This window comes from Barbus barbus (assembly GCF_936440315.1).
Source record: "Barbus barbus genome assembly, chromosome: 2".
NCBI classification, from domain to species: domain Eukaryota; kingdom Metazoa; phylum Chordata; class Actinopteri; order Cypriniformes; family Cyprinidae; genus Barbus; species Barbus barbus.
In genome coordinates, this window is record NC_136730.1 from 6,273,053 (window position 1) to 6,341,969 (window position 68,917).

General features: G+C 38.1%; 4 protein-coding genes across 5 annotated transcripts; 1 reads left to right on the forward strand and 3 right to left on the reverse strand.

Moving 5' to 3' along the window:
* Positions 1–8,393: 8,393 nt before the first annotated feature.
* Positions 8,394–21,209, reverse strand: LOC306887331 (coagulation factor XIII A chain-like). Of its 2 annotated transcripts, none has more exons than XM_079444984.1 (15): positions 21,103–21,209; positions 19,209–19,462; positions 17,967–18,155; positions 16,628–16,876; positions 15,921–16,039; positions 14,991–15,098; positions 14,047–14,224; positions 13,831–13,969; positions 13,248–13,351; positions 13,081–13,169; positions 10,838–10,991; positions 10,475–10,750; positions 10,225–10,385; positions 9,689–9,825; positions 8,394–9,169 (listed from the first exon to the last, which is right to left on the reverse strand). In XM_079444984.1, exons 2-15 carry the CDS (start codon positions 19,414–19,416, stop codon positions 9,028–9,030), a joined length of 2,253 nt encoding a protein of 750 aa, XP_079301110.1. In that variant the 5' UTR covers positions 19,417–19,462; positions 21,103–21,209; the 3' UTR covers positions 8,394–9,027. The 2 variants fall into 2 exon arrangements, with proteins under 2 accessions (XP_079301110.1, XP_079301111.1); XM_079444985.1 differs by having other exon boundaries at positions 19,209–19,467.
* Positions 21,210–23,063: 1,854 nt separating this feature from the next.
* Positions 23,064–32,400, forward strand: LOC306884391 (uncharacterized protein). The gene is made up of 3 exons (XM_079440207.1): positions 23,064–23,251; positions 23,969–24,733; positions 26,873–32,400. The coding sequence occupies exons 1-3, from the start codon at positions 23,218–23,220 to the stop codon at positions 32,275–32,277; spliced, it is 6,204 nt and encodes a 2,067-aa protein (XP_079296333.1). The 5' UTR covers positions 23,064–23,217; the 3' UTR covers positions 32,278–32,400.
* A 6,240-nt stretch (positions 32,401–38,640) lies between these two features.
* Positions 38,641–40,724, reverse strand: LOC306882862 (uncharacterized protein). Its single transcript, XM_079437837.1, has 4 exons — positions 40,536–40,724; positions 40,052–40,324; positions 39,722–39,820; positions 38,641–39,612 (listed from the first exon to the last, which is right to left on the reverse strand). Exons 1-4 carry the CDS (start codon positions 40,645–40,647, stop codon positions 39,575–39,577), a joined length of 522 nt encoding a protein of 173 aa, XP_079293963.1. The 5' UTR covers positions 40,648–40,724; the 3' UTR covers positions 38,641–39,574.
* Positions 40,725–45,463: 4,739 nt separating this feature from the next.
* Positions 45,464–51,938, reverse strand: LOC306876726 (uncharacterized protein; the record flags this gene model as incomplete). The annotated part of the gene is made up of 2 exons (XM_079428094.1): positions 51,758–51,938; positions 45,464–51,538 (listed from the first exon to the last, which is right to left on the reverse strand). Exon 2 carries the CDS (start codon positions 51,392–51,394, stop codon positions 45,464–45,466), a length of 5,931 nt encoding a protein of 1,976 aa, XP_079284220.1. The 5' UTR covers positions 51,395–51,538; positions 51,758–51,938.
* Positions 51,939–68,917: the final 16,979 nt, after the last annotated feature.

Below are 68,917 nucleotides of genomic sequence, written 5' to 3' on the forward strand. Positions count from 1 at the left end.
GCAGTTGTCCTTGAAAAGGAAATGATGACTGTATGCTTTAACTGATCACCATGATTTGATTTGTCTCACCATGTTGCACTAAATTTTTCCAAGTAAGGTTCAAACCGGTTTGTCATTTTCTCATCATTGCGAGGGATTTTCTTCATGAGGTCTCGTGTTTTCAGCACTGACCCTCGTTCACCCCACTTCTCTATTATAAGGTCTACTAGATCACATCTGTCTTTGCCTTCTATTGAGCTCTTGGGTGTTTTCCATTCCAAGCGCATGAGGCATGCAAATTTCTTCAGTTGATCATCAGACAGCTCTTCCAAGATCTCAAGAAGAGCAACACCCCACACGTGCAGATCAGACCCTGTTGGAAAATGTTCACCATCAAATCATTCTGTATTCATTAAATGTGTTTTAGTCAGTAATAATTGTGTACAAATTCACAGTCATTTAGTCAATGATTTTCAGTCAGATTTGGTGATGTCTGCTGACCATTTGCAATAAATTGTGTCGACTGCCAAGAGGATTTGCCATGATTTAGAAGGAACTAAAAAAGGGGTTGTCACTCTATACCACTTACCATTTGAAGAAAGATCACGTAATGGAATTTGGATGTAGCTTCTTGTTGACTCCTTTCTGACATTTTGACTGAGTTTACGGCAGAAGGCTGCATGTACATCTGTACATTGATCCTTACGTGTTCTCCATTTTCTAGCATTTTCTTGCCACGTTAGTAGCTCCTTTTTCAAAGTTTCATTTTCAGTCACTATTTTCTTTAGCTCGTTGCTTGCCATATCATGTTGTTGTTGTATCTCCCTCTCTTTTTCTTGAATAATGTTATTCAATTTCTCAATCTCTGCATCCTTTGATTTGAGTAACTTATTAACATTTGCTGAAATCTTATCGAAGACAAGCTCTTTGATTTTGTTAATCTGGTTGCTGTCCTTTTTTTGAAACACATAATATCTTCCTCCACATTTGTCAATTAAATGTTGAAGCTGCTTGCGTATGATATAATCCTCAATGGTATGATCTCCCAGTTTATCTGCGTGGGTGAACACTACTATGGTATGATCCCACAGCTGAAGATCCTCTAGGGTGGTGATGGTCGACTCTGATAGCACTGAGTTCACTTTAAGAGCCAAGAGGACTGCGTGAGGGCCAGTTTTATTGAAAGACTTCACAAAGAGAACAATGTCATTTTTGATTTGCTCTGATCTACTCAAGTCTCCTCTCCAGCCTCGGAAACGAGTCAAATTAATCTGTGTTCCTGATACTGTACGAGTTTTACTGATGTAACTGGTTTGTCGCATTGATCTGGATGTCAAGAATGTGAATAATTTTTTCCCAAGGATGCCATTACCAATAATGTTTTTTCCTGCACCTTGACTTCCAATCAGAACAAGTTTCAGTTCTTGAGAAACCGGTTGAATTTCTGGCAGAGTGGAAACTGAAAGAATGTATAGTGTTAACAAACAAATAACAACAGTTCCGGCTTCTGCAACCGAAAGAACTGAAATGAGCTACACATTTACAATGTAGTAATCATTTTTTTGATCAGCTATTCTGATGTGTGGAAGTACTCTTATTTACTTGAGTTAAAACTAACACTCTTAATACATTAATTTGCAAACATTTTGGATCAAATTCAAGGGAAACTTTGATATTGTGTGCTAGCAAATATTTTTACCACAAAACATACACAAATATGAATGTAAAGTGGAGCACAAAATGTTAATCTTTTTAGAGTCTCATAATAGGCCTTTTATATCCTTTTATATAATAACATATATATATATACACACACACATACACTCATATAAAGGGTAAGTGGTTGCAATCAATTTATTTTAGCTACATTTAAATAAACAAATTATATATGTATATATGTTTAAGTTATTATTAAGTACGTGTATATGTGTGGGTGTGTATATAATATATACATGTAAATATGTGTATATATACACACACACACACACACACACACACACTCAATAATAACTTAAACATATACACACACACATATATATATATATATGTGTATATATATATATATCATTCATTGTACTACTAAAACACAACTACAAAAAGTACTCAATCAATTTCAAATTACAAAGTAATTTAATAAACACACAACATAAACAGAGACTATGTTGTGTTAAACTTACAATAATTAGAATCCATTTTTCAACTTGTTTAGGTTCCTAATGGATAGATAAAACAAAGGATTACAGAAATGTCTGAACTGAAAGTGTTTCTTCAGTCCAACAAATAAAGTATACAATGTGGGCCTCAAGAAACAAGAACCCAACAAATCTTACCTCCACTGGTATATTTCCAGTATATTTCCAAAATAATGATGAAAACAGATGTCATGCTGGTTATAACAGTCCAAGTCACACTATACCGTCAGGCCAAAACCAGTGGCGACATTTACCAGTGTAGTGGAATGAACAGTGTGCATTGTTTCTTTAGATATGCCCTGAATGCATGAGTTGTCCAATCATATACTTTCACAGGTAATGTATGTAAAAGGGGACTTTTAAGGCACCGTTGTGTGTTAGTTAGAGCACTTCTTGTGCGTCACTGCCCGAGGCCTGCCCATTCCGGTTTTGGCTCTTACTGTCTCACAGGTATGTGTCTGCTAACTAGTGAGCATCGAGATGTGTGCTTGAGGTAACTAGTTTTATTCAGATTGTAGTTTTCCGACTGACAAACGTCATAGTGGTTGGTTGCGGTTGCCTCTCTCATTCAATGTGCTCCTGCTGTAATTCTGTGCCTTTTCACTGTGATGATGTCCGGTTGTGTGTGCGACCGAACTCTTGACTATAGTGACAACATGAAGGAGGAACAGTTTGACTTAGGATCCATTGCATTCAGTGCAGCCTGCGGGGCAACGTGCTTTGATGCTGCTGCTTTGTTTACGTAATTTCCTGTGATTTAAACCTGTTCGCTGGCGTGTGTTTGCCCTGTTTATCGACCTCCTCCGTTAGACCAACCCTTCCGTGTGAATTTGTTCCGTTTATTGCCGATTTATTTATCCTTGCTTTGAATTTGTAATTGGTTTGTTTTGTATTTGTTTTACTGTATATTTGTTTAAGTTTATTCTCTAGTATATTTGTTTGTCTACATTGCTTTGTTTGCTTATTTGTTCTTTAGTCTGTATTTGCTTTTTGTTTCATATGGATTAACCTGGTTTTAGTGTGACTTTGCTTTATCTATATTTTTTTGCTTTGCTTGACTTTGTTTAGCTCTTTTTGTTTGTTTGTTTCTTGTTTACTTTATTGGTGTGTTTATATAAATTGGAGTGAACCTCCACCTCCATTTGATGAGACATTTTAAACCTCATAGCAGGTGTCTTGATTTTTCTGTATTTTTCATTTAAGGGTTAAGAATTTGTACAATTGCTATCATTATTTATTTTGTTTTGAGATTATTTGGCTAATTTTGTTTTTTGTTGCAGAAATTGAGGCTTCCAGGCAGGCCGCTAGTTGGATCTTGTGTGTGTGTGTGTGTGTGTGTGTGTGTGGTATAGTGAGACCTGTGCACCTGGTGGTAAGATCTTTGCGATATAGGAGTCTTGCTCTCATTAAACAAGCTCACCTGCCATAGTGTTGTTTGTTTCTTGTGTCTTCCATGTTTGTATAATCTAATCCGGTCTACAGTTTAATGTTTTTTTTTGTTTTGTTTAAGATTAGTGCTTGATTATTGTTGAAATAAAGCTTTTGTACTTTGGTATCCACATCTCAGGCCTCTTTTTTTGAAACCACATTCTTGCGTTTCCTTTGTAGGTGATCAATTCATAATTAATTTTCCCTGTTTGACAGGGTGGCGTAGTCATCTGAATTTAAAGTTCCCCTTTCCGATTCGCCTCCGCCACATCAGACTGCAGTATGTCAGCCAAAATAACTTACAGGGCTAACACACTGATCAGATAAAAGACCTGCAAACATGTCTCTTGATGTTTGTCTGCATGTGTCAGTAAAGTGTGAAGAGTCACACAATGATCCTACAAAACCTGACAAACATGTCTTTCTGAACCTATAGAACATGATGTTTTTTTCTGCATTTGCAGGGCCAGGTTAAGAACACCACTCTAGCAAACCCAAGGGCCCATTGTAGTCTGCCTACCTTGGAGCCACAAGGAATAATTAAGAATAATTAGTATTTTTTTGTTTATTTAATCTCCAACATATAGATATATAATCAGTATGCATACTAAATATTCCATGCTACAACACATTAAAAGCATAAATGAATTTACACCAGATATGAGGTCAAAGGAAACAAGATTCCAGTAACAGCAACACCTTTCGAGCATATAACCTCCTGAGGATTTTACTTTAAATAGTTTTATTATTAGACAATAATAAAATTAATAATCCAAAAAATTATGGCCTTTTAAGAAAATCATCAGGCTTTAATTTTGGATAAAATTGAGCCCATCCAGTCTACATTTTTCCTTACAAATGTTGTGATTAGGGCCTTTAAATTGGAATAAATGAATTATTTAATAATAAATAAAGGACAGAAAAAATAAGTATTTTGAAATTGACTGAAAAACGCAGGAAAAAGTGGCTCGTCATCTCTCATGCATTCAGGGTGAGCCAGTCAGAATTCACTCAATGCTAAACACCACACACAGACACATTGTAAATAAGATATTATATTTTAAGATATTATATTTTAAGATATTATATTTGCAGTTCAGAGCTTCATTGATTATAACGGAACATTGTGAGATTGCAATAAATTGAAGTGAGTGACAGCTTTTTAGTGATTGTATGGAAGTGCTATTTTATTTTTGTTGTTGTTTTTACTTAATTTAATCAATTAACACCAGACACCAGACACTAATTTGTAATGCTCATTTCATTAGAACAATAATACAGCTCTAAAGAATACAGAAGTGCATTTATGAGTAATATCTTGATAGTTTTCAGTGGTCTCTTTCTAAAAAAGAGTGACCTTCTAGTCTACTGTATTTTTCGACATTTGTTACAATATCAAATAAAATTGCACTGAGATTCACAATAAGTCTGATTGTCAGATGTATTGACAGATGTCAGATGGCTTATAAGAAACAAACAAATATACATTTCTAAAATAACATTTTTAATATACATAAATACACAGATAATTTCCTTCTCTCACCTTCAGTGTGTCCTAACAAGGGCTCTTGGTCCTCTTGTGCTAAATCAGAAACCAATCAGTAATAAAACTTTTAAAAACAAAACTTTAAAAAAAAGTTCATATATACAGTCATTTCAAAGATTAATATAAAAAATACTGTTAATAATTACTTTATTATTATAAAGATTTAAAATCTTTATATTTATTTATAACATCACTTACATGCACCGGAACCCATTTTTTAATGTTTCAGTCAGGAAAAGTCTTGATATCTTCAGTTCATTACCTTTATAAATGGAAAAAAATCAAGGATTTTAAGTTGGATTTTAATCATTTATGTTGCATGTACTAAATAAACTATTGATATTGTAGTAAAATAAATGATCCTCTTTTCATCACTCAAATTATGATAAATTATATTCTGATGGTTTAAATCTCTGTACCCTATTTTTTTTTTTGTATTACAAATAACATTTAATTTTGTAACAAATGTAATTTTACTCTGTTTGTTAATGTTTTTACTCAACATTTGTGCAGTTTTTGGAGGATTTATGATATCTTTTAAATTTCTATAAATAAATAAATATTTATTTATTTAAATTACAAATTTACAAAAAAACAGCATTTGATGTAAAATTCACTTTATAAAAGGCCCAGATTTCTAACTTTCATTCATGGGGATAACATGGATCATTTTAAATGATTTAATGTAACATTTATACCCATTTTTTTGGAAAATGCAGTTTTAAAATAAAAAAATATCACTTTAACCACTAGATGGCCATAGAGCTCCACTATATGCTATTTGCTATTTGAGAGACCTGAAAGATATCTTTTCACAAGTTGGATTCAGTTGGATTCATATCTAAATATTATAAAATCACAATTATAACAAAAATAAAATATTTTTTGTCAAAGTTTAGTATTTTTTGTACTGAAAAACCCCCAGTTTTTCAATAATGTTACATTATGATTAGAATCAAACCTGAACAAAACGTAATGACAGTATTATACTGTAAAGCTTATATTTTCTATGGCACTGTACTGTAATATTTTTTACAGTAATAAACTGTTATTGTAGATTACAGTAGGTACACTGTAAAATTACAGCATTATACTGGTGAATCTAGCTGCCAGTAGTTTACAGTAATTTAACAGTGACATTTTTTACAGTGTACTGTCTTTTTAAGGTACTTGGTTACATTACAATATCACTGTCTCTGAATTGCAATTTAAGTTAAACACATTCAGAGATAAAGCGGAGTGTTACGTACAAACAATAAACATAATAGCTAGCCAATAGGCTGTTTTGAAAGGTAGAAAAATTCAAAACAAAACAAGAATGAAAAATATAAGTGTAACGGGGTGAACGAGACGTGAGACGTGCAGATCCATTTGCAAGCATTTATTAATAAACATAGTCAAATAACAGACAGGGTCACAACACCAGCAAACGGGCATGGCACGGGCAAAACACAAGAGTAATCCTAGGGCATGCGTGGGTCCTCAATCGGTGAACAATATTGAGAGGGCTTGAGAAGAGGGGTAGTCCGATAACCTGAGCAATAATCCAAACAAGGTAAACACAGAGTCCGAAACGGTGAGGCAAGGGTAAATCCACGATACAAGGGCGGGAAACAGGAAACGAGACTATAAACAAAATAAACTAAACTTAGACTTAGAGAACACAGAATGGCTCGGTAAGGCAGCTAACACTTGGATAGTGCTAAACGCAGAACCAGACTCAGAGCTAGACATAAACACAGACGGCTCGGTAAGGCAGCTAACACTTGGGGAGTGCTAAACGCAGAACCAGACTCAGAGCTAGACATAAACACAGATGGCTCGGTAAGGCAGCTAACACTTGGATAGTGCTAAACGCAGAACCAGACTCAGAGCTAGACATAAACACAGACGGCTCGGTAAGGCAGCTAACACTTGGGGAGTGCTAAACGCAGAACAAGACACAGCGATCTGTGAAAAGAAGTCCATGGTTTATAAAGGGTGTGTGATTGTGAGATGGTTCTCAAGTGTGAGCGTGTGATTGAGACAGCTGTGTGTACTTGTGTGCAATGAATGCTGGGAAATGCAGTCTAGGGTAATATATGTGACAGTCTGTGTGGTGTGAGAGCCAATATGATGGAGAGTCGACCTCTTGTGGCAGTTAGACAAAAGATCGCGAACCAGATTCGTGACAATAAGTTGCTAATCAAAAACAAATTAATTTATAAATTCCGGGCATCTCTTATTCTTTGAAACCACAATAATGGGGAAGACTGCTGACTTGGCAATGATCCAGAAGAGAAACATTGACGGTAAGTCACATAGGGTCATTACTGAAAGGTGTGGCTGTTTACAGAGTGCTGTATCAAAGCATATTAAATGCAGAGATGACTGGAAGAATTTGGGTAGGAAAAGGTGCACAAGCAACAGGGATGACTGCAAGCTTGAGAATACTGTCAAGCAAAGCTGATTCAAACACTTGGGAGAGCTTCACAAGGAGTGGACTGAAGCTGGAGTCAGTGCATCAAGAGTCTCCACGCTCAGACGTCTTCAGGAAAAGGGCTACCAAGCCACTTCTGAACCAGAGACAACATCAGAAGCGTCTTACCTGGGCTGTGGAGAAAAAGAACTGGACTGTTGCTCAGTGGTCCAAAGTCCTCTTTTCAGATGAAAGTAAATTTTGCATTTCATTTGGAAATCAAGGTCCCAGAGTCGGGAGGAAGTGTGGAGAGGCACAGAATACATGTTGCTTGATGTCCAGTGTGAAGTTTCCACAGTCAGTGATGATTTGGGCTGCCATGTCATCTGCTGGTGTTGGTCCACTGTGTTTTCTGAAGTCCACAGTCAACGCAGCCATCTACCAGGAAATCTAAGAGCACTTCATGCTTCCTTCTGCTGACAAGCTTTATGGAGATGCTGATTTAATTTTCCAGCAGGACTTGGCACCTGCCCACACTGCCAAATGTACCAAAAGCTGGTTCAATGACCATGGTGTTACTGTGCTTGATTGAACTCGCCTGACCTGAACCCCATAGAGAATCTATAGGGTATTGTCAAGAGGAAGAGGAGAGACAACAGACCCAATAACGCAGATGACCTGAAGGCCGCTATCAAAGCAACCTGGGCTTCCATTACACCTGAGCAGTGCCACAGGCTGATTGCCTCCACGCCACGCCGCATTGATGCAGTAATTCATGCAAAAGGAGGCCCAACCAAGTATTGAGTGCACAGAAATGAACATACTTTTCAGAAGCCTGACATTTCTGTTTAAAGTATCCTCTTTTTATTGATCTTATGTATTATTCAAGTTTTCTGAGACACTGAATTTTGAGTTTTCATTATCTGTAAGCCATAATCATCAACATTTCAAGAAATAAATGTTTGAAATATTTCACTCTATGTGTAATGAATCTAAATAATATATGGGGTTCACTTTCTGAAATGAGTGACAAAAAATATTGACCTTTTTCATGATATTCTAATTTGAGACATACCTGTACAGTGAATTTTAATTACAAACACTTTACCTTTTTTGCTGCCATTGTATATAAGAATTTATATGTTGTGCTTATGTTATGCTTAATTCTAATACATTTCATCAGTCAGAAACAAAAGCAAATATTTTTCATGTTTATTTTCTACGGGACACAGAATTATTCATCATACATAAGATAAAATCATTGATGGATGAAAGTATAAATTGCAATAACTGTATTTTTAAATTGAAATAACTGTACTTCTGCTACCACTGACAGATAAGTCATGTCAAGCTGTATTAGCAGTGCACTCAATTCAAAGAAAGATACGTGTGTTTATATACTGTAGTATAGCTGGAGATTACATATTTTTCTCATGGATCAAAGACGACAGCGATCTGTTTCTCAGCTTCATTCTCTGAGGTGTTTATTGCTGGATGGTGAGCTCAGTCTCTCCATACACCTGTCTGAGAGCAGCGCAGTCTAGACTGGCTATCAGTTTAGTAGAGCCAGCCCGTCGGGGACTGAATGTCTCCGTCCACAGTATAGAGGTGCCTGGAGCAATCAGACTGGAAAACACATCACACACACACACACACATCAGAAATCATGTAGAGCAGACTTGCATTCATACATTTGACAGATGCTTTTATCCAAGGCACCTTGCACTGCATTCAAGATACTGTACACATTTGATTAATAAATGCAGTTCATGGGAATCGATCCCATGACCTTGGTGTTGCTATTAAGAAGGGTGAATCTCACCAAAAGCATGTTAATATCACATTTAACTCTTAAATAGTAATAGAAGTAGTAGTATATAACGTTTACATATGTATAAAATAGTAATATATAAAGGAAATTTGACTTTTATATATTGTATATATTATTTTTAAAAGCTTTGTTAAAGAAAGAATGTACACTGTTCTTCCTTAAAATGCACTTGGTTATTTTTGGAATTTGACTGTTCTAAATTTGAAAAGAACAAGTTTCATAATATTTTTGTCTCACATCAAGTCTTAATTTCTATAATAGCAAATATATTGTAGAATATTTCAGTGTAATAGCATCAGTCTGGCAGTGTTCACCTGTACTGCTTGTGTTTGAAGGGCATGATTCCAGGACCCTCCATACGCAGATCCACATTCTGCAGACTGAACTTAAACGGGTTTGTGAACTCAACAGAGACATACATCTCCTCACTCACTCTTGGAGAACCAGTGACCTACAAGAGAGACGGCAAAAACACCCAAGAGAGAGAAGTGAAAACTACCAGTAGAGGGCAGCAAATTCATTTATATTCAATTGGCAGACACTTTTATTAAAAGCAACTCACTAAAGATTTTATTAGTATGTGGGATCCCTGGGAATATGCGAGTTCTCAACCTAAATTTTTTTTGAAAATTTATCTTAAAATCTCAGGGGAACTTCAAGTAAATATTTAAGATCAAATGGATTTGGTTGACAAAAAAAATTAAGTAAGTATGGGTCACCTTCACTTCTAAAGTATTTCTTTTCTTTTGTTATTTATCAGCTTTTTCAGTTCCCTCATCAAGCCCAGTTTGGGAAACCCTGTTTTTAATGTAAGTGAGAGGTACAGTAACAGTAATGAATAAAGTCTGACCTTCACAATGAGTTTGGGGTTGTGCATTGTGATAACTTTCATGACTGTAATGATCTGTCCCGTCTCTTTAATCTTCCCCGTAGCGATGAAGTGGATGTTTGCCTGTTCCACCAGTTTATGCATGTAGTCCTCGCCGCGCACCAACACTTTCTCATCCTTACCTATCATCACCAGCAGGGGGAGCATTTAATGCATGAATATAGATGCAGCAATATCATATTTTACACTCTCTCCAACATCATTTACTCACTCTGCAGTGGATCTAGTTTGACTTTGGGAGTTTTAAACACAACCTCTGCACTTGGGACTCCGGTATAATACACCACGGTTCCGGTGACATACACATCGGCAGTGCGGCGCTGGTCACTGCTGTTCTTAAACTGCAGCGTCACATCAAAGTTGTCCCCCACACGAACGTCCAGATTGGGGATCTCCACCTCCACATCACCCTGAGGAAGAGTGGCTTTCTCTCTATGACAGCCAAACTCCTCGGCCTTCTCCATCACACGCCGCTCTTCTGGGCTCCCTGAGTAAATAACGGTTTCAAATGAAAGCAGATCCTGGTTGTGTGATATTTATGTGACCCTTTATGTCCAACAGCAACTTCTCTTACCTTCAGGGAACTTGTATTGATCAGTGATGTCTCGACGTCCATCGTGCAGCACAGCTTTGGTCAGCACCATGCGGCCCACATGATTGGGATTCACCTTCGCTACTTCCAGAGTTCCATCTTTTTGTCTACGATAAAAAATCACGTCACTGTTTACCTGCAGAAACAAATAGGAGTGAGATGTACAGATGTGTATATATATATATCTTTTAAATTATAAACTGAAAAAATAATAATAATTTTCACAGATTTTGTCATATTTGAGTCTTTAATCCTCAGAGACCCAAACCTTGAAAATTGATGCATTTACTTTTCTTTCCTGTTTGTTCTTAGTTTAACTCATTCTTATCATGATGTACAAATAAGTATTTGATACACTGCCGATTTTTCAAGTTTTTCCACTTACAAAGAATGGAGAGATCTGTCATTTTAGGTACACCTCAACTGTGAGAGACAGAATATTTTTTAAAAATCCAGAAAATTACATTATGATTTTTGAATAATTAATTTCCATTTTATTGCATGAAATAAGTATTTGATACAATAGAAAAACTAATATTTGGTACAGAAACTTTTGTTTACAATTACAGAGGTCAGACGTTTCCTGTAGTTCTTGACCAGGTTTGCACACACTGCAGCAGGGATTTTGGCCCACTCCTCCATACAGGTCTTCTCCAGATCTTTCAGGTTTTGGGGCTGTCGCTGGGCAACACAGAGTTTCAGCTCCCTCCATAGATTTTCTATTGGGTTCAGGTCTGGAGACTGGCTAGGCCACTCCAGGACCTTGAAATGCTTCTTACGGAGCCACTCCTTAGTTGCCCTTGCTGTGTGTTTGGGGTCATTGTCATGCTGGAAGACCCAGCCACGACCCATCTTCAATGCTCTTACATTGCATGGAGCCCCAGTCCGAGGGAGATTGACAGTCATCTTGAATTTCTTCCATTTTCTACTAATTGCGCCAACAGTTGCCTTCTCACCAAGCTGTTTGCCTATTGTCCTGTAGCCCATCCCAGCCTCGTGCAGGTCTACAATTTTGTCGCTAGTGTCCTTAGACAGCTCTTTGGTCTTGCCCATAGTGGAGAGGTTGGAATCTGATTGCTTGAGTGTGTGAACAGGTGTCTTTTATACAGGTAACAAGTTCAAACAGGTGCAATTAATACAGGTAATGAGTGGAGGATAGGAGGGCTTCTTAAAGACAAACTAACAGGTCTGTTAGAGCCAGAATTCTTGCTGGTTGGTAGGTGATCAAATACTTATTTCATGCAATAAAATGGAAGTTAATTATTTAAAAATCATACAATGTGATTTTCTGGATTTTTTTTTAGATTCTGTCTCACAGTTGAGGTGTACCTACGATGAAAATGACAGATCTCTCCATTCTCTGTAAGTGGTAAAACTTGAAAAATCGGCAGTGTATCAAATACTTATTTGCCCCACTGTATATTGTTTATTGTTTTGGAGTGAATTTTGGATTTTGGATTGCAATGATGAGTTTTCAAGGTTGCAATCCTATATTCTCTGACTTTTTTTCTCTGAAATTTGGATGTGTTCTGGATCTCATAGCTTTCCTCTTCTACTTTCTGAAGTTTTATTTCACTGATGTTCAAAATTAGTACCTGATTTGGATAATTTAGATAATAAGAGATAATAATTTGATCTCTATAAATACCCTCCCAGAGTATGTTAATGTTAGAACATCTTTTCTCACTCTTTGGTTTCATTAGGGCACACTGAAAATCATTTTATTGTACCTGTGCTTATTTACTGATTGAATACAATAATGCAAAAAATACCTACTTTTGCTTTTCTGCATTATTCAGGAAAAAAGTTTATATTTATTTTTTTCTATCACTAAAAAAAATATTTTATGTGACCATGAATTATTATTATTAACAGTGATAACAACTATTATTATTATTAATATATATTAATGATAATAATAATAGTAATAATTTATTTTTGTGTTAGAAATACTGTAACATTCTAAAATTATATTACACAACATGATGTAACAACAAAACAAAGCATATTTTGGATCAAATGTACCCAGTAGTATCTATTATTATTATTATTGTTTGTTTAATTGTTTTAGTAGTCAATTTGTAGAAAATTAGTTGTTTTTCCCCTCCTACTAACCATGTTATCATGTCTTCTTGTATGTCATTTTAACTTTTAACATTTACTAAAAACTGTATTGTTTTTAATTCTGAGGATTAAAGGCCCAAGACATTTTTTTTTTTTTTTACCTCAGCAAACACAAAAGGGGCATCAAATGGGTAGCAGATCTGGCCGTGTTTTACAGCAGCTACTGATGCAGGTCCACACCTGAACAAACCTGACAGAAAACCAGCCTCAGTAACATCACAGAACAACAAAGATACTGTCTGTGTGTGTGTTCATGCGCTTATCCTACCATCGCTCGTCTCCTGCGGTGTAGCATCTACAACCTGCCATCCTCCAAAACCAGGAGGCAGATCAGACCTCGCCATGAAACACTCGTTCCAGCAATGATAATTCCTGCAGATGAAGATAGAGCAAGTCATCAACTAAAAAAGAGAATTGAGACATAATAATATAAACATATCTAAACTTGCAATTGTGAGAAAAATGTCAGAATTGCTATATAAAGAGTCACAATTATCAAACTTCTTCTTAAAAACAATTAGAAGGAAAAGGATTTCAGACAAAAAACTGAATTGTGAGATGCAAAATATCAAAACTTTCTTTCTTTCTTTCTTTCTTTCTTTCTTTCTTTCTTTCTTTCTTTCTTTCTTTCTCTTCCCAGCTGGTGGAACGACCTGCCTCTCTCAATCCGAGCAGCTGAGTCTTAAGCCATTTTCAAAAAAACATCTAAAGACACATCTTTTTGCCATCACCTGACCAATATTCTATTCTATTCTATTCTATTCTATTCTATTCTATTCTATTCTATTCTATTCTATTGTCTAATTAGTTTTTTTAATTTTTTTATTCTGTTTCCATAAAAGAACACAAACCAGATGGAGTCCTTGGTGCGGCTCCGGTCCAGTTTTCCATTTTCGTCCAGGATGATGTCCATCTTAAGGTTGCCGTCATTGTCATGGGCAGAGAAGTAGTTTGTCACGACCCTCCCGGGGATCCCGAGACAACGCAAGACTGTGGGGAAGGAGAAGTAAAATCATATAGACCCAGATCATGTGACCTATTAAAGAATACCTTGTCCTGGCTCTCACAGGTGTTGAAGACGGCGGCGTAGACCCAGCACTGGGCGTAGCAGACGGGCGTTCCCCTGCTGCCGGCGTAGTCCAGGAGGATCTCCACGCTGCCGGTCCAGGACGTCGGTGGGACACCGTATGTGTAATCGCCACTCCAGTTCCCCACCAGCACACCGTCGTCATCACGCGAGTTCAGCTGTTAGGAAACAGGGCAGAGGTGAAGTCAACAACAGGTTTATGAAACCTGGAAAATATGTGTTGTTTCACCAACAGCACACATGCTATAACATCATGTGAAAAATTAAATAAGCTATGTGTTTTGAGAATTAAGCACTTCAATTTTGAGCACAAATAAACAATATTCAAAAGTTAGATTAAAAAATATTAAAAAATATACTGTATTTTTAAAACAAAATACTTGTGTACACATATTGCAGTAGACAAAGCTGTGGTGCAGCAAGATTATTTAATGTTTTTAAAGAAACATTATAACAATTTAAAGTAACAGTTTTCAATTTGAACATATTTTAAAATGTAATTTATTTCTGTGATGCAAAGCTGTATTTTCAGCATCATTACTCCAGTCTTCGGTGTCACATGATCCTTCAGAAATCAGTCTAATATACAGATTTACTGCTCACGAAACATTCTTTTGATGAACGGAAAGACATTTATTTTAAATAGAAATCTTTTAAAGTAATAGTAACATTATAAAAAAAGTCTTTACCCTCACCTTTGATCAATTCATCATTGCTGAATTAAGGTATTAATTGTCTGTCAAAATTTTTAGTCCAAGTCTGGAACAGTGAAGCTCAGTTCCTCTTAAAAGGGTTAAAAGTGAAGTAAAAAGTGTAAAAAGGGTAAAAAGTGAAGTGCAAAATGGTTATCACAGTGGAAATGGTGGAAATGGAAATAACCATTTTGGAAAGGTTAGTACAGTTTGTCTTTGTTTGGTTTCTCACCATGGCTGAAGCGATGCGGGTCATTTTAATGACGTCCCCTCGGTTGGACAGCGGCATATCTGCTTTATCCATAATGAACAGACAGGCATCCAGGACACCAAACTCAAACTAAACACAAAAAGAAAACAAAATACAGCAAATTGCGATATATTTTTATTTGTAAATATTTTATTACAGACTTTAGCTCTAATTATTAGGAATGCACTACATATATATATATATTAGTTTATCACCATAACATTTAACTGTGCTCATTTTTCCTTTTTTACATTTAGATTACCATTTGCATAATTTAATACTCACCTAATCTTAATCATTAAAAATCTCGGTAACACTATAGAATAGGGAACACTTATTCACTATTAACTATGACTTTTCCCTCAATAAATTCCTAATTTGCTGCTTATTAATAGTTAGTAAGATAGTTGTTAAGTTTAGGTATTGGGTAGGATTAGGGCTGTATAATAAGGCATTAATATGTGCTTAATTACTACTAATAAATGCCTAATATTCTAGTAATATGCATGCTAATAAGCAACTAGTTGAGAGACCCTAAAATAATATTTAAATGTTAAAATATTCATACTTATTAACACTATTACATGTAACTTAGCAAACCTTAAAATTAATCCATTTATCTATTTAGTATTTTTTATTCATTATGAATGATATTAATTAATCCGGAAAAAAAAGCTTATTTTCTTCAGTTTTTGAGTGAACATGCCAAAGTTATGCAAAATTATTTTTCACTCAAAAATGAGCTCTGTTTCATAAATAAAATATAAAACCTGTGCTAACTGAAAAAAAAGACAAAATAATTGAATCCAAGATTTGGTGATAATGCAGCATAATGTCAGATTTACAAGCTATTTTTAAAAGGCTGGTCATTTTTGTGACTGACAAATGTGATGCACGTCAAGTTCCTCACACCTGTCCATAGTTCCATGCGCGTTCAGACACATCGTCATACGCTCCATGATAGATGATCCCCAGCTCATTCAGAACACACTCTTCACGCTCCTCCTCATCATCCAGGAACACAGCATCATCTTAGAAAATAACATCAGTTAGCAATGGCTCATATATTTTTTCCCCCCATGCACACAATTTAAAAAGGTGTATTGAGACTGCATATTTTTAAGAGAGTGTGTATTATATGTGACCCTGGAGCACAAAAGCAGTCTTAAGTCACTGGGGTGTATTTGTAGCAATAGCCAAAAATACATTGTATGGGTCAAAGATATCCATTTTTCTTTTAGGCCAAAAATCATTAGGATATTAAGTAAAGATCATGTTCCATGAAGATATTTTGTAAATTTCCTACCATAAATATATCAAAACTTAATTTTTGATTAGTAATATGCATTGCTAAGAAGTTCATTTTGACAACTTTAAAGGCGATTTTCTTAATATTTAGATTTAAAAAAAAATTTTTTTTGCACCCTCAGATTCCAGATTTTCAAATAGTTGTATCTCGACTAAATATTGTCCTATCAAACCATACATCAATGGAAAGCTTATTTATTCAGCTTTCAGGTGATGTAAAATCTCAATTTCGAAAAATTGACCCTTATGACTGGTTTTGTGGTCCAGGGTCACATATGGTAGCTTCTCCTAGAAAGGAAGAAAAGTCAGACCTGGTGACCATGGGTTAAAGAGGATGTAGATGTCTGTGCTTGGGTCTCTCCTGGTCCTGCGGATGCCATAGGGGGTCACCACACCGATATACATCATGTATTTTCCCACAATGCACTCTGGCGAGGTTGTGATGCCCATTGTGACGGCATTGTCACTGGTCTCTACGATCCGGCCTCTCCAAAGACTCTGTCGATCCTCAGTTGGGAAAACGGGAATGTAGGTGCCCTTACTGTACTGAGGACTCGGCCCTAATGCACAACAACAACAACTCATCACAAGGCAATGTTTAGTACTCATAGCTTCACTTTTGTGCACAAATACCGTTCAAAAATCAGATTTTTAACCCCTCTTCTGCTTAGCAGTGCTGCATTTATTTATTTGAAAAATACAGCAAAATTAGCAATATTGTGAAATATTGTTACAATTTAAAATAAATGTTTTCTATTTGAATTTATTTTAAAATGTAATTTATTTCTGTGATGCAAAGCTGAATTTTCAGGATCTTTCCTCCAGTCTTCAGTGTCACATGATCCTTCAGAAATCAGTCTAATATGCTGATTTGCAGCAATCTGTGTTGTAATATTTTTGTGGAAATCATGATTCATTTTTATTTCAACATAGTTGATGAACAGCAAGTTCAAAAGAACAGCATTTCTTTGAAATAGAAATCTTCAGTAACATAATACATGTCTTTACTATCACTTTTTTATTTAATTAATGCATCCTTGCTGAATAAAAGTATCAAAAATTGTTATCATACTGACACTACACTTTTAATAGGTACTGTATAGCACAGTCTGTTCTGTACAACTAGGATTACTCAGATTGTTTGCATTGTCCGTTAGTGAACTCATTTTCCAGTAAAAAGCACCTTACGCAACTTTAGATCCTTCCCTTTGTGCACAAATCGCATGCTCAGTTTCCTTAAATATCAGTGCCCAGATGTGCATGTGCATTAACAACTGGATGTGGTAAATATTGTCCAGAAAATGAGAAGTGCGCTAAAGGGAAGTGTGCCAACGAGAAGGGAAAGTGATGATGGCATCTTTTGTGAAATTTTAGTGTCGAGTACATGCTGAAAATGCACACTGAATTATATTTATTGCTGTGCTGGACAAGTAGCCTCTTTAAATACATTTTAGGTATTGCAAAAAGGGGGAAATGTGGTGTGCTTCAAAAACATCGAAAGACATTTGGTTTACCAATTTGAGTGAAATTTGGACTCGTAAATAATTTACTTCGAAACTAACAATGAGGCTTTTATAAAACTAAACATTGTGAAAAAAAACTGCTACAAAAGGCCTCTCGGCCTAAAGTTAATTTAAATAAGAGACTCACCGATGACAAACTCCACTGCAAACTTGTCTTCGGCCGGTTTGTAGGGCCGATCGAAGGTGATCTTGATCCGAAACTCCTGAGCACGCCGCACGATGAGGAAGTCGCTGGCGTACAGGTGCGTGTGGTGCCCTTGTTTATTGCTCTCTTGAGGTCGTTTGAGAACATCGACATCCCAGATATCCAGAAACTCTGAGGGACAGAAACATGACTGTCAACGCATCAAAGGCTCAGCTGTAAATTAGCCTGGTTTTATAACCGATAATCAACAAAACTGTGGCATGGCCCTCTCACACAGGATGCCTTTCATCCCTTTACCTCTGGGGGTTTGAAGGGAACAGGATGACGAAAGACAAGTTACAATTTCCTGCAATAAATGTTATCACTGGGGCAAGAGCTCTCTGTTATCTGGTGGAGACGGAAAATATGGAGGAAACGGTCTTGAGAGATCAGGATACTTGTTCCAGCTTTTTGACTAGATAAGACCAAGTTAGCAAATAATTAAATAAAGAAAACTGCTCCTTTTACTTTAGCAAACCTCAAACATACGAGTCACTCTCAGGAATCGGTACTATGTGTGTCTGTATAATTACTACTGATAAAATTAATAGGAGACTGAACTTAGACACAGTTTTTGATTATTTTACCATTGTTGTGCATGTAATAAAAAAAAAAAAAAAAAAAAAAAAAAAATATATATATATATATATATATATATATATATATATATTAATAACATTTTATGTATATCAGACAGTTTATACAATATGTCCTATTTCGATACATTTTAATGGTATATATATATATATATATATATATATATATATATATATATATAAAATAAAATGTCTTTAACAGAAATTAAAATCTCATACTTTCAGTTTATATATGTGTGTGTGTGTAGTTAATTTTAATGCTTTAATTGTTTATTAATTCATTAATTCAGAGGAAATGCAGAATGTGTGTGATGTTGGCCAGTGACCAGTGTTACTACTTTCATTTAAGTTTTGCAAATTTTAGCTCTTCCTCTAATATTTATATTTATTTCATTTCTGCTTTACTTCAGTTACCAGAAACATTAGCATTAGTTTTAATAACAACACAGATAATGATGTGATCATTATGACATCCATTCTCATACTTAAGGGAGTGACTTTTTTAATTTTAAAATTTTATTTTCTTCTATTACAATATTTCTCTTTTTTAAGTTTACATTTATATATATATACATTTTCTCCGCCTCACCCTTCAGCGGTGGTGGTCCTCGGGGCATTAACATGAAGGGCTCGAATTCCTCCAATTTCCCCTCCTGTTGGTTGGAGCTGACTCTGGCTCCTGCGGTGCGTCCGCGGTGGGATATGCGTTTGGGGGGCACGGGGGCCGGTGTGGCTGCAGGTGTGGCAGCCGGTGGGTCGGCAGGGGTTGGGTTCTCTCGAGCCTCTTGATCAGCCATGGCAGGTACTGGTGCGGTGACCACTTAAACTGCTGTGCTTCAGATGCTAAACTTAGAAACAACACACACACATCATTATGCACACACTGCATACAGCCTATCATGATAAAGAGTCTTGTTTCGTTTACACATGCCTGCATTTTTATATATTGGCTGCAACACAGGAATCTGTTTATATTGAGGATGTAGCGCAGCATGTGCTCAAACTCAAAGCATGTGCTGAAGCACAGTTTTACTGCAGGATTTTGCCTTTCTTCTGTTTATTTACTGCTGCATGAACACTCCAAGCTAATGAGTAAAACACAGTACAGCTTTTCTGTCCTTGTCATTAGCATCTAAATGAGTTGTGTCTTCTTTATTTTCAAATCTATAAATTTGTGAAACTATTAAACTTGCTGAAATTACTAATAAAAAAACAAAAAACAGAATGATTTTGTGTGTGTGTGAGTGTGTGTGAGTGTGTGTGAGTGTGAACAAACATGTGGGAATAATGTGAGTTTTTACACAACACCTCTTTGGATATCTCAATACTCCATGAGGAGATCAAAATAGAATCCAGGCAAACTGTCCTTCCAATAGCATTTCCTGGCATTTAAATGTGGAAAACTTATTTTTATGATAGGCTACACAATGCCTGCTTTTACTCTGGCAAAATGTGTCACCGCAGACACACAAACACCTGTGTGACGGATTACATAAAGGGCGTCTTCTTGAATGAGGTGTGAAGTTTGAGGAGATGTTTGGCCCACCGGAGCAGTGAGTAACTCCAGGAACACAGCGAGGTCTCTGTTCACATTTAAAGCACTTAAAGACACTGCTGATCTCACTTTTCCACACTTAACCACTGGCGAGGTCAACTAGATGGAAAAAATATATTGCTGCCGATGATTTAAAAAAAAAATGTCTATTAAGATTTTGTTTTCTGTGGTTACCACATCGATGTAAAACAGATGGTGGCACATATTAAAATAGTTACGTTTTGCAAACTCCACAGAAAATTGGCTCCGCATGTAAACAATCACAGACTTACTTTAACAAACATGCATTTGCAAACACAAACACACAAATCTGCACCAAATCCAAAATATAAATATACCAATCACTTAAAATAACTGCAATATTCAAACACTTACACATTATCTTTAAAAACGATGACTTGTTCTTTGCAATTATCAGATCCTAAAAATTTTGGGTGAAGAGTGTATATATACACATGTACATACAACTATACTCTTCACAAAATGTTAGTTGAAGGTAATTGGATAATTGCAAATATACATTACCGTTTTAAATTTTAATGTTTAATGGAAATTAACACTTAAAACAATCCTAAAATTAAAATGCATTACGGTTTCCACAAAAATATGAAGCAGCATAACTGTTTTCAACATTGTTAATTATAGGAAATGTTTCTTTAGCAGCAAATCAGCATACTATACTGATTTCTGAAGGATCATGTGACTCTGAAGACTGGAGTAATGATGCTGAAAATTCGGCTTTGCATGACAGGAATAAATTACATTTTAACATATATTCAAACAGAAAACAGTTATTTTATATTGCAATAATATTTCACAATATTAATAAATGCTGCCTTGGTGAGCACTTAAACTTTTGAACAGTAGTTGACAATTTCCATCTTCCAGTGTGAGCTCTACAGTATTAAACATGTTAAGGTGCACTAACCTGGTTTATTTTGAGATAGAAATGTGGCCCTGGTCTGCAGACACTGGAACCTGGAGTCTGGGAGAATGTCAGGACAGTTTCTGCCTTCATTTATATAGGTCTGGAATAACTTTGTGTGTGTAAGAGCAGCATCACACATCGTGGTGGGTGTGTCTATGTATGCAGATTATCACTATAAAAGCAGAGGGTGTGTATGTGTGATATTAGAGTGGAAATGCAAACTACCGTGTTTGTGTCGCTTGTGGTGAACAGAAATGTGGCCGAATAAAGACACAAGTGTGAAATGTGTCATGTCCTTCTCTTAAAGGGATAGTTCATCCAAAAATGAAAATATGCTGAAAATGTACTCACCCTCAGACCATCGAAGATGTAAATGAGTTTGAAGAAATGTAGCATTGCATCACTGTCTCAGCAATGGATGCTCTGCAGTGAATGGGTGCCGTCAGAATGAGAGTCCAAACAGCTGATAAAAACATCACAATAATCCACACCACTCCAGTCCATCAGTTAATGCCTTTTGAAGCCAGAAGCTGCATTTTTGTAAGAAACTAATCCATCATTTAGATGTTTTAACTTTAAACCTTTGCTTCTGGCCAAATTATTAATCCATAATCCATAACGCTTAACTGGTTAATGGATTGTTTACTTTACTTTTTATAGAGTTCTTAAAACTGTGTTATGCATAAAGGTATACTAATTCACAACATGCAGTGTGGGATGCAAACATGAAGGTTTCTTTGTTTTAAAGCTTGCATGTAGCAAAACAGTAACTTTCAAAATTCAATTATGATTGAAATCAGATCTGGCCTGTGATGGATGGTTGTGGCTCCATGAAAACTGATATCAAATGAGTTAAATTCACTCAAATCATCATTCACTCGAGCTACTTTTGCCTCAGTTACAGTGCTGACGGACGTTCTGCATATTGCATTTGTATAACAGAATAAGCAGCGATTACAGCAAAAATGTCCCACTATTTAAACAGTAAAATGAGATTCTTTCTTCAGTATGTTTGCTTTCCAGTAAACATCCTTAAAACAAGATTGATTTACATGAGAGGCAAAAGATGTTGCATAAGATATTAATTTATCTTAAATGCATTTAGTCTTGTTCCACTCTCAATTGACTATTTATTGCATAGCATTATAGATCATCTGGGCAGTTTGCGTCATTGCTTCAGGCGTTCTATATGGAAATATCTTGTTTTGCCAAAGTTTCTAAGGGGAAACATGATTTTCGGACCCCTTCAGATGCTTTGGGAGAGTATGAGTCACAGGCATGAGCTCACCTTTAGATTGAACAGCAGCACTGGAGAACAGGCAACTTTCTTTCACCATGAACTTTAACGCAGAAGATGTAATGTCTTGGTACAATATGAGAGCTTGTCAAAGCAGATTAAGAAGCAAGTCAAATCTAGTTGCATAATACAGGTTGGACACAAGTCTACAGCTTATAAATGGGCTTTTCATGAAAATATTTGGTGGGACTAGCAGGTCATATGTGTGTGTGTATGTGTGTGTGTGTGTGTGTGTGTGTGTAATAATATATATATACACACACATATGACCTGCTAGTCCCACCAAACATTTTCATGAAAAGCCCATTTATTATATATATAACACACACACACACACACACACACACACACACACACACACACACACACACACACACACACACACACATAAACACACACACACACACACACACACACACTCACATATGTGTGTTTGTGTGTTTCAACTGATCAAAATCCTCCCCTGATGCATTCGACAGAAATTAAATCTTCCTGAGCATAAAATAATACTTCAAAACAAAGCATCATGACATCAAGTAAGTTAGTAAGTTAATGCACATAAAACACTGACCACAAGGCTCCTGTCTGATTTCCGCCATACCCATGCGAGCAGTAGATGGTGCTTCCTGTGCAAACCACAGGTTAGTCACGTGATCAAGCTTCCACATTCAGCTCTTTGTTCCGCTCTACTGTTGTTCCATCCATCGCTAGGAAGTCAATCACTTATGCTTAAAAGTTATTGAGGTGTAAAACAATGTTGAAGTAAAAAATATAGCTCAAAAAGAAGAACCAAGCAAGACGAAGACAGACAGACAAAGATGGAAATGCAGAGAGAGGATCCTTCATTCTTGGGTGAGATAAGCATTATCATGATTGAAGCAGATATATACATATATGGACATGCAAACAAATGTGGAAACATGTCTGAAAGTCATTGCATTCGACAAAATATCAAAGCAAGTGTTTGTATCTGCATCTCTAAAATGCTGTAGGACCTGTTTCTTCACTAACAATAAACCAACACAAAATATCACAATACTGTCCTCATTTTTAACACTACATCTCTTGTTACAGCATTTCATACCAGACATATGGCTTTTGTCAAATATTTTGCTTTAAATGTGTGCTTGCGCTATCATTCTTGAAATGAATGAAATTTAGTTTTTTATATGCAATAAAATTCTGATATTTTTAAATATGGCTCAGGTACATATTTTGGAGTCAATTTGGAGTAATTCAGGCCTTGTCTCACTAAAAAGACACTGACATGACATCTTGGGATACAAATGTCCACATTTTATTAATATTTACTATATATATATATATATATATATATATATATATATATATATATATATATATATATATTTAAACAACTCTTTATGCTCACCAGGGCTGCATTCTTTGATGAATTGAATGCATTCATATTATTTGAAATATAAATCTTTTGTATTGTCTTCATTATCACTTTTGATGAATTTAATGCATCCTTGCTGAATAAAAGTATTCATATTTTCTAATCAGTCATGTATCCTTGCATTAAAACCAAACATTACCGTTCTCTCACAGACAAGAGGCCACAGGCAGTTAAGGCCGATGGAGGAAGTCTGAGTCACCAGTCTTTGCCTCTTCCTGAACTTCGCTTGGTTTTACTAGGCCGCAAAGGTGCTGGGAAAAGCTCAGCTGGAAACACCATCCTAGGCCTGGCAGGAGGGTTTGAGACGGTCAAACCAACCGAGGAGTGTGCGAAGAGGCGAGCCGACGTGGCAGGAAGGCGTGTTACTGTTGTTGATACTCCAGGCTGGGAATGGTACTATTCAGTCAACGGGACTCCTGGTTGGGTAAGGAGAGAAACGAAGCGAAGCATGTCCTTGTGTCCACCGGGTCCCCACGCCGTCCTTCTAGTGGTGCGATCCTGTACAGCCGTGACAGCAGAATACCATCGTCAGATCGAGGAGCATCTGGAACTGCTGGGCAAAGCAGTGTGGGATCACACGCTGGTGCTGTTCACACGAGGAGACGAACTGGGCTCTGTTCCCATTGAACAGAGGATCCGAAACGGCGGAAAGGCCTTCCAGACGCTCCTGGAGCGGTGCGGGAACAGGTTCCACGTTTTGGAGAACAAGCGGCGTGCTGACGATGGATTGCAGGTGAAGGAACTGATGAGGAAGATGGATAAGCTGGTGGAAGAGAGAGGAGGGAAGCATTATGAGACGGATCTGCTGCTTCTGGAGCTGGAGCTGGAGTGCAAACGCAGGGCTCGAGAGAGGAGGAAGAAACAGAGGCTGATGGAGGCGCAGACACACCGAGGAACCATCAGAGCTGTGCTGATGAGTGAGTAGACTGTGAAAAGTGTTGTTTTTCCTTAGCATTTTTACTAATTATCATGAGTATTCTTATGCAAGGTCTTGCACCATTCAGATGAATGCAATAGTCTCAAGTCAAAATGACCCGGACAGAGGATCAAGGTTCGATTAAGATACATTTAGTTGAAAAGCCAAATGACATAAGCTTTTAAGCCTAAAATTGATCAAAATGAACTCAATTTATGCTTAAAATAAGAAGTTTTTTCAACAATGCCATGTATCTTGATTTAAGGTTGTTCAGATAATGGTACTGGGAAATAAGACAAAAGACAGACAGCCTCGTATTTGTACGAGTATTGTGCAAATGTATTTGCAGAAGTCAGAACTATTTTCTAACTGTGAGTTTCAGATACTTGCAAAAATGTTTCTGAACAAACAGGACATTGAACAATAGGACAAGGTTCCAACTTCCTACACTTCTGACAGAATTAAATTTTCTATCGTTTTAGATGTTCGTGATAAAGATTTTTTAAATAAATAAATTCAAGATTTACTCAAGATTTCAAGATTTTACTCACCTCGTGTTGCTCCAAGTTTGTACATTTGTCTATAAAAAAAAAAAAAAAAAACTCTGTAAATGCAGCAATTTTTCATATAATTAAAAAAAACTCTCACAAAACTATTATGTAAACACTTGAAAAACACTTTAAATATAATGCACCAGTCATTCAGTCTAATTCTGTGGTGCTTCATGTTTTTTATTTATTTATCATTTTTTTGGAGCATGTTCATTATAATTTTGGGTAAGAATAACCAAACAATCCCTTTTTTTCTCCTTTAAAAAGTGAATGATTATGTAAATCCCATTTATTTATTTATGTATGTATAATTATTTATTTAATGCTATATTTTTTAAAATAATTATAATAAAATAATACATAATAAAAATCATGCAATTTGTCTATATAAGACATTTAAGGTTAATACTAAATACTAAATTAGAATACTTCATAAGACCAATAAAAAAAATTTTTTTTAGTGAATTGCTGGCCTTCTGGAAAGTATGTTCATTTACTGTATATGTACTCAATACTTGGTAGGGACTCCTTTTTCTTTAATTACTGCCTCAATTCGGCGTGGCATGGAGGGGATCAGATTGTGGCACTGCTCAGGTGTAATGGAAGCCCAGGTTGCTTTGATAGCGGCCTTCAGCTCATCTGCATTGTTGGGTCTGGTGTCTCTCATCTTCCTCTTGACAATATCCCATAGATTCTCTATGGGGTTCAGGTCAGGCGAGTTTGCTGGCCAATCAAGCACAGTAACACCATGGCCATTGAACAAGCTTTTGGTACCTTTGGCAGTGTGGGCAGGTGCCAAGTCCTGCTGGAAAATTAAATCAGCATCTCCATAAAGCTTGTCAGCAGAAGGAAGCATGAAGTGCTCTAAAATGTCCTGGTCGATGGCTGCGTTGACTGTAGACTTCAGAAACACATTCAGCTTTGCTTGACAGTATTCTCAAACTTGCGGTCATCCCTGTTGCTTGTGCACCTTTTCCTACCCAAATTCTTCCTTCCAGTCAACTTTGCATTTAATATGCTTTGATACAGCACTCTGTAAACAGCCACACCTTTCAGTAATGACCCTCTGTGACTTACTCTCTTTGTGGAGGGTGTCAATGTTCATCTTCTGTATCATTGCCAAGTCAGCAGTCTTCCCCATTATTGTGGTTTCAAAGAACAAGAGATACCCGGAATTTATACTGTAGGGACGGTCATTAATTGAAACTCAAATGTAAATATTCTAGTATTTTGAGATACTGATTTTTGACTTTCATCAGATGTAAGCTCTAATCATCAAAATAAAAAAAAAAATAAAAAAAAAATTGAAATGTTTTACTTTACATGCAATGAATCTAAAATATATGAAAGTTTCACATTTTGAAATAACTTACAAGAAAAAATGAACTTTTTCACGACATTCTAATTTATTGAGATGCACCTGTAATACATTTTCAAAGTGATGTAGATAACCTTTGTTTCGCAAAAAGACTTCACAATAATAATAACAATACTGTATGTAAATGATATTTCAACAAAAGCCATTATTTACAGCTAGAAGCTTCATTTATTTATTTTCTTTATTGTATTGTTTCTCCTGTCTCTGCTAGACGATAATCCACAAACTGAAGACCTAGATGAGAAGAATCTCTTCTCCAGAGGTTCACGGCGTCTCCCAGAGCTGAGACTGGTTCTGCTGGGAGAAAGGGAGACGGGAAAAAGCTCCGCCGGGAACACCATCCTTGGTGGACCGGGGTACTTTCAAAACGGAGAGGCCACCGAGGAGTGTTCGAGACAGCAGATGGAGGTTTCTAACAGACTGGTGACGGTGGTGGATGTGCCCGGATGGGAGGGCGGACCTGAGGGTTTAACTCCAGAGAGAGTGAAGCGAGAGATCGGACTGAGCGTCACACTTTGTTCTCCTGGACCTCATGCATTTCTACTGGCATTGAGAGTGGACGCAATCATCCAAGCACAGGCGGTGCGGGAGCACTTGGAGCTTTTGGGAGAGGCAGTTTGGAGAAATACGCTTCTTTTGTTCACGAGGGGTGACCAGCTACGAGAGGGAGTCACCATCGAGCAGCACATCCAAGGAGGAGGAAAGGATCTTCGTTGGTTGGTGGAACGATGTTCAAACAGGTTCCACGTCATCAGCAGTAACTCTTGTTTGGAATCTCAAAATTCCAAAACACAGATAACAGAACTTCTGGAGAAGATCGAGAAGATGGTGGCAGGAAATCGTTGCGAGGCATTCTCGCCACTAGTGCATGAGATTCAAGAATTAGGAAGACAAAAGAATGAGAAATTCCAGCTGAAGGTCAAGGAGTTTAGCGATAAGCTTCAACGGCAGGAGGAGGAACTGAAGAAGATGAAGGAACGAGAGGTTAGGAGCATTCGGTGGTTTTTCGAAAGACGCAAAAAAGACAAAGTGCTATCTCCTGGGAAGACAGAGAGGGAAGAGGCACCATACCGAGGCGAAGATGACAGAAGAAGCGTGATGGGCGAGCTGGAAGAGAGGATGGCGTGGTTGACGGAAGACAAGGAGCGGGAGTTACAAGAGCTGAGCGCTGAAATGAGCAAAGTCATGGTGACTCTCCATCAGGGACTGAAAGAGAAAGAGCAACTGCTGATGAGATTAGACGAACGAGAACGAGAGGGGGAAGAACTTAAAGAAAAATTGGATGAACTTCAGATGAAACTGCTGGAAATGGAGCGCATGGGTGCCATGAAAGAGCAAGAACGGAAAGAGAGAGAGGCTGAGATTCAGCATGCACACTTGGATGAGATGAATGAACTTCAAAGCAAACTGTTGGAAGCTGAGAAAGAGAATAATAGGATGAGAGGAAAGGTTGAAGAAACTCAAAAAGAGATGGATGCATCACAACGCAGGTATGAAGAAGAGCTTGTCTGGCAAAAGCAAGAGATGGAGAAGAAAATTAAAGAAAAGGACAATGAAACTGAAAACATTTTAAGAGAAATCGAGAAGGTGAAACTGAATGCTGAGAGCAGAGAAAGAGAACAAAGCGAGAGATTCAGTAAACAAGTTGAGAAGAGAGAGAAAGAGATGGACAAGCTTAGAGAGGTGATAGAGATGATGACCAAAGAGATGGAGCAGCTACGGATGTCCTATCAGGAGCAAGTGAAAACGACAGAAGCCGAGCGAGAAATGCATAGAGAAACTATGGAGAAATACAACACACTCATTGATAAACTCGTGGGGAAAGATGAGGAAATAGAGCGAACAATGAGAGAGAGAGAAAAGGAGCTGCATCGAAATGCTGAAACACAAACGAAACTTCAGCAAAAAGATGATGAAATAGTCAAACTAAGACAAAGAGATCAGCAAAAAGAGCAAGAAATTGAGACACTGAAGCTAAACATTACAGAAAAACAGAGGGATATAGAAAAGTTAAAAGACACTGTCCAAGCAAATACTGAAAAACTTGCAGCTGAACTTCAAGTTTTGAAGAAAGAGTTGAAAACAAAAGAAGACGAAATAGACAAATTAAAGCAAAGAGACCTGGAAAAAGACAAAGACATTGACAAACTAAAGCTAAACAATAGCAAAAAACAAACTGATATTGCAAAGTTAAAAGACAGTAATGAAGAAAATGCAGCTCAAATAAAACTTGTACAGGAAGAATTGAAGGTAAAAGAAGAAGAAAACAAAAAATTAAGACAAAGAGACCAGGAGAAAGAACGAGAGATTGACATGCTTAGGCAAAACATTAGTGAAAAACAAAAAGACATTGAAAAGTTAAGAGACAATATTGAGGCACATATTGAAGAAAGTGCTGCTAAACTCAAGCATTTAGAAGAAGAGCTGAAAATAAAAGAAGAGGAAATAATCAAATTTAGACAAAGAGACCTGGAGAAAGACACAGAAATTCACACACTTAAGAAAAACATTACTGGTCAACAGCAGAACGCTGAAAAATTAAAAGACACCATGCAGACGAATATTGAAGAGAATGCTGCTCAATTTAAGCGTTTAGAGGAAGAATTCAAAATAAAAGACAATGAAATAATCCAATTAAGAACAAGAGAACTGGAAAAAGACAGAAAAATGAACACACTGCAGGAAAACATTAGCGAAAAACAGAAAGAGATTGAAAAGTTAAGAGAGTGTATTCAGGCACATAATGAGGAAAGTGCAGCTAAACTAAAACATTTAGAGGAACAACTACAAACAAAAGAGGATGAAATAACCAAATTAAATCGAAAAGAGTTGGAGAAAGACAAAGAAATGGACACACAGCTGCAAAACATCAATCATAAACATAGAAGAGAAATAGAAAAACTGGAAAACATCATTCGAGCAAATACTGAAGAAGCTGCTGCTCAACTAAAACATCTAGAGGAAGAGTTTGATGGAAAGATAGAGGCCTACAAAAGAAAGAATGTGATGATGGAAGAGGAAATAGAAAACATAAACAAACAGTATGAGGAAACAGAAGGACACTTGGATGAGCTGAGACAACAGACGAGGGAAGAGCAAGAAAGAAACAATGTCCTACAAAACATGAATGCAGGACTTGGAAACGAATTAAAAGAGCTGAAGCGCAAATGTGAGAGCTATGAGCTAGATCTTCAGACTTCAGTTCAGCACTATGAGAAACAGACGAAAGAAATTAGAGGCTTAGAACAAAAGATAGATAAATTCAAACGGATGCTGGAAGAGAAGGAGAAAGAGAAAGAGAGCGATATGCAAGACATGAAGGCATATTATGAGAAAAGACTAAGAGAAAGGCATGAAGAGCATGAGATGAAAGAGATAGAGAGAGAACAAGAGCTTCACAGGAGAGAGAGGGAGGTAGAAAAGAAGGAAGAGAAATTAACGCAAAGCAAAAAAGATTTGGTAACTAGAGAGGATGAAATGAATAGGCGAGAACAGGATTTGGAAGAGCAAATGTACAAGATAAGAGAAGAGGAGAAGAATCTAGAAAACGAGAGTCAGAATAACAAACGTCTGGCTGCAGATCTGGTGCAAATGAGAGAGGAGATTGAGAAAAGAGAAGAAGAGCTTATGGATAGAGAGGAAAATTTAAAGGCACAGGAACAGCAGATAAAATGTAAAAGGGATGAGCTACAAGCAATGGAGAAGATATTGGAGACCAAGGAAAAAAAAATAAAAGATCTCACTGAAAAGCAGGAGAAAAATATGGAAAACCTTAGACAGCAGATGGAGAGAAGAGAACAAGAGCTGCTGGAAACTGAGGCGAATTTTGTTAAAGAGCAATGCAGACTTAAGGAAGAAGAAACATCTTTGGAGATGCTCAGAGAAAATCTGGAAACTAGAGAGAATGAACTTAATAAACGAGAGCAGATGTGGGAGGGGAAATCCCAACAGCTTTCAAAGATCTCTGAGGAATTTGAAAATAACAAACACAACGTGGAGAAATGGCAAGCTGAGTTGAGTAATAAGGAATATGATCTTCTGCAAAAAATAAATGGACTGCAGATAAGGGAGCAAGAACTTGTCCAGAGGGAGCAGGACCTCGAACTCAAAGGTCAAAGGCTGATGGAGCAACATCGAGATATGGAAAATACGCAACAAAACCAAACAGCTTCATTTGATGAACGTGACCTGGAGCTTGAGAGCATTAGAGAAGCATTAGGAAAAAGAGAGCAAGAGCTGATAAAAGGCGAAGAAGCACTTTCTCAAAGAGAGCAGAAGCTGAAGAGTGAAGAAATCTATTTGGAGAAAAAACAGCAAGTCATGCAAAATAGGGAACAAAAGCATGAAGACATGTTACACAGTCTGAAGAAACAGCAGGATGTTTTGAAAGACAGAGAACGTTCTTTAGATACCAGAGAAACATACCTGCATCAACGGGAATCGGAGCTCGCTGTGAGAGATAATAACATGACGGATAAACACAAACTTTTGCAGAACCAAGAATTAGATCTGGAAAAGAAAGCAAGCGATGTAGAGAATAAAACACAAATGCTAGAGCTCCTGAAAACAACACTAGATGGGAGAGAGAAAGAGCTTGAGGAACGTCAAAACCAACTGGACAGCAAAATGCTGGAGCTAAATAATGAAAAAGACAAGATTAAAAGGAAGCGAGAGGAACTTGAGACATGGGAGAAGTATTTGTATAACACAGAGCTCAAACAGATAAAAAAAGAGTCTTTCTCAGGGCATCAGCAATTGACAAACAGTGCTGAATTTAATGGAAAACGAATTGAAGTCGAAGGCATCCATCAAGTGTATCAAGAAGTAGGAGTGGATGGTGGCGTTTGTGATGCAAAAGACAAAAGAAGTGAAGAGCAAATGGAGTTGGCTGCTATAAACCACGCAAACAACGGATCTTTAACGAACCAAAGGGTTAAACGAACACTGGAGGCCAAGCAAAAAGAGGAAGATGGTGAAAGTGACAATTCTGATGGTGAAAGTGAGGAAGACTTCTGTGAATCTTCAAGCACCAGTTTCCAACCTACTTTACATAGACCCTGGCCTGTGTCTGAGCTAAGGCTGATGCTTTTACGAGACTCCTGGTCATCCCGTCACCCAGCGAGATGCACTATCGTGGGGCCTGATGCAGATAGAAACAACCCTTGGAGGGGAGAGATATACGGCAGACAGCTCACTATCATAGAGCCTCAGGGCCTGAAATGGAGATCTGGATCTGACAGTAAAGACACCTTTCAAAAACACCTCTCTCAAAGTGCCTCTCTGTGTCAACCTGGACCACACGCCTTCATCCTGGTGATTCCCGCTTACGTGTCTATCACTGGTCAGTACAGGCATGCAGTGGAACATACCATGTCTGCAATAGGAAAAGCATCATGGAGACACACTATCATTCTGCTCACCTGGGCAGAAACATTAGGAGAGAGCGTCCAGCAGCATGTGAAGAGAAACAGCGACCTGGAGCGGCTGGTTCGAAAGTGTGGGAATAGATGCTATGTGCTTAGTAATGGACACCGTGAATCTGATGTGGTGAAGCTGCTGGAGAAGGTTGAGGAGATGCTGGGAGGAAACAATGGACAATACTACAAGCTGGACTAAAAATGAGCATTAAGGATTTAAACTGAGAATAATATTTAAATGATAATAAATCCAATAGATTGTTTGGCTTTAAACATTATTTATGTGGTTAGCAGCACCTACATGGAAAAATAAACAGTTTTCAAATTACTTTGCTTTAGAATGAAATATTTACTTTTGGACAAAAGAGAATTACTGCAAGTTATATATGTGAGCATAATGTAATTGACAAATTTACCAGACGATGGCGAACTTGCATTAGATGTTCCTTTTTGTCATTGGCAGCACAATCAATACAGTTATTCATAGTATGTTGTAATCTTCAAATAATCTATTAGCAAATATGAGGAACAAAGCTAATGCAATGAGGTAAAGTACATGATTCATTTCCTCAAGTAAACACAACTACTCATAGTGTGTTGGGGGAATTGGAAAGATATAAAGAAGACAAATTAGTTACATTTAACACCGATTCAAGCATATTCAGGGATTCTCCGAAACATAAACAGAATGGATTTTCCATTAGTGCTTCAGAGAAGTGGAGTCTTGCTGTGCATCCGCTGCGATTCTGACAGGTAAATTATTACCTTTAACAAGGGGGTCTGTTTCGTCTGAAAGAGAAACTCTTTCCATCGAGTGGCCCCCACACAGCAAACCCAAACACTTACATATAATCTGAGGTAATTGCGCGATGCATGGCGTTGGGTGTTCCTCCGGACAAGCGGGTGAAAAATGTTGAAAAATAGTTCCTCAGCAGCGTTTCATTTCCCCCCACAATGTTTGTATCAGTCTGCAGGGGGTCTATTTCCAAGTCGTTTGAAAGAATCTATAATTTATCACTTATGACATCTAGTAGAGATTTTATTTCGTCGGACGACATTGTTAGATTTTAGGGAAACACTTCAATTGGAGGAAAATAATATACCATCTAACTGAAAGTGTGTCTGAGTGCATTAGTCAACTGCTTTCATTTGTCCATTAATTGTTATTTTGGGTTTTCTAGTCATTATCTGCACTATAGCCTTTTAAGGTAATGTTTAAGGAAAAAATTCAGTCTCCTCTTCAACCACTAGACAGATGTGCGTTCATTGCCATGCTTATTGTATGTGTAGTGAATCCAGCTATCTCTAATGGATGATAAAACCTCTTGACAATTCTAATTAGCCTAATTTCACAGCAATTACCATATGCCCATTTCTCTTTTGGTCAGATCAGATCAAGCAGTGCTGAGGTTTTTGCATGTCAGGATGTAAAACACTTCATTCATGTTTCATGTTCTAATTACATTGTTTTAATTCGTCTGCATGAAACTTTTCCAAATCAATGCCAATTTTTTCAATTTCCCAACACCCAAAGTAACAAGTCAGTATAGGTTTATTGTAATTTCTCTCAGGCCTACAGTGACTCTTGGAGATGCAATAGCCTACAGAATGTGTTACAGAACATGTAGACTAAGAGACAAATTTACAAAGTTCATTATTGTGCAAATTAGCGCTGGGTGGTATATCGAGTTTGTACGATATATCGATTTTTTTTAAATTATTAAATTAAATTAAATTCTCCATCTGTAATGTTAAAAAAGCCATGGAAATATTTCCATTATCCATTTTGCTGCCAGAACTGCATGAGCTTTGCCATTCTCCGCTAAACTTCACAGCAGGCCCGGCTCCAGATGAAGGGTGCGCCAAGTGATATTCCAGGTGGGCCGGGGTTATGAGTTGGGGGGGGGGGGGGGGGGGGGGGGGGGTATCTACAACAGGGTTGCCAAGTGACAAAACTAGCCCCAATAGCCAGTGAAAAGCAGCACAAAGTAGTCCCAAATATCAAAACTCATTTCCATCCCTAAAATACATATTTTACAGTCACTGTTATGCTGTTATGCTTCATACACACTCAAAGGCTTCCTACCAGTGGCCCTCCTTCACAAAACTTAACATCCAGAATATGTTTATGGTAGAATGGTAGAGTGAAAAATATTTCAATACAAGCATTTCAGTTAAATTTCATTTAGGCCCTATATTCAATATTTCAAGCCTTTAACCCACGGGAGGAAAATCAACCCATGGCAGCAGTTTAAAAGTAGCCCAATTCTGTAGAAAAAAAAAAAACACAAGTCTTGTTGCAGTCCAATTTGACTGAACACGGGTGGAGAGTAAGGAGCAGTGGTGTGGTGTAGTGGTGCCTGGAGAAGTGGGTATAGGCCACTCTTTTTATGCCCCCATTTTTTTTAAGTGAAAGGATGAACGCCTTATATATGTTTGACTGACTGGTTCTCCCATAGCAGTGACAGGCAAATGTAAGATCCCCACTCCCCCATACCTTTTACAATTTATATATAGTGCAAAAAATCCATTATAAAACACTTGTGCTTTTAAGCCAAATACAAGCTGAAACGACTCTCCAGAATCTCTGATGAAATCAGTCGGGTTTTCTTTGTATTAGAGCCATTTTAAACTTTCTGTTTGAACGCATTCGTTTACTGGATCCTTGGACTGAAACGTTTACAGGAGTTTACCGGTTTAAAAAATATCTGATCGCAAAAACCTGGTCCTTTTGATTTTTCTTTTCATATTATAATGTACTGATTCAAATTAGAAATCAATATTTAATTATTATTTTGCCACTTTGCGTGCCTCCAGTGACATGCTCTCACGCCCCAGACTGACTCTGCTTACATTCACGTGATTTGCCGAGATGAGAGGTAGGCTAATTCACGGTGACCCCTCCTGGGTAGTCTGATTCTTATAGTATCATTTCTAATTACACTGATACTTATGCTCTGACTCTGAGGTCATTTTACCATACAAAATCTGACACAATCCAGAAAAGATGCATATGCAGACCCAAACGAAGGGCTGAGACTGCAGAATGTCCCCAATGCAGAAAAAACTCACATATCCATACACACAGGCACACACACACACACATGGTACACACACTCCCATAGACATACATTATATCATAAATAATGTTTCTGCTGGGAAATGAATATAATTTTGGCTTTTTTTTGACCAAACACAATTAAATTTGAGTGATGAGGTGAAGACCAATCATTTGATATCATATTTGTATTTTCAAATGTATCTTTTACATTTATTACATATTTATAAAAATTTAAGGATATGCGTATGTTTGGATTAAAATCCAGTATACATTTTTTTTTTTTTTTTTTTTTTTTACAAAATATAATTTTTTAAATGTTTATATATATATATATATGAAAGCCTTGATATAAATCTGAAAGCTAAATGAAGCCTCAAGTTGGTGTAGATTTCACTTTTAGAGCTCAGTTGAGACTCTCCATAGGATTCAATAGGCCCATCTAGTGGCTGAAAATATAAATGCAATTTTTTCTCATTTTTCACAGCCAGATGGCCTCAGAGACACTCAGTGACCCAGTTCCTGATGGATAATGATGTTTAAAGTAGAAATTGTCTTTTTTTTTTTTTTTTTTGTGAAATTATGTATGCAAATATGCTAATTTGCATTAAAAAATCCAGAATTTAAGGAAAATTAAATAAAAAATCACTAAAAATAATAACAAAACCTACATAAGTAATTAGAAAAAATAAATAAATTCAGGACTGAAAAAAAAAAAAAAAAACTAGCGTTGAAGGCCTTCGGGTCATTTTGACCCGCGAGGGACACTTGGGTTATAGGTTCGGGAGGGATGGATGAAGGTTAAAGAGTGCTCACTTTGGCTGACGTCTTTATTCGAAGTTGTAGTTGAAGAGGCAGCATCTCTGTCACTCTCGGGACAAAGCAGGCACCGGCGCAATCATCAATCATATTTGAAGGGAAGCCGCATCACTGGGTGTTTTTTGGGAATATTTGCATTTATTCACAGACGATTTGATTAGCAACTCATGTGGTGGACTGTCATGATTTTGGCTAATGCGAGTCACTACTGAATGCGCATCAGAGGGTATTTAGAAGTAGGCAAAGCCGACTGATTCGCCGTATACCTGAATATACCCTGCACTACACCACTGAGACTGACAAGACCATGCATCAACAGATTCTTAGCACATTGACAAATATTTGATCTTGTAAGATGTTCTCCCTTTACACAGAGCACTGTTTTTGGTGAATAAAAACTACATTTTACTCTAAATTTTAGTTTATAAAATACTAACATATTCATCATACTTTACTGTACATACTATTTTTTTTCCCCTCAATTGACCTCCTTGTATAAAAGTTTTTCATAGATATGCCATGGGACATTTAGCACATGGCTATCGCTGTCAGCCATCTTGGATTGATTATGTCATCAAGCAATGAATATTTGGAATGCAAGATAGTAGCCACTGTTACAATCAGAGCTGGGTAGATTACTTACAAATAAAAATGAAATAGCATCTTGTACCATAATGATGTAAAAAAAAATGCAAAGAGTAAGAAAACTTGTTGCATTCATTGTAATTTACAACATGAAGTGCATTAAACATTATATTACATCAAGATTTCCTAAACTAGGGTTCATAAAGGAACTGCAGGGGGGTTGTGAGTTGAAAATTAATAATTTTAAAACAAACTCCTTTTCGAGGAAAGTCTCTTCACTCTGCGGCCATATTTGTAACGCCTCCGGGCAGCTCGTACAAGACTTAAACAATCTTAATGAATGGGGGAATCCTGAAATCTTAAAAACTGCCTGCTGAGCTCACAATTAAATTACATATGTCAAAACAGCAACAAAAATCTGAAATTAATTGCCCCATGAATGTTGTTTCTTATGCTCAAATAGCGTTTAAAAAGCTTGTTTTTCAGGCTAGACCAGCCAATGCGCACATGCAGTCATAACGTGCTTATACTGCACATGTACTTAAAGCAAATATATTTGGTGGATGAGGTTTAGATGACAAAAAGTTTTGGAATGCCTGAATTACATGTAACTAAGAAATAACATAAACATGTGCATTTGAATTAGTTATAATTAATAAGACATGATTAAAAAACCTACAGAGTAATAATTCAAATAAAATGAATGTGTTCATCAGTAGTTGATGCAATGTTGAAACCCTTCTTAAACCTGAAATGATTTTTGTAAATCCAGTGGTCAAATGCCGTCGCCACCTGGCTAATGACTGATCTTTGTGTGAATGTCCACAAAACTGGACTATATATACATATCTAATATGTATATAATCAGTAGGCTATTTTAGAAAGGAAAATTTAAAAGATGCAAAAGAGAAATTAGGGAAAATCAATGGATTATGAATAATATATTGCTATTGTGTGAATAATATGTAATCATGTAATCCATAAAAAAGTATCTGTAGTCTGATTACGAGTATTTTAAAATGTAATGTAATCTAATTACAAGTACTTAATTTTTTGGAATCTAATTACATAATCCAGATTACATGTAATCAGTTACTACCCAGCTCTGGTTATAATATTGCTGTCAATCTACTGACACTGCCCTCAAGTGGTTTGGAGAAAATTACCATGATAAATATACCCTAAATGGAGTTAAATTAACTGTCCACAAATGTGGACACCATGCATGAAAGGGTTAAAAGCATTATTTTTGTTTTTAGATTGCAATGTTACAGTGTTAGAATGTAATTATATTTTAACCCATATAATATATGCATGCTTACATTCACTTTATTTGTTGAATCCAAATCCAAAATACCAAAATATATACCGTATACCGCAAATCAGGCAAAAAATACAGAGATATTAATTTTTGCTCATATCGCAAATGTGTCGGTTGTGAAAAGGGTCCATCCATGTAGACACTGGTAGACACAGTAGCAATAAATGTGATCATATTAAACAATAGAGTAAAATAATGTTCGTCGCTATAATGCAACACGTTTTTTAATACATTGAGCCCAAATAATGCCTTATTTTATAAATGCCTGTCTGGCATAGGCCCATCTACCCTTGAGAGACCCTGACCCTCCAGATGCCCTTTAAAACACCCCCTTTGGTGCTTGTATTTCTGTTTTCAAGAACGTCAGATGCTGTTTTCAGCGCAGTGTGCAGCGAAACAATAAAGGTCAAACTGATGTCTCTGAGGGCAGACATATAATTTATGATGGATCATGCTGATCTTCTCGTAAATGCTGATCTAGGTACAGGTTTCCTAATTTAAAATCTCGCATCACGCTTGGAGAAAACTACAAAACTGCCCTCAGATCAGCAAATTCATGAGTAAAGTCCAACCTTTAGCCACATTTACATGTGGACCATGAATAAAAGACAATTTTTGCAATTTTATGTCATTTCTTTCTTTCTTTTTTTTTGGTACCTTAAAAAGCTTCTGACTTCTGGTAACGTGCATATTGTATTTCGATTTGGCCTGGACAAGCATGTAGGCAAATCAATCAATGGCTTATCAAATTTAATTTTATTCACACTTCACAAGGCAGAACATTGAATCACATGAAAAAAAAACAACAACTGGCAACAACTTGTAATCACTTCTCACTGTTCAAAATCGTTTTGAGGGGACAGCCATTTGTATTCGTGTCTAAAACCACAGTGGATGTTTTCGAGTGCACCCATTTTATCCCATAATGCACCGCAGTAACAAGTTTACAACCAATGTACACTTAGAAAATACCCATAGTGCTGATGATTTTTGCTCCAAACGTCCATATTACTGTCCTCACCTGGGGAAAATTTAGAGGACAGGTTCTCTAATCTGAAGATATTAAACAAAATTCATTTTTAGTGGTAAAAAATTAACTTCACTCTCTCATTTACACATCAAATTGCATTCAATACCATTAACAGATGCATGCTACAAACCAGATGAAGATGATTTGGCAGGTTTTTCCCACCAGCACAACATTCTCATTAATCTCAGAGATTCTCAGAAATCTTAACTTTTGATATGATTTTAGATGATAGTTGTTCTAAAGTCATTTGTAGTATTTAAACTGTAATATTATATCTTAACATTAAACCATATGTAATCAATGAAAACATCACATAATCATTTCTTATGTTCTGTAAAATTAATATTTTGTAATGATGAAGCACTACACCATTGATATTTTTTGGGATCATACCTATTTTAACTTGAGGCAACATGAACAGGAACAAACCAGTGCAAAACCAAATGTTCAATGACAGAAGGAAATGAGAAACAATGCATTGTTTTCAATGGTATGTTACTGTTAGAATTTGGCTTAGAAGTTTTACAGTGTGTAATGCAAAGATTTAAAAGAACTAATGTGATTCAAGCAGAGTTCATTTGAACCTACATATTACTGTCTAATTCAGAAGGAATAATATTGTTAATATTGTTAAACAGAAAAACAGAATACTGATGGGATACATTCATCACAGCTGTAGACTTTCACTCCTCTGTGACAGCATACTGATCATCAGTCTGAACTGTAAAACACCCAAACTTGGAATAAGTGACATTTTAATAAAAGTTAACAACGACAGATCAGATTAAACTCATCTGTAGAAGAACAGATGAGAAAGAGAGAGATCTCACCATGAGCTCTGTAGCATTTGACTCCCAGTATGATGGACACTAGCAGATATGGAGAAGCTGCCAGCAGAAAACTGAGCAGTTTGAGAATTGATGATGGAGCTTAAAAACATGAAATACAATCAGACAATTTCATGAACATCAAAACATGTTAGACCTATCTAAGAGATTTAATAGGACTTGTTGTTTTGTTAAAGTATACAAATTTAACAAGATACGCTGATCTTAGTGAGCAGTAATTCTTCCATGAATGTAATATGGAGTTGATTTGTGTCTGAATTTAACGCTGAATTTAACGTGAGAGTGATGTCAAGAAGAGATTCTCACTCTCACCTGATACGGTCAGTGTAACTTCATCACTGGTGTGTGAGTATCGTGATCCTTGGGTCTCGTTTCCAGAACAGCTGTAATTACCCGTGTGAGATTCATTAACAGAACTGATTCTGTATTCCTGTGATTGACTGACATGAATCACTGAATCATCTTTATTCCAGCTGTAGATCCAGCTGCTGACGTCTGTCTCCTGAATGTGACAAGTGAGTGTGACCGTCTGTCCTCTGAACACACGTCCATCAGGCCGAACCCCCACTACAGGCTTGGGTCTCTCTGCAAAGATCGCAGGACACACTTCACATGTTTGAAAAACTTTCATCAATTCTAAATGACACTAGGCTTTATAAGATTAACTGGATTTTAAATGAACTGACTGCACATGATACTTGATGCTTGTTGATAGATTATATTAATTTGCATAATATTATAGCAACTTCAAAATTAGACTGCCAGTTAAAAAAAAACTCCACAAAATAGCACTTACCTCTTACTGTTAGCACAACTCTGTGACTTTGAATTGTGAAGTACTTCCCTTTTCGTGCACTGCACGCATACTTTCCTCCATAAGAGATATCCACATTACTCAGTATTTCCATTTCATGACCCGTTTTTATTCTTTTAAAGTCTTTGTACCAGAAAATTGTCCATCCAGTTGACTGTCCCACGTCACAGCTCAGAGTAACTGTGTCTCCAGTGAACACTGAACTCTGGGGCTTTACAGTTACTTTGGGTTTGTCTGTAAATATTTCACAATTTTAGAGTTAATGAACAGCCTTCAGTCCCTGTGTATGACTACTTACGACAGGGGTTCCTAAACTCGCTCCTGGAGCCTCCCCAACACTGCACAGTTTGCATGTCTCTTTTATCAATCACACCTGATTTAACTCATCAGCTCATTAGTAGAAACTCCAAGACCTGAAATGGGTGTGTCAGACAAAGGAGACATGCAAAATGTGCAGCGTTGGGGAGGCTCCAGGAACGTGTCTGGGAACCCCTGACTTACGACTTCTATCATTTATCTTAAGGTGTAAACTTTTCGACACCTTTCAGCTTATTTCCTGTAATTATAGGCAGATGCTAGATGTGCAATATGTGCTATATAAATGTTACTGTGTAACATTTATAAGTGTGACATAAGTGTAAATAGCAAAAAAAATAAAAAATATTTGCACTGTGTAAACAGTAGTTAGATAATATTTGCATTTTCTTAATTTTTATGTAAAATAAACGAGTGCATTGATCCATAGAAGTACACAAAATACCTTTTGTATATTTGTAATACCTTTAAAAACAAAACAAAATTAATATGCAACATTCACTTTTTAATAGTTCAATCAGAACAGATTCTAAAACACTATAGGCATCATACACTTGTTGACTGTGTAAATAGTTACAAAGTAAAAATGAATATGAGTTACGTAATCAGATTACTTTTTTCAAGTAACTAGTAAAGTAACACATTACTTTTAAATTTACAATGAAATATCTGATGTACTTTTTCAAATAAGTAATGCAAGATACTTTGTTTTAGCATTTATTCACTGACATCCCTCCTGTCCTCAAGTTGAGAGAAATTGGGAGTGACGTGCAAAGTCAGAGCCACTTACTTCAGGCTGAGGCTTATTAATTTCACTTTTGGTATGAAAGGGCCCGTACAGTTGTCAAAAATATAACTTTTGGGTTATTTGTTATTAAAAAACAAATAATCAAGCCCAGTCTAGGTGAGGAAAAGTAACCCAAATGTAACATAATATGTTACTTTCCATAAAAAGTAATGAAGTAACACAATTAGTTATCTTTTATGGAGTAATGCTAATTTTTTTTTTTAGTTTTTTAAACTTTTAAAAGTTACAAATTTAAAAGTAACTGTTATGTATTAAAAACATTTAAAGAAGCATTTTTTTTTAGGCTACTCTTATCTGCCAAAACACAGATTCCTCAGGCGACAACTTCTTATGCAAAGACTTATGTGAGATTGGGGAAGGCATTAGTAAGTTTGATTGAATTTATTCATTTATTTACAAAGAAACTATTTTAAATTTATTGAAATAACCTACATTACATACATTACTGGCATATTTACTTTTGAGTTGAAAATATCATTAATAATAATAATAATAATAAAAAAAAAATTGGTAACACTTTATTTTAAGGTGTCCATAATACAGAGTAATTACCTAGTTAAGTACTTATCAGAATCAGAATCAGAATGAGCTTTATTGGCCAAGTATGTTTACACATAGGAGGAATTTGTTTTAGTGACAGAGCTCCACAGTGCAACAGAAAGACAGCAACAGGACAAGACACAGATATTAAGGAAGGGGGTATAGCTCAGTGGTAAGGGGGGAAGTCGTGGCCTAATGGTTAGAGAGTCCGACTCGTAATCGTAAGGTTGCGGGTTCGAGTCCCCGGCCGGCAGGAATTGTAGGTGGGGGGAGTGAATGTCCAGCGCTCTCTCCACCCTCAATACCACGACTGAGGTGCCCTTGAGCAAGGCACCGAACCCCCAATTGCTCCCCGGGCGCTGCAGCATGGCTGCCCACTGCTCCGGGTGTGTGTTCACGGTGTGTGTGTGTGTGTGCGTGTGTGCATTTGTTCACTACTCACTGCTGTGTGTGTGCACTTGGATGGGTTAAACGCAGAGCACCAATTTCGAGTATGGGTCACCATACTTGACAATACGTCACGACTTTTTTAAAATAATAATATCCAAATATCCAAATAAGCAATGTACAAAACAACAAAAACACATTATATAATATAGACAATTATGTGTGTACAGGTCTGATATGTGCAAATTTGAAATAAGTGTGGTGAATAAATAATGTATAATAGAGTTGTGTGTTCCGCGTTTACTGTCAAGTGTTCATGAGATGGATTGCCTGAGGGAAGAAACTGTTCCTGTGTCTGGTCGTTCTGGTTCTCAGAGCTCTGTAGAGTCGACCAGACAGCAACAGTTCAAAGAGGGAGTGTGCTGAATGTGAGGGATCCAGAGTGATTTTACTGATGGAGCTGTCTGAGTTTTGCAGTGAACCATGGTTTGTCATTGTTGTAGGTTAAATGAGTCCTGGAAGGAATGCACATGTCCTCACAGAAACTGATATAAGATGTTACAGTCTCTGTGAGCTCGTCCAGATTGGTGGCAGCAGCTTAAAAAACAGTCCAATCAGTGAGGTTGAAACAGGCTTGTAAATCCCACTCTGTTTCGTTAGTCCCATCTTTTAACAGATCTTAATACAGGTTTTGCAGATTTAAGTTTCTGCCTGTAGGTTGGAATAAGATAAACCAAACAGTGATCAGAGAGTCCTAAAGCTGCGCGTTGGACAGAGTGATATGCGTCCTTTATTGTTGTGTAACAGTGATCCAATATATTACTGTCTCTGGTGGGACATGTGCTGTCCTGTCTGTATTTTGGCAGTTCGCAGGAGAGATTTGCTTTATTAAAGTCCCTAGGAATTATTAAAACAGAGTCTGGGTGTTGTTGTTCTGTGTCTGTGATCAGATCAGCGAGTTTCTGTAAAGCTGTGCTCATGTGCACTTGCGGTGGAATGTAGAACTCCCGCGGAGAACAGAACGGCTTGCAGTTAGTGAAGAGCGTTTCTAGATCTGAACAGCACATCTTCTTTAACACAGTTACATCTGTACACCACCTCTCACTGACGTAAAAGCACGTCCCCAGGGCTCTCAAGTTATAGCGAAAGTTTGGAGTGAGATTAGGGGAGGGGCAACGCAAAGGGTAGGAGTCACTCAAAGGGGAGAGGCAAGTCAAAGGGGAGGAGCAACTCAAATATTTACAGCAGCCAAGTTTTTGCAAGCAGTTCAATTTGACTTATTGTTCATTGTATTTATGTATTTAAAAATACAAATGTATCAAAAATAAAAAGTACACATTTCAGCTTATGCTTCTTTTTTTCTGTTGTAAATGTTTGTTGCACATTTTGATGCCTGATGACGTAGAGGACTCCCACATAAAGCACTGTCATGATAGATAATAGTGTTTCATCCAGAGTCAAACTGTACCTAGTTTTGGTTTTGTTCAAACCCATCATGGAATGCACACTGCATCTGAATTTGAGTGGGGAAGCCAGTGCTTTATATGGGAGCCCCCTACCCCTGTCATCAAGGCATCAAAATGTGCAACAAACACAACAGAAAAAAAAACTAACTGAAATGTGTACTCTCTCTCTCTCTCTCTCTCTCTCTCTCTCTCTACCATGTAACATAAACCAACTCCCATGCCTCTTTGACATTCAGAATGGAAGATATCCCTCTTTGGATTTTGGTTGCTAAGGTGCTCGACAATGGTTGCTAGGGAGGACCTAGGAAGTGTTGAGGTGTAACAGCCCGGTTGAAGATTAAAGGATTTAACTCGTGCACTGATGTTGTACTGTCTTCCTTACTGTGTTTATTGTCCTTATAGACTTCACAACACCGTAAGAGCTAGAACAGATGAATAAACAATATTGGAAATTGTAATGAATTGACATTCATAAAATAAAACAATCGACATCATAGCATCAAATTATGAAATTAATACTAACATTCACCCTAAACAACATAAAATTACTTGTAAATAAAACAAACACATGAAACAGGTGTAGAGTAAGTATACACTAAGTATATATACGTGTATATAATTGCATAAATGCTCTTGACTACCTTGTTCTCCTTTCCAACCAGGTGCCAAACAACAAAGTCAAAAAACAAAATACTGCAAAATAAAACAATCGACATCATAGCATCAAATTATGAAATTAATACTAACATTCACCCTAAACAACATAAAATTACTTGTAAATAAAACAAACACATGAAACAGGTGTAGAGTAAGTATACACTAAGTATATATACGTGTATATAATTGCATAAATGCTCTTGACTACCTTGTTCTCCTTTCCAACCAGGTGCCAAACAACAAAGTCAAAAAACAAAATACTGCAAAATAAAACAATAAACAGTTACTAAATGACTAAATTCACTTAAAAGTGTCCTTAATCCTTAATCTAACTCCGTGATCCATCTCCGTCTTTCGCGCGCTCTCCTGTATTTGCGATTTTTCCGTGTAGTGAGCGGGCTCTGAGCACTTCCGTCAAGCCGCCTTTCAAAATAAAAGTCTCTATAGGTTAAATAACTTAAAGAGTGCAAAGTAACATCCCAAAATATAATAAACACATAACTAATATTAAGAAAGGACAGAATCACATAATGTAAGAATAGTATATAAATCCTGGAAACTAATTCTAATAACTGAGGGTTATTAACACTCCCACCAATCACGAGCGACTATAAATTTCAAACTTTAGTCACGAATGATTTCTAACATATATCGCCAATGTTTAAGGCTAGATGTAAAAGTAAAACTGAAACATATTCCACTATGAATTGCTTAAATCAAAGGATATGTCAGGAAGTTCAGGCTGCCTCTAGAAGCAGGACAAGCTTCTGCACTGGACGCTCGACTACTGACGGTTTTTTCAGACGTTTACCATTCTTCCCCAGATTTCTGTCTCCAAAACGTATCTTCACTCTTCTCACCAAACCATCTTTGTCAACGACAGTCTCGATAACTTCTGCCAAGCGCCACTCATTCCTGGGTAGATCGTCTGCCTTCTCCAAGACTATATCTCCAGCTTGCATGTTCCTTCTTGGTGTAAGCCAGCATTGTCTTGTCGCAATGTTAGACACATACTCCTTGCGCCAACGTCCCCAAAACTGTTCCGCTAAGTATTGGACATGACGCCATCTCTTGCGAGCATATAAGTCTTCTCTGACAAACTTGCCAGGGGGTGGTAGGGCTTGGGTAGTTTTCAGGGTGAGGAGGTGATTAGGGGTTAGAGGCTCAGGACTGCAGGGATCACTTAAATTATCTACAGTGAGTGGACGGCTATTTACAATGGCCATGGCCTCATAGAAGAAGGTTCGCAGAGAAGAATCATCGAGTCTTCCGGATGACTGGGACAGAGTGGAACGAAGAACACTTCTCACAGTTCTAATCTGTCTCTCCCAGACTCCGCCGGTATGACTTGCATGGGGTGTGTTGAAGACAAAGTCACATTGTTTTTCTGCTAGGAACGTTACCAGGCGGTTGATGTCAATCTCTTTCATGGCCTTGGCAAGCTCGTTCTTGGCTCCAATGAAATTACTACCTTGGTCACACCTTATTTGACGAACTGCTCCTCTAATAGCGACGAAACAACGCAGGCCATTGATAAAGGCGTCCGTGGACATGTCATCCAGCATCTCAATATGGATGGCTCTGCAACAGAAACAAGTAAAGAGAAGTCCATACCTCTTGTACGATTTACGGCCTTGTCTGGTGATGAATGGACCAAAAACATCCATTCCACTGTACGTGAATGGAGGGGATGGATCTATACGCTCTGAGGGCAGGTTAGCCATTTTTTGCTCTTCTGTGGGTCTGCGAAACTTGCGACATTTCACACACTGTCGTACAAAGGATGCTACAGTCCTGTTTACTCCTGTTATCCAAAATCCTCTTGATCTGATCTCATTTATAGTCAAGCCTTTTCCTTGATGTGCTGTTTTCTCATGACAATCAGCAATCAGAAGTTTTGTAAGATGGTGTTCCTTTGGAATTATCACTGGATGCTTAACAGAGTTAGGGGCGGCAGCATCACAAAGCCTTCCTCCCACCTTGAGAAATCCGTCGTGATCAACGAAGGCGTCCAGATTGTATAGCCTATTGCTGCGCGGTAGCTGTTTGCCCTTACGGAGTAAGGCTATCTCTTCTGCATATATCTGACTCTGTAAGTCCTTGACGATGATACACTTAGCATCCTCACGTTCTGCCACTGTACTGTGGTCGCTTGACTTGTCCTTCCTGACACGACGAAGTAGACGTGCAACTGCTTGGATGACTTTGGACCATGAGGACAACCTGGTGAGACGGTTGGACAAGCAGGAATACTGTACTGTTTGCGTGTTCAGAGACTGAGCCTTCTTGACCTCCGGGTCACCGATTGGAAGTTGTGCGTTAATGTTCACAGGGGGAAGTATTTGCCGTTCCCACAAGATGTTTGGTCCTCTGAACCAGCGGGAAGTGACAAGATCATTAACATTCAGACCTCGTGATGCATAGTCGGCTGGATTTTCATCCGAGGGAATGTATCGCCACTGTTGAGGAGTTGTAGTGCGATGAATTCTCTGAACTCGATTCGCAACAAACGTGTGGAAGCGGCGAGCTTCGTTGTTTATGTAGCCTAACACTACTTGAGAGTCAGTCCAGAAATATGCCTCTGCATCTGCAAGGTGCATTTCTTCCTTCAACATATCGTTCACTGCAACTGACACAACCGCAGCAGTTAACTCTAACCGAGGGATTGTTGTGACCTTAAGTGGGGCTACTTTAGATTTTGCCATGAGCAAAGAACAATGGATGTCACCTTGTTCATTCTTGAGCCTAAGGTATGAGCACTGGCCATATCCTCTCATGCTGGCATCTGAGAAGTGATGAATCTCTCTCTTTGTGATTCTCCCAAACCCAGCAGGCACAATACAACGAGGAACCTGAATCTTCTCCAAGTTAAGAAGATCGGCCTTCCAATGCTCCCATCCTGGCTGCAAACTATCAGGTAAGGGATCATCCCAGCCCATGCCATTTCGGCACATTTCTTGAAGAATAGTCTTTCCTTTGAGCAAGAATGGTGCAAGAAACCCTAAGGGATCGAACAATGATGCCACAGTAGATAGTATACCTCTACGGGTTGCTGGCTGGTCTTTAACAATGATGCTAAATTTGAAATGGTCATGTTCCAGATGCCAGTAAATGCCCAAGGCTCTTTCCAAAGTCTGGTCAGTGAGGGAGAGATCGACAGTGGTAACGTCTACAGCACACTCAGAGGGCGGTATTGTCTCCAAAACTGCCTTGTCATTGGATACAAATTTATGCAGCCTTAAATCTCCTAGTGCACAAAGTTGGCGAGCTTCTCGAGCCAACTTGATGGCCTTCTCTGCAGTTTCAACACTGGAGACTCCATCATCCATGTAGAAATCTTGCATGATGAATTGTGAACCTAGGGGATACAGATGTTCACCTTCTCTTGAAAGATGCTTCAGTCCATAGTTAGCACATCCGGGGGACGACGAGGCACCAAACAGATGTACTCTCATGCGGAACGGTTGAGGCTGTGAGTTGAAATCTCCATTTCTCCACCATAGAAAGCGTAAGTAATCGCGATCTGCTTCGTCAACATGGAACTGGTGGAACATCCTCTCAATATCACACATCAGGGCTACAGGGTATTGTCTGAACCGCAAAAGAATGCCAGTGAGGCTGTTCATCAGGTCAGGGCCTGTAAGAAGATGATCGTTTAAACTGGTTCCCTTGTATCTGGCGGAGCAGTCGAAAACCACACGTAATTTCCCTGGCTTCTTCGAATGATACACTCCGTGATGAGGGACGTACCATTTTTCTCCTTCTTTTCCTTCATCAGCAACTACTTCTGCATCACCATTCTCTATTACATCCTCCATGAACTTGACATAATGCTCTCTGTACTCCTGGTCCTTCATTAATCTCCGCTTTAGATGCTGAAGTCTCATGACAGCAAGAGGCTCATTATTCGGAAGACAGGGTCTTTTCTTGAATGGAAGAGGCATTTCCAAGTGGCTGTCTTTATTCATCCTGATGTTTTCTTCCAGTTTGTTCAAGAACATAATGTCCTCTTGAGACACTACTCTTGTGTTTTCTTCAGTATCCTTGAAATCTGACTCCAGCACTTTGATCACATCAGTTGGCGTTACAGCAGGAATCTCCTTAATAGATACTCTGTGACACGTGGTAACACTACTTTGTGACTCATGATGTGTCAAGGAAGGGCCCACAATGCTCCATCCAAGATCCGTGCGAACAGCATATGGTTCGTTGTCAGCTCCAAGAATCACTTCTCTAGGGGCTAAAGCTCTGGAACAATTATATCCTATTAATAGACCAACTTCACAGTCTTGAAGTGGAGGAATTCTCTCTGTCAGAGGAGCAAGATGTTTCCAACAGCTGGCAGTCTCTCTGGTAGGGATGTGGGCACGATCCATAGGAATACATTCCTTAGTATATGCAGGGGGAAGGTCTAGTACTACTGTGGAATTAAAGCCCCTAACTCTAAGACCGGAAACTCTCTCACTTGATATCAACGAATCCTTCCCAACCATAGTGGTGAGCTTAAGTGTCACTGGGCATGAGTCAACCTTTAAACTTTGACTTACTGCATATTCAATAAAGACAGTGTCGCTTTGTGTGTCTAACAAAGCGTAGACAAGTGTCTCAGAGACTGGGTCATTTTGTGAGGACAACCACACTGGAACAATCATTGAGGTGTTAGCAGGTGTGCATCCAGTTTCTACACTTAAAGACATTGTGACCTTTTCATTTACATTCTCTGGGCCTTGAACAGAGGAGAACTTTACCTTACTAATGAAGCTGTCATCGTGCAAGCAGGTAGCATGTCTTCCCTTGCAGGTGTTACAGATATGTCTGGAGCGACAGTCTCTGGCACTGTGACCGAGCTTCAAACATCCGTAGCACAGCTTCGTATCCTTTATGAACTGTCTTCGCTCCTCAAGAGATCTTGCAGAGAATTTAGAGCAATCATGAATTTGATGTTCACTGCCTTGACAGAACAGACATGGTTTAGTGATTTTACCGGTGGGCTTTGGATTCTCATGCTGTGTGACTATCTTCGTATGGAAGACACTGGCCTTGTTCTTACTAACCTTGAGATAATGTTTCTCCTTATTAGCTTCAGAATCATGAAGGGCATGAAAGGAAGTGACGGGGTTACAGGCTACCTCAGCTTCAATGGACATGAAATGGGCAAATTCTCGGAAAGTTGGAAAATCTTGCGTTTCACTCAGCTTTTGTGTAGTTTGGCGGTTCCAGCGGCCAGCCGCCCAATCTGGAAGTTTGCTCACAAGCTTTCTATTCTCCTCACAGTCATTCAGTATTTCCAGTCCCTTCACATGAGGCATAGCGTCTCTACATGAATTCAGGAAATCTGAGAAATTTCTGAGTCCTTCAGAGTCTTTAGGCAAGATTCTGGGCCAGCTTGCGAGTTTCTCTCGGAATGCTCTTTGTATGATGAATGGCTGTCCGTAGCGATCTTGAAGTCTTTTCCACGCATCCTTGTAAGCTTCCTCATCGTTTCTGTAAAACACGCCTTCTAGAGATTTCAGAGCAGACCCAGAAACATACTTCTTCAAATAGTATAACTTATCTGCTGAGGAGATATGTCTCTTGTCGATGAGAGATTGAAATGAAGCTTTCCACTCTATAAAGTGAATGGGGTCACCCTTGAAAACTGTAGGCTCTGGCATGGGGAGTCTGTTTAATGTTATACTGTCTTGGACAGCCTGTGCAAGGTAAGACACATCAGCATTGGGGGTTGGCGATGATACCCTTTCATTGAGTGTTGGCTTAACTGAGGATGAATACACAGGTTTGTGTGTGGGAACGCTTACAGGCTGTAGCAACTCTTCGTTCTGGTTAGCAGAGTGAATGCTTTCTTCCTTGTCATACACTTCTAGTCTTGCTTTAGCTGCTCTTACCTCCTTTATTGCTTGTAATCTTTCAAACTCACTCCTTTGAGCATCCAGTTCTTTCCTTTGCTTCTCTTCTAGAAGTTGTATTTTTTCCCTTTGCTCCTTTTCCTCCATTATCGTTGCATATTCTGCTTCCTTTGCTGCAAGCTCTGCTGCTGCCTCTATTCGTTTAGCCATCAGGACGGAGTTCAGTGAGGGTTGACTTATGGGCGTACTCGACTTTGAGCTGATACGTGAAACCGTAGAACCGTAGATGGAGCGAGCATAATCTCGATCAAGCAATTCACGAAGATGCCCCCTTGCTCTCTCGCTGTCAAAGTCTCCATCCACACCAGAGATCCTCTCATAAGCGATCTTTACAATATCCTTTGTCACGGCATCGCAAGCATCAATTCTTCTTCTTGTATCAGTGGGTGGAGTTGCATGACTTCGAACCCTTATGTATGCATTCATCACTGTGTCTCTTTCGTTTTCCAATGTGTCTATAAGTGTTGCTAGTTGACTTTCAGGGATGTCTGTTTTCAGCTGCCCTCTTGCCTTTCGAGCCTCAGCCTTCCATTTTTCATATGCATGCATAAGCTTTCTCTCTGCCCTTTCTGACTCCTCTCTTTGATATGCAAGCATCTTTTCTGTTGGAATTCGTTCGCGGGCAGAGCGACGCACTTCATCTCTCCTTGCAACTTCAGATTGATATTCTATCTCATCGTCTGTTTCTTTGTTTTGTGCAACTTTAAATACTTCAATTTCCTTCACAGGAGTGCACAAATTTGATCCTTGGTCCGTCATCATTTACATCAGCAAATGGAATCAATGGGGGCAAGCTCTTACTGTAACAGCCCGGTTGAAGATTAAAGGATTTAACTCGTGCACTGATGTTGTACTGTCTTCCTTACTGTGTTTATTGTCCTTATAGACTTCACAACACCGTAAGAGCTAGAACAGATGAATAAACAATATTGGAAATTGTAATGAATTGACATTCATAAAATAAAACAATCGACATCATAGCATCAAATTATGAAATTAATACTAACATTCACCCTAAACAACATAAAATTACTTGTAAATAAAACAAACACATGAAACAGGTGTAGAGTAAGTATACACTAAGTATATATACGTGTATATAATTGCATAAATGCTCTTGACTACCTTGTTCTCCTTTCCAACCAGGTGCCAAACAACAAAGTCAAAAAACAAAATACTGCAAAATAAAACAATAAACAGTTACTAAATGACTAAATTCACTTAAAAGTGTCCTTAATCCTTAATCTAACTCCGTGATCCATCTCCGTCTTTCGCGCGCTCTCCTGTATTTGCGATTTTTCCGTGTAGTGAGCGGGCTCTGAGCACTTCCGTCAAGCCGCCTTTCAAAATAAAAGTCTCTATAGGTTAAATAACTTAAAGAGTGCAAAGTAACATCCCAAAATATAATAAACACATAACTAATATTAAGAAAGGACAGAATCACATAATGTAAGAATAGTATATAAATCCTGGAAACTAATTCTAATAACTGAGGGTTATTAACATGAGGTGATTCATGATTGGCTGTTTGCTGCCCATTTACCATAGTAGGTGAAACGCATGCATTTCATGGGACGTCCTGCTCCATAGTAAGTCAATGGGAAATTTTGGGCAGCTCCTGCCCCCCAGGAGTGCACGTTTTACCCCATTGTGAGGTATGTTCTTACAGAGCCTGCCAGCCTCTTCAAATGTGGCAAATCACAAGTTTCTGTGAAATCCTCGTTCTGAGCTATGACTCGTCAAAGTTTGTCGCAATGTTAAGTCTATGGGATTTTTGGCCGCTTTTTCGCCCCTGGGGCGAACACCGTACCCCCGATCGCTTCTAAAAGTCAAAGCACACCATTCCCGAATAATCCGCACGATTTGACGCCTCATTCGTGGGTCTGTGACAAAAGCTGCGGGAGGAGTTACGCGCCAAACTTTCGGCGGAATAAAGAAAATAATAATAAGTATGAGCAACAATAACAATAGTGAGTGCCTTGCCTTTGGCAAGCACCCACTAATAATAATAAATAAATGAAGGGGTTACCTACAGCATTCATCGGATCTTACACACACTCCATGTGCGCGTGCATCCATGATGCTCAGTAACTAACACGCGTGCGGCAGAATCGCGTAATTTAAACGGAAACAACATCCTAATTTCTGATTGGCTGGTAAGTGGCATTTAACTCTGTATAACTGGAGAGAGCTATGAACTCGGCAGAGAACTCCCCTCCGTATTCCCTCGTCTATTAATTGTACTTATAGCGGGACAAGTTATCCCTTTCTCAGCGTGAGAAATACAAGGTGTGGCGTGAGAGTGTGTGAACTGGTTGAAATGCATGAGTCTCATGGTAAATGCGTGAGACTTGAGAGCCCTGCGTCTTGCCGCCGCGCGATTTCCCCGTTGATTCTGCGTCCCGATCTGCTCTGATCAGCTGGAAGTTAGCCATATGTAGCACGCGGTATGGTGTGTCGCCATTCAGCCAGGTCTCCATGAAACACAGAGCAGCAGAGTTAGAAAAATCCTTGTTTGTCCGTGAGAGCAGAAGGAGTTCGTCCGTTTTGTTGTGTAGAGAGCGGAGATTTGCCAGATGGATGCTAGGCAAAGGCATTCGAAATCCACGCTGAAGAAGCTTCACGAGCGCGCCGGCTTGCTTCCCCCAAAAGTGTAGGTAAAAAAAAGGTAAAAGTGTTCTGCCGAATGTTCAGCAGGTCATCCCTGGTCATCCCTGGTATACGATCCCTGATCGTATTTGAGAAACAAAAAACAGGAAAAACAGTACAAACACTGAAGAGCAAAGCACATTAGCTGCCATCTGCGGCGCCATCTTAGAACATAAACTTAGTAGTAGCTGTTGTACTTACATGAAATAAAATGTATTTACTATGTAACTAAGTTATGGAACAGCCTGTAAATACAGTTTGCAATTATGTAGCTGTAATAGGCAAATTGTAATTACAGGCTGTTCCATAACTTAGTTACATGGTAAGTACATTTTATTTCATGTAAGTACAACAGCTACTACTAAGTACTTAATTAACAACAATTAATACAATTAAGTAATTACTATGCATTATGGCACCTTAAAATAAAGTGTTACCTTTTTTTAACATATTAGAGCCACTGGGGGTGTGCTAGGCTAGATTAATGACAGTGCTGGTTGAAAATGGCCTGGATTCATTTTATCTGAGTCAAGCCTTTACGGTAACTCTCGTGTTGTTATTATTAATCCAACACAAAGCAAACGTTTTGTTGACCTGATTTAAATTTATAATGTTTATAAGATAAATGACACAGGAAATTATTTGTTACATTTATCAGAGTGAGCCAGTTCCTTCTGGGAAGCTATCAGACCTAATATTGTCTATCAGAGGTTTGCCTATTTTTGGGCTGAGCAAGATCATGATGACTCACACATCACAGTCAGAGTCACTTCATCACTCCATTCAGAGGTGTCTGATTGTCTGTTCCCACAACACCTGCATTTCTGTTTGGACACTGCAGTGATGTTGAACTCTTTCTTCTCAGAGGCGTGCTCTCTACCTCCACACTGCCATGTGTATGTCCAACCTTCACCCTGTATGTCACATGTGAGTGTGACAGTATCTCCAGTGAATATCTGTGATGGTTCAGCCTGAACAGTCAGAAGAGGTTTAGGTCTCTCTGGAAGAACCGAACAAACAGAGGTTATGATATAACATTCAAAGAAGCCAAAATGAGTGAATAAAAAAGGGCTGTGAAAACCAACATGTGGCAGTGTGTGTTAAGGTCGTGTTTATGTCTAGGAATGGTGCAATACAATTAAAATATCACAAAATCACTAACTACTCCATCTCTCTGGACCCTCATGCCCTGCACAATGAGAACAATAATTAGTTGACATGTAGTTACAAAGTTACTTATAGTTAGTAGAATGTCTAAAGTAGACTATCAAAATAAAGTGTAACCTTCATTTTCTTCTGTGCCCCTTCTAACATGATGATACTGTCAATGTAACAGCATCACTGATCTCTGACGTCTGTGAATCACTTTATTACTGTGAGATGCAACAGTTCTCTGTCACTGCTGACAGACTGATGGCATTTACATTGCTTTGTATAAAAAAAACAAAAAAAAAACATGTATCAAACTATTTCAAACTATTCAAATCAGTTCTAGTCACCTTTTTCTTAAAACACCTATGTTTTTTTATTTATGGGTGAAACTTCTTGTTTGGGGAACTTCCACTTAATATTACCAAAATGAATCACTTCAAATATTGCATTAGTGCTACAAATAATCGTTATGCGTCAGTTTGACTGTATGAGCTGTACATTTTCTGCCATGCTCTATTTTTTCTGTGTGTGAAATTAGAATCATAAGAATAGTATCACAAGAATATCTGTCAAAAGAGATCTGTCTCTGTTGTGATTATTTTTATTATTTATTTTTTTTTTGTATTCTGCTGTTGTCTTTTTCTGCTGAAAAAGACAACAGACACCGCAAATTTGTGGTTTGCACTCAGTTTTTTCCCTTTTCACTTCTAATTCCTATTAGCAGTGTTTACTGGAATATCTCTAAAGCAGGGAAATACAACATTTATTTGTCAAAATGAATTCAAACATTAAATGCATACATACAAATGACATAATATGAACTTACTTTAACTACGTATTATTTAACTCGTTCTATAATATTGCTGCAGAAAGACTCATTTGAACTAAGTTGTTAATATTCTTTCACTTTTAAGTTTCCTTTTGATGTTCGATGGCTGAAAGGTGAGGAGAACAATGTCAACTCATCTGTACAATAAGGCAAAAATATCTAATGAAAAACACTCTTGTTCAATTCCACAGTGAAATAAGTGTGAAGATTTAAAGAAAAATATGAATCACCTTGAGTGCATCCAGGGGGGATGTTGGAAATCAACACTAAAAAACAAAACAGTTTTATTTTTTGTATTCTGCTGTATTAATATGAAAAAGAAAACAGACACTGCACATTTGATTTATAGATGATGCTGCTTCAAAATGCCATATATGACTATGAATATCCTCAAACTTTTCACATCCATTTTAATGCTTAAAGTCACTCATTTAGTCCTTAAAACTCTTCTGGTTGTGACCACCTTTGACTGGCCATTGCATTCATGAAATCAACAGATACATCTATGATTAGCTACATTGCTCAACATTACAAAAAATGTTGCAAATATAAACCTATGACCAGTAGAGAGAATAATATGAAAAGCCCTACCTCGTAAATTGACGGGATTAGTTACATGTTTGTGACGGTAGGAAACAGGGGCGGTTTCAAACCTCATTTTTGAGACTTTCGTAGACTGCACTTTTAAGGAAAAAATACTCAGCAATGGAGTTGACTGATTAATTTGCATATGGTTTGCCTTAAAAAACAACACCATATTAGGCATAACCACCAGACAGACGTGATTTTCACCTCAAGAGGTCTTTAAAGGATTAGCTCACTTTTAAAAAAACTTTTGCTGATAATTTACTCACCCTCATGTCATCCAAGATGTCCATGTCTTTCTTTCTTCAGTCGAAAAGAAATTAAGGTTTTTGATGAAAACATTTCTCCATATAATGGACTTCAATGGGACCCAAACGGTTCAAGGTCCAAATGACAGTTTCAGTGCAGCTTCAAAGGGCTTTAAACGATACCAGACGATGAATAAGGGTGTTATCTAGCGAAACGATCGGTCATTTAAAAAATAAATAAAAAAGTTTAAGTTTTATAAGCACAAATGCTCGTCTTGCTCTGTTCTGTGATGTGCGTTCGCGACGTCACGTAATACGCAATGACGTTGAAAAGGTCCCGGTTGACTTAGGCGGAAGTACATGGGGGTGAGTAAATTATCAGCAAAAGTTTTTTTTAAAGTGAACTAATCCTTTAAGTGTGTTGGAAAAGGACTTTCAGCATAGTTAATCATCACTTTATGCTGATTATAAGGTCGGTGGATTAAACCAGGCTCCTTAAGTGAACACTAATTTAATTGTGTAAATGTTACTTTAAGAGTAGTAACTATTTTTGACAAATCACTAATCTTGCACTTATGTTGAGATAAGTATTGTGACACTGGTTAAAGCCACAAAGCAGAAAGCAAACCACAACAGCTCAGTTCTACCTGTCTTTGGTCTATAAACTCAACTCCGTCATCTCTATTCTATCAAACCAGCTCTATTTATATTTACCAGCAGATTGCAGATCTTGGAGTATTTTGCATGTAATCATTGCATCATGGAAAGTGCTGCAGTTGTGGTCATTAACATCACTAATCAGAGTCTGAAGTGACTGCAGAACCACCAGCCGCCTCACAGCATCATCTATACATGGTATTCTACCGCTGAACAACAATTCAAGAATGACAACAATTACAGAACACGACATTATGTCCAATTCGACACATGAACCATTAAGGCCACAGTGCCTTGACAGACAGCAGCCAACAGCAACACGCACATTCATCATATTTTATTGGATTTGTGTGTCGCTCCTGTTGGCGTTTGTTTCTTTCCACTGACTGAGCATGTTCAATCAGGTTTGTTGCGTTTGTCAAGTCAAGTCAAGTCACCTTTATTTATATAGCGCTTTTAACAATACAGATTGTGTCAAAACACTTAACAGTATCAAATTGGAGGATAGAGTGTCAGTAATGTATAAAAATAAGATTAAACACTCAATTTTCAGCTTCGGTTTGTGCAGAGTGAACTGGCCTTTACAAACCTTGAATTGTACGACTGAAGCCAATAATGATAAATAAAATGATCTCATTCATCTACAGCACATCACAGTGTGTTTGTCCATCACACACAGATATCATGAGCTACAGATGGATTTGATACTCTTCCACAGATAATTAGCAGCATGAATGAAAAACTGATCAAATACATAAGAGTATAAACACAGTGATTCACTGCATCACTACACAAAAGAAAAATAATACATAAATGAGAAAATGATACTCACAGAGGCAGAGCATAAGAGGAAGCAAACTGAGCTCCATACTGATAGTAATGCACAAAGTTAAACACACAGTCTGTGCTATAGAATAAACACTTCCTGTAAAGAAGTGCACGAGAGGAAGAGAGCAAATTAAATCGCAATATATGAATGATGGTACAGGAAACGCATGCGTGCATTCTAAGGTTAAAAAAGAAAATCACACCGAGCATCAAGAATGCATTTTGAGTCTCAAAAAATTCATTTTTGCCTCTTGAAAAAAAAAGAAAAAGAAAGAAAGAAAGAAAAAAGTTTTTTCCCCATTAATTTGTCTGCTTTAGCTCTAAATTGCAAATCTTCAAAGAATATATTATATTATGATTTTTTTTAAGAAACAATTTTTGTATCATTAATGGTATCAATTTTTGTTTTGTAATATATTCTTTAGAATGTAGTGAAGATACCTTATTACAAGGTAAGATAATCAGATATTTTTGCAAAAGAAAAAAGAAAGAAAGTTTGCGGAAACATCTATGATTACAGTGTGGTTTCAATCTATATTCAAGATTCAAGACTTTTATTTGTCACATACACAATTATACAAAGTATAACCTGCAGTGAAATGTAAGTCAGGTCCGCTCCAAGGACAGTGCAATTATATAGAATACAAAACACTGAATGTACATAAATATTAAGAACAAGAAAATTAGAAAAAATAAAAAGAATACAATGAAATAAAATAAAAGATAAAAATATAAATGTGCAGGTCAGTATGTTTGTTGACTTAAATAGTACTATAAGAAGGAATGTGCAAAGGAATGTGCAAAAAGTTGTGCGAAAAGATGTACAGGGTATGTACATAGCAGCAATACGAGGTAGAAAAAAAATTGGAATAACTTATTGATATAGTGGTATTAACATGGAGTCGTGAGATGTTATGACACAGAGTTAGAGTTTAGGAGCCTGATGGCCTGGGGGAAGAAGCTCCTTCTAAGTCTCTCAGTTTTTGCCATCAGGCTACGGAAGTGCTTACCAGATGGAAGCAAAGTGAATAGACGGTTACCAGAGTGATTTGAGTCCTTGATGATTTTGACAGCTCTACTTTTGCAGCGTTTGAGGTAGATGTCCTGCATAGAGGGGAGAGCAGACACTGAGATGCGCTCAGCTAAGCGCGCAACTCTCTGTAGTGCTTTGAAGTCCTGATTGGAGCTAGTCGTGACGTATTGTCAAGTATGGTGACCCATACTCGAAATTGGTGCTCTGCGTTTAACCCATCCAAGTGCACACACACAGCAGTGAGTAGTGAACAAATCCACACACACACACACACACACCGTGAACACACACCCGGAGCAGTGGGCAGCCATGCTGCAATTGCCCGGGGAGCAATTGGGGGTTCGGTGCCTTGCTCAAGGGCACCTCAGTCGTGGTATTGAGGGTGGAGAGAGCGCTGGACATTCCCTCCCCCCACCTACAATCCCTGCCGGCCGGGGGCTCGAACTCGCAACCTTTCGATTACTAGTCCGACTCTCTAACCATTAGGCCACGACTTCCCCGAGCTGTTTCCATACCACACTGAGATGCACTGAGTCAGTACACTTTCTATGGTCCCTGAATAGAAAGTTTTCAAGATTGCTGGTGAGACCCTGAATTTCCTCAGCTGACGCAGATGGTACAGTCTTTGCCTGGCTTTCTTAACCTGTGTTTGGATGTGTGTAGTCCAAGTCAGGTTCTCTGAGATGTTTACACCGAGGTACTTGAACCTACTCACCCTCTCCACAGGGGTCCCACTGATCATACGAGGAGTGTAGGGCCGCTGCTGTCTCTTCCTAAAGTCCATGATCAGCTCTTTAGTTTTCCCCACATTCAGAGAGAGACAGTTGTCCTGGCACCATGATGTGAGTCTCTCTACCTCATCCAAGTATGCGGTCTCATCATTGTTGGAAATGAGGCCCAGAACCACAGTATCACTCAGGACACAGCCCTGTGGGGCTCCTATGTTCAGAGTGATGGAGTTTGAGGTGAACTGGCCAACTTTCACCACTTGAGGTCTGCGGGTGAGGAAGTCTTGAATCCAGTCACAGAGTGAGGAGTTTAGGTAGAGGTCTGTGAGTTTAGATGCTAGATTGATGGGGACTATGGTATTAAAAGCTGAGCTATAGTCAATGAATAGCAGCCTTACATAATTCTCATTGTTGCTGTCCATGTGTGTGAGGGAAGAGTGGAGGACATGAGAGATGGCATCGTCCGTAGATCTGTTTGGGCGATAGGCAAACTGAAGAGGGTCCAAGGTAACAGGGATGGAGGAGCAAATGTGGCTCTTTACAAGTCTCTCAAAAACCTTCATGACTATTGATGTGAGGGAAACTGGGCGATAGTCATTCAGGCAAGAGGGTTTATTGTTCTTTGGCACAGGGATAATGATGGAATTTTTGAATGAGGTGGGAACCACGGAGGTAGCAAGGGACTCATTAAAGATAGACGTGAACAAACCAGTGAGCTGATCAGCGCAGGACTTCAGAACACGGCCGGTTATCCCATCAGGTCCGGCTGCTTTCCTGACGTTCACTTTCTTTAGCGCCCTCCGAACCTCATCCTCCGACACGGTGATTACAGGATTATCGCTGCTCTGCCTGCTGCTTCCTGGCGCGCTGGTAGGCAGAGTTGCGCCGCCGCTGTTGCAATCGAACTGGCCGTAGAAGATCTGCTCTCACCTCTGCGGAGGATTTGTTTCCGAAGGCACAGATGGTCCTCAGTCCCTGCCACATCCGTCGAGAGTCCTTGAGTTGGAAATGAGACTCAATTCTCACTCTATATCGGTGTTTGGTGGCTCTTACTGCGCGTCGGAGAGCATAGCACGATGCTTTGTACTTGCTCATATTCCCGGTCAGAATAGCCTCGTTGTAAGCAGCAGTGTGTGTGTTAACCGCATCACGGATTGTTCTGTCCACCAACGGTTTCTGGTTGGAGAAGGTCCTTACAGTTATTGTTTCTGTAACTTGCTCGTTTAGCGTGTTTACAAAGCTTAATGCTACATCCGTGAACTCGCTGATGTCAGAAGACCTCGCCCGGAACATGTCCCAGTCGACGTCATCAAGAGCCACCTGTAGCATAGCTTCTGAGTGGCAGGACCAGCGCGTCACTACTCTCTGCACCGGAGGATCCTGAACGAGCCTTTGTTTATATTCCGGTGTGAGGAAAATGGCGGCATGGTCCGATTTGCCAAAAGCCGGTAGTGAGCGGGCTTTGTAGGCATTCTTAAACTGAGAGTAGCAGTGATCCAGTGTATTCGGTCCTCTAGTTGGACAGGATACATGTTGATAAAAGTTCGGCATGACCTGCCTGAGGTTAGCTTTGTTAAAGTCTCCCGCGATGATAAAGGCAGCGTCAGGATGTTTGTTAATGTAGCCGCTGAGCACATGAGTCTGTCTCGAATCCCAGTGCATTTCCCGTGGCGTTTCTTGATCCGTCGCCTCGGGGGGTTGTTGTTTATCTCTGCGTTCCGAAGAATCTCCAGTGGCCACGATGGATTTGTGGATAAGGTGTCCTGGAACAGGTTAGTGTAGTGGTTTCCAATGTCCAAAAGTGTTTCTCTGTCATAAGTGAACAGTGCCGACGTAAAATGTGAAAAAAGAGAAAGTAAAAGTAAGTAAAAAAGTAAATAAAAGCACAATATTAGCGGAGCGGCCTGTACGGCATCCGAACTCAGCGGCGCCATCTTGATCATATATTAAAGTAAAGTCAGTAAAGTAAAGTCGTGACGTATTGTCAAGTATGGTAACCCATACTCGAAATTGGTGCTCTGCGTTTAACCCATCCAAGTGCACACACACAGCAGTGAGTAGTGAACAAATGCACACACACACACACACACACACACACCGTGAACACACACCCGGAGCAGTGGGCAGCCATGCTGCGGCGCCCGGGGAGCAATTGGGGGTTCGGTGCCTTCCTCAAGGGCACCTCAGTCGTGGTATTGAGGGTGGAGAGAGCGCTGTACATTCACTCCCCCCACCTACAATCCCTGCCGGCCGGGGACTCGAACCCGCAACCTTTCAATTACGAGTCCGACTCTCTAACCATTAGGCCACGACTTCCCCCTATTCTGTTTGTATTTAATTTTGTCCCTTTCAATAAGAAGTTCTGCACACTTGTTTTTGCAGTAAGTATGAAGTATATTAAAAAAATATGCAAAACTGTCATTAGGCATGCTTATACATGCACTTTCAGTTTATACTGATGAGCATCAGATTTCATGAATGAAGGTTGATTTATTGTCATGCTGGATCTGCTATGTCAGACTGGGCAAGAGAAGTGGTTTTGCTAAATGTTACCAGTCTTACCAGAAAAGGTAAGTGTGAAGACATCTATGTTACTAAGAATTCTGAATCACTACTTCTTGTCTATGGACACTTTTAGCAGTTTTCATCACTGCAGAATGAGCAGCTGCTTGAGTGACTCGTCATGCTTTGTCTGCAATGTCACACTGGGCAAGAGAAGTGGTTTTGTTAAATGTTACCAGTCTTAGAAAAGGGAAGTGTGAAGACATCTATGTTACTAAGAATTCTGAATCACTACTGCTTGTCTATGGACACTTTTAGCAGTTTTCATCAGTTGCAGAATGAGCAGCTGCTTGAATGGCTCGTCAGTATGAATGTTGTCTACTGTTAAGATCAACTGTGACGTGACTTGGCTCTTTTGTTATCATACAAATGAATGCGGTGTCTCGTTCCTCCGCGACACCCACAGAGAACGCTGAACCAACAGTCCACAGTCACAATCAGCTGTGTGTGTGTATGTGTGGTCAGTGCAATGGGAATTGCATGATGGGAATTGTAGTCCAGAGGGACGTACAACAGTCAGTGTAGTGCAAGAGTCAATGTGGTGAGCGAGTGACCGCTGGTGGTGAGTGAACGGAAGTTCATAAGTAGTAGTATCCAATACCATGTGTCAGATTGGTGATCTATGACTTGATTTATGATGTCAGTGTTGATTGACAGGTTATCATATATCAAATGTGTACATGGGCAGATTTATGACCTGATTTATGGCTATGTGACCCCCTCTGTCAGCCTGACTGTCACGTCACAGGGTCCTGTCACCCCTGACTGACATGACAGTAGGGTGTGTAAATCAAAGATCAAAACAGATGTTAGATTTGACTTTTGATGGATTTATGACTGGATTTGTGATGTTTTCTATCTCTCACCTGTGCCATGGCATTTTTATGGTGTTCCTTCCTGAGCTGTAGCTAGCTTCATCCAGACACGTGTCTAATGTCAAACCCCTAGACGGTTTAGTTCTGCTTGATCTATAGGCTAAATGGTGATAGCTAAAACATCACTTTTTTGAGTGTATGAAAACTGAAACAGAATTAATGAATTCACCAAGACCATATTTCTATATGCATCTGAAAAAGCTGCTATGTTTGGGCATGTTCTTTCTTTATCATCTGTATGTGTGTATGCTAACACCTCTGTAGAATCAGAACAACCTAACCTGTAGGTTGAATAGATAAACTTATAAGGAGGAGGCTTAAGTTAAAAATTATTTCACCAACTATCCACCAAGTCCACCTCACCTATCCATTTACTTCTGACAGTGAAGGTGATTGTGGGGTCTAACTGACAGTGGACAACAGTATCCTCTATGTGCTTGTGTTAATGGCTTTACAGCATCCACCTCATATAGATGTGCACAGAATCATGCTTTAGTTCAGTTCAATTCATTTTATTTATAAAGCACAATAAAACAACAATGGTTGACCATTGTGCTAAACAACAATATTGTTTAAATGAAATCAAAGTACATAACATGATATGACAAGACAAACAAATAAACATTTTAAATAAGCCCTGTATAAACGACTATGTATATAAACTTTCCAAAAGGAATGTAGTATAATGTTATGGTTTTCTGTATTTATATGACAATTTTCTTAGTGATTTTGATTTGATTTGAGTTAGATAGGGAGCACAAAAATATTCCTTGATATTTTGTGTCTGTCGCCTTTTCAAGACTGTGTACAACCTCAAACTTTACTGAATGTGTAGCTTTGAGCACAATGGTTAGATATGTTTCAGTTGTAATCGTAAAACAGCACGCCTTAATTTTCGTGTCGATACTTAATGGGGTCTCACATAAAATAGATGGATAATTGTCCTAAAAAAGAAATACCAACTTAGTCAAACACTCTCAAGAAATTTTTCTTAATTTTAATTTATTTCTATAAACACTGAATGCTGATGGCTCTCAGAGAGAAGGCCTCACCTACAGTACAGTCACAGTTATGATATATACAGTCCAACAAACAAAATGTGAGCCGCATCTTCCATAATCCTGATTGTCTGATTTAGTAAAATGTCAGTCACAATAGATCAAGAGGAGATTCAAGATTCAAGATTTTTATTTGTCACATACACAATTATACAGAGTATAACCAGCGGTGAAATGCAAGGATTAGCATGAACTTGCGGAGAAGTCTTAAAACAAATAAACAAACAAACAAACGAAATGTGAATTGTGTCATCTGCTGTCTGGGGGAAGTCGTGGCCTAATGGTTAGAAAGTCGGACTCGTAATCCAAAGGTTGCGGGTTCGAGTCTCGGGCCGGCAGGGATTGTAGGTGGGGGAAGTGAATGTCCAGCGCTCTCTCCACCCTCAATACCACGACTGAGGTGCCCTTGAGCAAGGCACCGAACCCCCAACTGATCCCCGGGCGCCGCAGCATAAATGGCTGATACCACTCTCTATACTTTCATTGTTTTTTTTAGATGAAAACTATTCTCAGAATCTGGTCAATCATGTCGCGAGTGTTTCCTTCTACAAGAGATTGTTTAAACTGAGATTGTGATGTACTATAGAGCTTTTTCTGCTCTGTCTACAAACCGGCCCACGAGACACAAGCCCCATACTGTTTCTCTGTTACATGTACATCTATTTCATTTAGAACCCAAAGTAGCACATTACAAGTTGAAGATAGTGTGGAAACACTATTTTCTTTGCACACGTCTCTAAACATGACTTTAATAAATAAATTGCAGATGTCATGTAGTTAATTCATTGAAAGGTGCATGTTTTTGACCATTTTAGATGGTCTGTTCCAGCACACAGGCACATGTTTTAGGTATTCATCTGACCAAAAGGTTTGATCTTGGGGAAACACGCACAACAGCAGCTGTGTGTTGCCATGATTGTCTTCATAATTGATCCACTTTTACTAAAACAATGCGGAATGAAGTTACTGTATTCAACAGCACAGTCCCTTAAAATATTGTAGTATATTTTTTTCCCTTCCAAATATCTAAACATGTATTTAGCTTAAATATTAGCTGTTAAGTGTTTATAAAGTAGTCATGCCTGTTGTTGAAATTTTATAACATATATTTCACCAAACCTAAAGGACTGAAAATTAAGTTTAACATAAGTCTGCAAAGGCTCAAATGGGCCCTGCTGTAGTGCTCTGAGCACTAGAGACAGGTCCCAAGAGGGTATAGAGGGGTGCCGTGGAGGATTTAACCTTCTTGCCCCCCTAAGGAGCCTGATGACGAAGTCATGCTTACCCACCGACTTCCCTTCCACAGGGTCGTTGTTGGCAGCAATCGCAGCCACATAGACTTTAAGGGTGGATGGAGAAAGCCTTTGATGAATGTGAATGAGGTTATACGCACTGCGGAGGTCCAACTTGGTGAAGATGGTGGCACCGCGTAGATGTTCCAGGGCTGCCAGGACGAGGGGAAGAGGATACCGGAAAAATCCCTTCACTTGATTGGGATGTTCTCTTTTATTCTGGACGGCAAGGGCAGTGACTGTAACATCGAGTGTATTTTGCAAAATTAAAAATTTATTTATACCGTATGTATTTAAATGTATGAAAATTCTTCAAAAAGAACACACAGAGTGATCTCAGCTGCCATAGTTGCAACACTTGCGTCATCAGAACAGGGTGTTCAACGCACCACTGTTTCCGTTTAATAAACGTTTTGCACCGTTTTTTCGGGGCTGAACGCAGCCCAGGTTAGACTAACTACGCGTGCGCATTTAGAGTGCGTTCTTTCACTGCATGATTCAGTCTATTAATATGCATTAATGATCATAATTCAATATAAGGGGGCAGAGAATATATATATTTATATCAATCCATATAGTTAATCAATATCACACGAAGAGTGCCGTTTTAGGTTACAAATGTGATATTGATTTTATTCAACAGTTCAATAAACAAGAAGAAAATATTAAGAGACTTACGTTTTAGCCACCATATTTCCTGTTTTTGTGCTATTTCGACAACAGAAAATATTCCAAAAACAGCGCTGTTTTGCGTCTCTGAGCAACATGACAGTGTTTAGTTCCTGAATGAATGAATCAATCGTTTAAATGATTCGGTTCAATCGCAATGACTCACTTATTAACACTGACTTGATGCCATCTACTGGTGATTTTAATTTCACATTTACAGTATGTTTTCATTTTTTAAATAATTTCAAATATAATTTCATGTTTAAAATATCAAAACATTATTTATGCAATTCTAACTGCAAGTTAAAGCATTCCATGTCCCTCTAAGCTGCATGAGTAAATACATCTAAATGCCACTTCATATGCATCTTCTGTAAAGCTGAATCTTATTGATACCGATTTCATTTGTTTAGTAACAGCCTAAATGTATTATTATAATTGACTGATTAAATGTAAGAATTTGACTCAAAAGATGATGCACACTTTTAGAAAATAATTTTATAAAGGTAAAAATGCCCATAAAAGGTAAAATCAATTTAAACTTATTGGAAAAGATTTATTTCTATCACTGCTGTGAACTGACCACACAGAATATGAAGAATATCAAAAACTTTAGGATTCAGCTGTCCACGGTAGTCCTTAAGATAACAGCACAATAACACACTCAGCAAAATATTGTCTAATTATCTTTATCGATAAAATCCCAGAAAATGTTGAGATGTTTTTGTTAGTATTGCACATCCCTAGTAGGCTACTGACACCAAATGATTTGCAACGGTTGCTTTGTCACTTCCAGTGTAGACAGCCTCAGGCTGTTGGTTTATTTCTGTTGGGTTGTAATTAAAAGACAAACTTGTCATGACATTTGACTTTCTCTGTATAGATTTATTCATATATTTGTTTGTTTTAGAGTGTTGTTTTAATGTTTCTGTATTTTTCATCTTTATGATATTTTGGAAAGACTGAAGATCAGCGCAGAATTCAATAATCTTGTGAATGGACCACAGCTAGTCCTTTTGCAGTTTTTTTTTTTTAATCCATCAAAATGTTATATGCAGACATGACTTTCAAATTGTTGAGCTTGGACAAAGATTCACCGCGGTAAGCTTATAATAATAATGTTTTCTAATTTACCTCGGTTTAACAACCCTAAACCCTTACAGTAATGCAAATACAGTAATTATGTGTTATATTCGCGGTGGGATACAACTACCGGAAACCAACAATACATATTTTTTTTTCTACCTATTAGATTGTGTTTTATTAACGTCTACACCTACCCCAACCCTAAACCTGCCCCTTACAGTAATGCAGATGCATTAAATATTGTTGTTCAGCGTGAGAAAAAGAACGAGATATTGATGTGCGCATGCGCAGTAAGCCCCTGTAGGAAAATCTAGTAGAATAAAATGTCAGGACACCGGTAAGTGGAGTTCTCAGCAGTGTGCTTGTAAACTTATCTTATTGAATTATTATTATTTTACGAGAACGGCGTGAAGAGATCATGCACAGCTGTTGTTCATATTGCTGTGAGTAGCCTGTGGAAACAAGGTTAGCTGCAGCAAGGGGCTACAATATTTTTGTTCAATGTTTTCCTAATGACAGTTTTATAAAGGCTACTACGAACACCCTTTTCCCATTTTTATCACAGAATGATTCAGGAAATATATTTTATAGTTTCTATACTAAATGATATGTCAATCAGTACTGCATTTTTCGTATAGTTTATTTATTTATTACCTGAAGATAACTTGAAAAACACACATAAACCATCTATATTCGCAGTCGTGTGTTTAATGTCTTCACGTTTCATCAATAAAAACGTTTCTGCTTTTTATTCAGTTCAGCTACAGCGATAGTGTGAGTTTGTCCATACCTCGAAAGTTTCTGCGCGAGAGCTTCAAATATGAATGAAACATGCACTGCACGAGAGAGTGTTAAGCTCTCATGATATTCACATCTCCTCATTTTGGATACGAATAAAACGTCAGGTCATGTCTCTTTTAATTTGAATCTAGATTTAAATCTAGAAACCTCTATGTGAAAACACCTTCTCGAGCTCGAATGAAGTGCGGGGGATGAATTTACATTTTATTAAAATTAATATTAATTTTACTAACGTAGTTCTACACACAGCCATAAAAACAAAGGTGCTTGTTCTCGTTCGTTCTTGCTGTTTAATTGGGAAAAGTTTAAAGCGCGTCGAGGTGTCTTGTCTTTTTTACTGCTTATACTGATTTTCTCGTCCTCTGAATCAAACTTATCAATCCTGTTTTTATAATCATTATCATTCAAAAAATTAATAAATTCAGAACATGATTAAAATACAATTCTATTTTCAATAAGACAGGAATATTTTTTTTCTACAACAACAGTAGTGTTTACAACAGAAAAACCACCATACCCTGTAAACTCAATAACAATAATAATAATAATAATAATAATATCATTCCAGAGTAATTAAGAGGTGCAAAAAATGTCTTTAACATTTAAACTTAAAATGGTCTTTTCTGTTCTGTGTTTCTTTTTCAAACCTGCGTCATGGCATTTGCTGCTTTATCAATACAGAAGCATCCATTTCGATACACATATCAGCAAGGAGCACAGCCCTATTAAAAGCCGTGTTCCATGTGCCCCTTTTATACTTTGAACACCTGCCCCACCAAAGGTCTCTGCACGGCCCTGCCAGTGACCAATGATTATGTTCTAATTGATTAACATGGTGCTTTGCTGTATACCTCTTGGCAGACACTGGAGGACAGTGAAAGCCCCAGAATTGAAAGAGTGGGGCAGTGCAATGGTAGAAATAACATCTTATGAATCCATGCTTAATTGAGTGTTAGAGAGGAGGGGTTGTCTCCCTGGGAAGAGCTCTGGACATATATTACAGTAAGGTCTCAAAATAAATAGACAACTATTTTGTGTTCTGTCTTGCACTGTATTTTATTTAATGGTTAAAATGTGCCTGTAGAAATCTGTGACCCTGTATCGTTTTTGTAATGTTGTACTTCTGTTACCTATCAACCTTCCAAAAAAAGATCTTTTTAAAATCCCCAAAAAAGGAAGAAATTGTTCATCAACAAAAAAGGGACAAAATATGTTTGCTGCAGTTTAAATATT

Excerpts from the sequence above, each read along its gene's own strand:
- LOC306887331 (XM_079444984.1), bottom strand. The coding sequence starts at position 19,416 with ATGGCTGATCAAGAGGCTCGAGAGAACCCAACCCCTGCCGACCCACCG. Across the intron at positions 14,225-14,990 it reads CCCGCATCGCTTCAGCCATG|CTGAACTCGCGTGATGACGA; the intron begins GTGAGAAACCAA and ends GTTTCCTAACAG. Across the intron at positions 9,826-10,224 it reads ACCCCAAACTCATTGTGAAG|GTCACTGGTTCTCCAAGAGT; the intron begins GTCAGACTTTAT and ends TCTCTCTTGTAG.
- LOC306882862 (XM_079437837.1), bottom strand. The coding sequence starts at position 40,647 with ATGGAAATACTGAGTAATGTGGATATCTCTTATGGAGGAAAGTATGCG. Across the intron at positions 40,325-40,535 it reads AGTTGTGCTAACAGTAAGAG|AGAGACCCAAGCCTGTAGTG; the intron begins GTAAGTGCTATT and ends CGATCTTTGCAG. Across the intron at positions 39,821-40,051 it reads AGTTACACTGACCGTATCAG|CTCCATCATCAATTCTCAAA; the intron begins GTGAGAGTGAGA and ends CATGTTTTTAAG.
- LOC306884391 (XM_079440207.1), top strand. The coding sequence starts at position 23,218 with ATGGAAATGCAGAGAGAGGATCCTTCATTCTTGG. Across the intron at positions 23,252-23,968 it reads AGAGGATCCTTCATTCTTGG|ACAAGAGGCCACAGGCAGTT; the intron begins GTGAGATAAGCA and ends GTTCTCTCACAG. Across the intron at positions 24,734-26,872 it reads CATCAGAGCTGTGCTGATGA|ACGATAATCCACAAACTGAA; the intron begins GTGAGTAGACTG and ends TGTCTCTGCTAG.